We start from the raw sequence: 72,089 nt of genomic DNA, 5'->3' as shown, positions 1-72,089 counted from the left end.
ATGCTTGAGCTTGCAGGTTTGGTGAAACTCTTGTGGAGGTATTTATTTTATGCATGATCTCAGATCTAAGGAGTCTTTTTCTTTGTTGAATGGATTTTCATTTCCAGTTTTAGTATTTAATTCATTCCAAAAGCATTTCACTATTTCTTTTCTTTTTTGAGAACATTTCTTGAGTTATTATCGAAAGATTAGACAAGGTTGTAGGTTTAATGATTTAAGTTTGATAGAAATATTTATTTCCTTTTATAACACAACGTACCCTGATATACATAAGATTTCCAACTAAGTGATGATATCTCTGTGTATAATATTAGACTGTATCAATATCTTAAAATGATTGCAAACCGAATATCATTAAGTGAAAGAATCGTTGACAATATTTTTCTGAGTTTAAGGACTTTATGAAATCAATCTTTTAAGCAGAGTATATTTATCATGATGTGACAACAATCTGAAGAGGTTTAAGTTTTATATTTTGGATAACACACTATTACTTACAACATGAGAATTATCCTTTCTTCCATTGTGATAATTTCCTTAAGTCTCTACAGTTTATCTTTTCATTTGCAAGCTTGCTTTGGATTGGGAGTCTTTTTCATTAAAGTTCAAGTTGAAGTTGTCTTTCCTGTTTCATTAATTTCTAGTTTACTAGTTGTACCACATCAATATATGAGTGAAGGTTGGTTGTGTTGGCTGATAAAAGGTGCCTTTTAAAACTCCTAATTATCCCACATTAATCATCAACCTGGGCAAGTCCTCTTATTTCAAGAGTGTACATAGTATGTGGTTGCTATTAATTCAGAGAGTAATGTTTCCTAAATTGTAGTATAGATCTTGGCACAAAAATAACTGGATGCATCTAACAAATTCCAATTGCAATTATTAAAGGAAATATCAAAGCTCAATCCTCTACTGAAATCAAATCTTACAACTGTTTACATCAATGCGATTCACTGTCTAAGTTATTCACTATGTAATAAACATAATTCAAATCAAATGACAACACTATAAAGCATATAAAGAACATATACTAATGCAATACAGGAAACGATAAATGGTGAATAAGGTAAACTCACAGAAACAGGAAAATTATCAAACCAACCAAACTTTATGAGAATCATAAATATAACACAAGAAAGCAGTTAAATCCACCAGAGGTCGGGCCCTTAGTCGCCAGTGAACACTGCTAAGCTACTTCAAACAATGCGAGGGAGAAACAACTTCAATTATATATTAATCATCGAACTTAAGTAGCATTACAATATAATCACGTTCTCCAACAGCGCAAGTCTGTAATTAAATTTACACTTTGAAAAATAACAAAGATTCCTCCCCTTTCTTCCTACAATCACTTTCTTTTATAATCAGAAAGGGGTAAAGGGTAAATGGTAAATGCGATCCCTCAGGATCTCCCAATCCTGAGGGATTCGTAACCAATTTCTAACTTCAGACATCTTTCCTATTCCGCACTAATCCCTCTGATTCGCTCTCAGCCTTGTCCGCAACTGACTCGTTCCTTCCTTTTCTTGTCAGATTTTGCTGTTCTAACGTCAGGGAACAACAATCGTTCCTTTTGTCACTTTCCTGCATAAAGAAGGGTAAAAGTTAGCTAAATCGTAATTTCAAATAAGTCATCTGTTTCTTACCATAATTCCTCAATATATCAGTGCATTAAGATATGAAAACAATAAGAATCAAGGAAAAAGGTAATGAAATTAATAGTAAATACATACCCATTTTTTCATTCAACATACTCCCCTGCTTACCCTATTTCATGTCCTTATGAAAAGTAAGTAATTGTGATGGAGTGTAGTTAAGGAGTGGGCTAGAGAAGGAGCATAAAAAATTGGTCTGAAACCATGGTGTCGAGCTAGGAGGTCAAAGCTGGGCGCTTCCTTTCCTTCAGGCAATTCTTAGATAGCCTTGTAACCTTTAGGAGGATACCAAATGATGGGGCTACAAAATCGACACGCTAACCAATAAGGTCCCTCTCTCAAAATAAGGTTGCTATAGGTGACAAAACAGACTGCAGCTGCTTTAAAATTTCTATAATTAAATGGCTCCCTATCCTGCACACTACTAGTGGAGATCGTCCACTTGAGCTTGGATGCAAACAGAGAGCTTTCTCGAATGGATTGAAAATATGATACTCCATTCTGTACAATCTCCTTATGAATAGGCCCTAAAATTTTAATCACCCCTTCCCTTGTCATTAGACTCTTATGGTTGGCAAGCATTTGCAAAGGGTGCTTGGGTTCACTTCTTACCCAAAGATCCAATCCATGCTCTTGTCTTTGGAATGTGTTATGAGCCTTAAACCATTTAAGTTGATTGACTGCAAACGAGATAAAGGCTTGGAATTGAACATCTCCCACAAAAGGGTTAGTGTTCTTTTCCACCTCGTCCTCTAATACAAAATTGTGGAGGTAAAATTCACAAAGTAGCCTTTGAACCTTTATACCATGCTGTTTGCAACAATTTATAAAATCTTTAACCATTTTTAATTCGATTGGTTTTGCAGCTCTCACGGCTTTAATTTTCAACAAAAATTATCATTCTAACAAAAACAAGGCATAATTATTGGCGGGAGCCCTGCATGCCAAGACATCTGTATATAACGAGCAGATGGTGTCTGTTCGAGCTATGACCCTATCTAATTTGAGCTTGATTCTCTCAATTTTCTCTTCTTCTTTTCTATATCTGTCGAAGGTCTCGCTCTCTATTGCATTCATTTCCTGAAGCTGCCTCTGCAGCTCTTGGTATTTTTGCTGGGAAACAGTTTCTTGTTCAAGCCGTTCTAACGCGAGCTGAGCCTGTGCTAATTCTTCCTGAAGATTCAATATAATGGGGTCATTGGGTGTCATGACATCTTTAGCTTGTATGCTTGTCTGAGTGCTTATGCTATGAGAAAGGATGTTTTCTGTCTGAATCTCTTTATTATGGGAGGTCCAAGCCTCTGTCTGAGTAGCCATGCTATAAGAGGGTACATCCTCTATCTGAGTAGCTACATCTACGAAAATTGCATGTTGTTCTTCTTAAATGATGATTGGTTGAGTGGGTATGGACTCAGTTTGAGTCCCTGTAGCCCCCCCTTCATATGATTCTGTCTGTACAGCCGCGTTTGCTATCTCCGTGGTTTTGTCTGGAACCTTTCTTGCTATGATTTCTTTTAATTTCCTTTTGAGCCTTTTTATTGTTTTGTGAAGCTTCTGCTGTTCTTTCCTAAGCTTTTTCAATTTGGCTCTATACTTTTTCGGAGGAGCAAATATTCTACTGAAAGTCTCGTTAATAGTTTCTGCTTCTAAAGAGACTCGTTGCTCACCCTAGCTTTGTTCTAAAAGGACCGTGTCTCCTGATTGATTATCGGCTTCCCAAAGCATCTCTATCTCTACTTCTTCTTCTTGGCCTATGTTCTTTGTGCTTAGGCCTACCTGGCTATTTTCTACTGGGAGCGTGTCACCAGATTGGTTCTCTGCTTCCCGAATGGCCTCTACATTTGTTTCTGCTTCATGGCTTGCATCTTTTGAGGGAGATAAAATTTTGGCATCGCTAGAATTCTCTAGAGATTGGGTTGCTCCCAAATTAAGATTGAGTGGGCTTTCAGGCTACATGTAATCATTCATGTTGGCCAGGACTTGGGGCAATTCAAAATCGTGCAACAAGTCACCTTGGGAACTCATGCTTGGTGTTGAGGGAAGTCCCGATTCATTTCTTTGTTCATCTCCAGAATGCCTTGTTCCTTCCTCATGGTCTGATTCAGGGTTATCCTGGCCTTCTAACTCTAGCTGCAAGTATTGTTCACTTACTGGGCTAGATAATTCTATAGGTTGACTAATACTGCCTTGAGGATTTTCGGCCGCTCCTAATTTTGACCTCAGCCTTGTGGATTGTCTGCGCTTTTGAGGTATGTTCCTTGCAAGGGTAGTCCTCTTCCTTTTTGGAACAGGGTTAGGTGCAGGCAGGGCTAAACCTCCTTCGAGAGCTAATATTAGTTCATCCCAGCTTGATTGTTGTTTGGCGAGGTTATAGCTAACTATTAGCCTGATCAAACAGTGGTGGCTTACTACGATTTCTATGTGTTGGGATGTCTTAGCCTCTCGGTGGTGTCATGCAGTAAAGAATTCAATAATGCAGGTAAATTTACAGAGCACTTTCGTTTTAGAACTGCTAAGAGTTTTAGTTGACGTGGCCTTACCACGTCTTTGCACCCGTCGCATGTAATGTAGTTCTAGACGATTCTTGCTAGTTCTCCCCATGGTTCTCCAAGCAAAGATGGTCGAACGCCTTTCCCCTTTTCGATCAGCTCTTATCCTTCATCCCTGAAAACCTTGATAGCATCATGCAGCTTTAATCACTTACCAACCCACACTGGTCCTTCTGCTGGTGACTCAGATACTTCTGCTATCACAACATTTGATACTATGGTTTGCATGCCCCTTACCATGGATTTTCCATTATGTATATTTCGTAAGAATTTGATGGCAATTTCCTCATTGGGTGGTTGAAATATCGTAAAGTATGCTATCCACCTGGCTAGAGCTAAAATTTCCCTGGATTCATCGGAAACAACCAATATTAGAGGTTCTTTGCACACTGTTCTTCCTCCCATGATGCTTTAATTATGCAAACAACTAGTGTAGCGAAGATAACACAACAACGAACAGAGTTGAGTGATGGAATAACAAATGGTTGTAATAGTCTTATCAGGTGATGCTTTCTAAGCATAAATACCATTATTGAGGAATGTTATAATGCCACATGCTATGTGATCATGGAATGTCGTATCATTCTGAAAAATCCAATGAAAAGATGACAACGCATGCATATACACTGGAGGTCCCTACCCCACTTCGAAATAATAGGTCGCCTATGACCGAATGAATGAAAGGATAACACGCTGGCAGCGAAGTACAGGGGTATTGGATTGGCAAGGTATGCATATTAATGAAAGGATCATACAAGATATTGGAGTGGTGAAATCAAGGCATGTACCGAGAATTATGAATAAGTGATAGGCTATCGTGATGTGATATGATAAAGAAAAAGGGACAACATACGTAGGAAATAATACTTTACTACCTTTATTCCACTTAAACTGTTGTGATTGATTTTTTTTTTTAAATTACTCATGCATAAAGGTTCAAGGTACTTTAGGGACATAATCTCTCCATAGAAAAGATAAAAACATAAGAAGAGGGTATTATAATAGTTATTGATGTAAAATAAAGCTTCAATACCATCAGCAGAGCTTTTGTTGCCTGTAGGTGTCCATAGCCTTGACAAAGTTGCTTTCTAACCCTTGGGAACCATGGTCCTCTATGTATAATTAGGGAAGTGTCTTATGATGTCCATAGTAGAGACCAATGTGCTGGCTTGGTAACCAGGTGAACACATTGCCATTCACTGGGAAGTAGCGAAAGTGGTCAGGCCAGCTCGTGATGAGACCTCCTGTTTCCAAGGACTTTGTTTGTTTATGCATCCATTGGATCATATCCCTGGTGTGGTGGCCATAGTGGGAATGCCACTTCACTCCTTCCTTATGATCATGGTAGGCTGGCTCGTGATGAGACCCCCTATCCTCCATCTGTGGAAAAAAATCATAAAACTGTTAGTGAATATATCTATATATATATATATATAGATATTATATATATATATATATATATATATATATATATATATATATATATATATATATATATATATATATATTATATATTATATATTTATTATTATTATTATTATTATTAAGTCCCCATTTTATACATAGAGGGTGGCTCATCACTCCTTAAGAGTAGGGATGGCGGAAGAAGTTTGACATATCAATATAAAAAATATACCCATAATCTTATTGATAATACACAGAGTTATACAGGAAAGGGGAAGCCAGCATGGTACATATAATCAATTAGTTTGGTTTATAGTGTAATTTAGGAGAGTGAAGTGATATAGATAACTATGTCCTTTTCTTTTTTTGATCATCACAAAGCAGTGTTGTTAAAAATGATAGTATTCAATGTATTTTCCTATTCCACTAGACTCCATATTTGTTGTCCTTAAATATGTATTGTACCTTTCATGCCATTAAGAGGATCATAAAGAGTGAAACTGGGATGGTCTAGGGATGATTATGCAAGGAAGAGAAAGAGGATGTTATCAAAAATATTCACAAAGTTTTGTTTCTTGAAGGGAATAGCAAAAGAAAAACCGACAAAAAAGTGTTGTTCCTTATAGGGAACAATAGTTGTTCCCTGTAAGGAACAAAAAAGAAAAATATGCAAAAAATGTGTTGTTCCTTATAGGGAACAACAACTATTCCCTGTAAGGAACAACAAAGAAAAATAAGCAAAAAATGTGATGTTCCTTATAGGGAACATTAGCTGTTCCCTGTAGGCAATAACAAAGAAAATAGACGCAAAACGATGCTATTCCCTGTAGGGAACAACAAGGGGAATACATATGAAAATTGTTGTTCCCTATAGGTAATCGCAGATGTTCCCTCTAGGGAACAGTAAGGGAAATACACGCTAAAAATTTCTATTCCTTGTAAGGAACAACAACTGTTCCCTGTAGGGAACAACAAAGGAAACTACATGCAAAAAAATTGCTATTCCTTAGAGGGAACAACAGCTGTTCCCTGTAGGGAAAAACAAAGAAAAATACACACAAAAATTGTTGTTCCCTGTAAGGAACATCAAGAAAAAAAATGCATGCCGAAATTTCTGTTCCTTAGAGGCAACAACAGCTATTACCTGTAAGGAACAAAAAAGCAAAATTCACACAAAAATTGTTGTTCCATGTAGGGAACAACAAAGAAAAATACACACGAAAATTGATGTTCCCTGTAGGGAACAACAAAGCAAAATGCACGCAAAAATTCAGGAACAACAGCTGCTCCCTATAGGGAACAACAAGGGAAAATACCCACGAAAATTGATGTTCCCTAGAGGGAACAACAACTGTTCCCTATAGGGAACAACAAAGGGAAAATAGAGAAAAAAAACTAATATACAATCTAGTATCCAAGCAAATCCAATCAAATAGAAAGAAAACATAAAGGCAAGTTTATGTACAGGTTTCAAAAGAATAAATTCTTCACTAGACTGGTGCTGTGGAAGGGTTTCCCTCCTCAGCAAGAGTTTGTATTGTGGAATCTTCTTGTAACTGCTGGCACAAGGATTCCCTTGTACGCTGTTTGTGATAGAGGCATACGCAATGTCCATTCGCTTTAAAGGAGTAGTCAGACCCTTCAATGGTGGTTAATGTAAGGGTGCCATTATCATGCATCTCTTGTATCTCATAGGGGCCTAACCATCTGGTCTGTAGTTTGCCCGGGAAATCCTGGAACCTAGAATCATACAGAAGTGCCCAATCACCTTCATGGAAGATCTTCTTCTTGATCAGGGCATCATGCCATTTCCACTCTTTGTTGTTGGATCAATGCAGTATGCTGAAGAGCTGATAGCCAGATTTCATCCAATTCATTGATTTGATGTAGCATGTTAATCTGTGCTTCATTCAGATCCAAGCCTACTTTTTGAACTATCCTCAAAGTCTGAATTTCAATTTCTATTGGGAAGATAGGTTCTTTTTCAAACACTAGACGATATGGGGAGTATCCTGTTGTATTTCTCCATGTCGTGTGATATGCCCATAGGGTTTCTGGCAATCGGGTAGCTTAGTCACGTCTATGTGATGTGACTATCTTTGTTAGTATAGCCTCGATTACTTTATTGGTACTTTCTACCTGGCCGTTTGCTTGCGGGTGGTATGGAGATGTGATTCTGTGCATGATATGATGATTTTTTAATGTAGCAACAATCTTATGGCCTATAAATTGTGGCCCTCCATCCGTGATTATTTCTCTAGGCAAGCCATACCGCACGAAAATTTGGAAAAGAAAGTGGATTATTGAGTCCTCCGTTGCCCTTGGTAATGCTTCTACCTCCACCCATTTAGTCACATATTTTGTTGCAACCAGTATATATGTCTTTTGATTAGATGATGGGTTTATTGGGCCAATAAAATCTAACGCCCAACGTTCAAAAGGTTCAATGACTAACTGTGGATGCAGGGGCATCTTGTCAGACTGTCCAGGGCAGCCCATTCTTTGGCAGCTATCGCATGCCTGGACAAACTTCTTGGCATCCTTAAAAATGGTGGGCCAATAATAGCCCATATGTAAGACTTGACACCTAGTCTTGCGATCTACAAAATGTTCACCGCAAGGTCCATCATGGCAAGCTTTTAGGATGTCAAAGATTTGGTCTTCCCTGACACACCTTTGGATATGCATATCGGCTCCCGTGTGAAAGATGTATCCTCCGTTCCAGGAGAACCGAGTGTTGCGTTGTACTATTAGTTTTCTTTCACTGAGCGTCAGGTGCTTGGTTAATTTTCCCACTGCTAGGTAGTTCGCAACATCCGCATACCAAAGTGTTTTCACGGTTACAACAAATAAGTGCTCATTAGGGAACTAGTCTTCTACTGCTGCCGAGTCATTTGCCTTTGGCACATGTGAGAGGAATTCTGCCACTGTATTTTCCTTTCTTGGTCAATCCTTGATTGTTATGTCGAATTCCTGCAAAAGAATCAACCATCGTGTCACTCTTCTGTTCGTAACAGGTTTATTAGCTAAATATTTAATAGCAGAGTGATCAATATACAAAACCATAGGGTATCCTGTTATATAGTGTTTGAATTTGTTAATAGCATAGATTACAGCCAAAAATTCTTTCTCAGTCACAATGTAATTCAAGTCAGCAAGAGTTAAATTTTTACTGATGTAGTATAGCGCATAAGGTTTCTTATCTTCCTCCTGGCCGAGAACTGCTCCAATGGTCATATCTAATGCATTGAATGAAATCTAAAATGGAAAATCCCAGTTCGGGTCCCATAATACTGGTGCTGTTGATACTAGCCGTTTTAAATCTTTAAAAGCAATGTCACATTTGTCAGTCCATATGAAATCGATATTTCCTGTTAATGCATATAATGGTGCAACAATTTGGGAGAAATTCTTTATAAATCTTCTATAATATCCAGAAAATCCCAAAAAACTACGTACCTCAGTTTGCGTACAGGGGGTAGGTATTAAGAGGATTATCTGAATTTTGATGGATCTACTTGAATTCCAACTGCTGAGATGTAGTGACCTAGGTTTAGGCCCTCAGTCATCATCATGTGGCATTTCTCATGGCTTAAGCAGAGCCTAGTAGCAATGCATCTTTGTAGAACTTTCTCTAGCATTTGTAATGCCGGCTCGAAGTCATCTCCATAGGGTGTAAAGTCATCCATGTACACCTCGAGTCCCTCATTTATCAAGTCTGAAAAAATGTTAAGTATGGCTCTCTGGAATGTGGCAGGTGCGTTGCACAGTCCAAAAGGTAAGACCCTGTAAGAAAATGTCCCCCAGGGGCAGGTGAAGGTAGTCTTATCCTGGTCTTCAGGGGCAATTTGGATTTGGTTGTAGCCGTTGAAGCTGTCTAGGAAAGAGAAGAATTTTTTACCTGCCAATGTGTCCAAGACCTAGTCGATGAACGGGAGGGGAAAATGATATTTTTGGGTTGCTTTATTAAGCTCTCTATAATCAACACATATATGCCACTTCCCATTCTTTTTAGGCACCACAACTAATGGAGAAACCCATTTGCTATCAGATATAGGATAAATGAAATTTACATCTAACAATTTTTGTAGTTCATCTTTAACAACATCTTTAAGGTGAGGGTTTAACCTCCGTTGAGGTTGTCGAATGGGCCTCGCATCTTTCTTTGTATAGATGTAGTGCATGCATAATTGGGGATCAATCCCTTTCATATCTGGGTAATCCCAAGCCTCTTTATATTTTCTAAGGAGTTGAACAAGCGTCTGCTCCTGGTCATCAGTCAGGTTTTTGTTAATGTTTAGGACTTTCCCTGGCTCAATTTCAATGGATTTTCTGGATAAACAGTTGTTGTTGGTATTGTCTGGTCATTAATATCTTTCAAGGGATCTTCTTCAATTTCATTATCTAGAGCTGCTTCGATCATGTGACATTTTAGATTGGATACGGCTTCTGGTTGGTTAATGTAAGTGTTAATGATGTCATCTTTTGTTTGATTCTTAAATTTGAGAGCATCTTCTACGGTTAGCGATGATCGAATGTTTTCAGTTAAATATGATATAGGTTGTTTTCTAGTTTTTATTATTGTCAGGCTTGGCTGAGCTAGATGATATAAAGTTAGATTCTTCACATTACTTCCACTTGCTATAGTCATATTGCATGTTCGACAGCTTATGTAAGCATCTGCAGTTGCTAGCCATGGTCTTCTTAGAATTAGGGGATGTCCATATGTTATCGGGAAAACTAGTGTCTATGCAGAGCTGCTAGTCCCACTAAGGTTGGTAGCTACCTTAGAAACAAACAAACTAAAACTGCTTTCATTTTCCTTTATGAGAAATAGATAAGAGGGGAATAAAGGAGACCAACCTCTATCTTGCGCTTGGTTCCTTGCTTGATTCCTCTCCCTTCTGATAGATCTTTGCCACTCGCTTCCTTGTCTACCCAGCTTCAAAGAGCACCTGTAGAATCAAAGCAGCATAACACTATCCAAGAACATAGATCTATTATCATAAGCAATATATGACCAGATATATATTGACCACACAAATGCATATATCATCAATCATACAAGAATGTGGAGGAAAACTTGAATAGCTTTATTAATAATCAAGAATAGAAAAGAGGATTACAACCAATTGTTCTGACCCAGCATCATCCTCTCAGCAAGAAAGCCCTTCTTCACCTCATGAAAAGCTTAGATCACCCAACACTATGATATTGCACCAAGAAACTAGCAGCACTTCCTTACAAGATACAAAATTCCAGCCTCTGGATCTCTGGGATGAGGGATCCATATATAGATGTTTGCAAGGGGGGTGAGTCAGCTTTTGAGATTTGATTAGTGTCCTCTCTCTGATAGTTCTTGAATCCACTTGGAGATTCATGATCTCTTACTCATTCCTGGGTGAATGCAGAGAGGCAAGTGTCACAGGAGAAGTTTCTGGAAGATTCCATGATCCTCCACCTTGTAGATTGACCCTACCATTTGTCCACTCTCTCCCATCGCACCCCATAGAAGGGCTTTTCAAGATGTATTGCACCTCCCGTGTGTATTTAGGTGGGATGCAGCGCACTTTGACCATGGAGCAGGTGAGATGGTCTAGTTTTGACCAGTGCTGAGCAGTTTTTCATGGAGAACTTCTGGGAGAAGATGTAATCAGTTGACCTTGTTCTTTTAGAGGTTGTAACAACATTTTTAGGGACTTAAGAGCCCTTGGTTTATGGACATTTATGATTGGGGTTGCAGTGCCCAAAAATTTCTATAACAGTTGCCCCCTAAAGCATGAGGTCATTAATCTGTTGATGTCAGGTGAAATGCTTTATCATGAGGATCTGAAGTTTTTTCGAGCTGGAAGGCGACCTGTAATAAGATACAATACAATACATTATCTTCATAATATTTTCATGATCTAGCTGAGGCGGGCATTCCAATGCTCAGCTTTATAAATTCATTTTCATGTACATAAGACAGAAAATTGTCTGAGTGTAGACTGATGATTCTGGTAGAGCCATCATCCCTTAGGTTGGATGATTGTATGTGCAGTAATGATGTACATTTGATGTCTTTATTTTCTTTAATATATATCGCAGCCCGGATGGATGAAACTAGATCCAGGGTCTTCAATCTCGTTCGATCTTCACTCAAAGTACAAGTCGATCCATGCGAGAGATGTTCTGGAGTCGAACATGGAAAGACATCGCCTGATTACCAGCCAATGATGTAAGATGTTAACAGGCGCAAGAGGAATCACCGATAATGATGATGACCCTCAAGGTACTACAGTACAATTCAAGTGGTGTGAATAAGGGACTTGGCATCGAACACCATGCAAAATCTTTCGGTCGAAGGCCATTGATGTAAATTTGTCACCGGAAGTGAGAAACTTGCCATTGAGGCATGCAAGTTTCAAAGTACTGAAAGGGTTGTTCCTAGATCGACTTCTTGGATAATGAGCTGATGTCGACAAGAAGCGATCTGTCATAGGAGGGCCTTAGTGAATCCCACATCAATGACACATAACGGAGAAAATGATTTAATGGAGGTGAAAATGATCTGGTGATATAAGGTTCAGGGTGGCGGTCATGAAAGAATGGAGCGTAAATGTATTGCAGTGTGTGAGACACAGGTGAATTATTTGAGTGACTTCTCTTGAACATATCGGCGACACTGACATGATGGATCGGTAGCATTAACCCCAAATATGGATGGTGTGATGGAACCATGGTGATATGACCAGTGAATGGAACAACCCAACCCGACTTGGATGTGGAGTGAAAGTGTCATGTTCAAGAGCGACTTGCTACCAATAAAGTTTCTTCAAGTTTTCTTCCCAATTTTTCCCCAGTCATTGCTAACTAGTACCTCTTTATTTTTTTCAAGCTTGAGGAGGATAACATATGCTTGTTCTATAATTTTCCCTTCGGGCAAACCCATCGCTATGTTTTAACGAGCCTAGCGATAGTGAAACTCGTTCTTGTCTGTATGGACAAGTTTGTTGCTATTCGGTTTTAACGAGTTTAACGACAAGGGTAACTCGGTCCTTTTCAATTTTAGAGAGTCTGAAAAAGGGACATAAAGAAAACTCCAATTATCCTTTTTTCATCATATAATCCCTTGAGTCCGAAAAAGTATAAAACAATACAAAAGGGATGAATTTTCGGTACTTTTAACGAGCCGAACAAAACAAGCGCTTGATCTTTTTGTGTAATAACCCCTCAAGTCCAAAAAGATTAAAATCTAAAGGAGGGATAGCACTTCCGGTCACTTTAACAAGCTGGAGAGGCTAATCACTCGGCAATATTTTCATATTTTACAAGTCAGTTGAAAAGAGCTTAAAGAAGACTCGTTTTTTGAGGAACGAGTGATAAATTTGGGTAGCAGCTAATTCCAGGTAAGGTTTGGAATCTTCCAATCACAGCAGTGTCACAAGGATGGCTAACAGGATCACTCTTCGCAGCTGTTCCTCAAAAGGGTAAACAATCAAAATGGAGGTGAATGATCGGCCAAAACAAAGTGGAGGTGATGATGAGAACACGACCAAGGCTTCAAAGGCTGATGATAATACATTCACGATGGTTATCTACTGGAAAATGGTTCATTTTTTAATGAGCTTAAACTCTGGGGGAACATTTTCTCATTGCTTATGTTTATTTTTTAACGAGCTTGAATTCCGCGTTAAAACTGCTCGATCCAGTCGTATAATAAGGATGTCTCATTTAAAAATTGGCATTTTTTCAAAGCTTTGCCCCACATCCTTTCTTTATGCAAGTTAGGAAACGACCAATCCTACGAGTTTAAAGGGTTAGAGGACCTATAAATTTAAAAAAATAAATGGTTGCTCTTCGCTTGCATGCCAAAAGGTTTGCATGCCCCCAGGTATAGTGAAGCAGAGTTTCCAGGTTACCCCTCAATTTGCAGACAAAACATTTGTTTTATCGGGAAAGGCCTACCTTTTCCAGGTTACCCTTCAATTTGCAGACAAAACATTTGTTCTATCGGGAAAGGCCTACCTTTTAACAGAGGTATCTTATTCTATTCTAATCCCATTTTCCCAAATGGACGGGTGTGTCAGCCAGTCATATATCCTCCGCGGAAACCTATCCTATACCCAAGGTTTTCCTGTCGAAACAGGCCAGGGTGCATGCCCCCTGGGTTTCAGTCATATCCTCTGAATCACTCGTGCTCATCAGGAGGACGGACTGGGGATTGATGAGACATTCCTTCCGTGAAAATACCATTCAGGGTTGGTGTATGACTATTTGCTATTTGTGAGCTGGGGAATGAAAGCTGGTCTACGAGCTTGACCACTCTTCCTTCATGTGGAAAACACATTACTCTAAAGAGTGAGGAGACAATGGCTCCCATGCAATAAATATAGTCACGTCCAAGGAGTAGCTTATAATCCAGGGGTCCTTGGACTACCATTACGTTCATGTGAACGGTTTTCCTTCTCAATGTTATCGGCACATTGGGAAGGATCCCTAACAGTCGACTGGTTCCTTTGTCAAAGCCTATTAGATTTCTCATCTCAGTCAAAAGCGATGGCGAACCAAGCGCTTTCCAAGTAGTTGAGGAAAGGATACTCACAGAAGCCCCTTCATCTATGATGGTACCGACCATGACCATTCTATATATCTGAGCAATGATTCGAAATGGTACACTAGCCGGTAAACGGGGTCTGCCTAGTAGATTCCAATTGAAGGAAACAACCAGGTTGCTTGGAGGTGGGACCGAATAGATGGCCGGATATGAATCTGATGAACTTCCTTCCTGTGGTAAAGGAATGGGTAGACTGCCCCCATGTTCATCGGAGTTTGTGCTTACGAAGAGAATTTGGACGATGTCGTTTTTGTTCTCTCCGGTGACTGTATCATCTGAAGATGGATCCTCTGAAGGCAAGACCGGGTCAACTGCCACCTCGACCTTTTGACTTTCGTCTGGTGTGGATTCAAATGGTTTATCTTCAATGATAGATGCTTCAGCCGACCACAATGGTGTGTCAGCCAGATTCTCAACTAGTGACGGACTCGGCAAGAGTTTCTTATATCTAGAAGGAAGTTGTAATGACGAAATCGGATGATCGTCCAAAACTCTTTTAGCCTCATCTAAGAAGGGACAATGGTGGACGGCGTGATCGCCTTCACATAGTTTAGAAGGAAATTTACATTTTACTTTTTGTCTAGGGGCTTCACTTTCACTAGTCGACGGTGTATTTTCAACATGATCATCAGAGGTTGACGACACTGGATTTTGCAAATGAGGAGACCAGTCCCTTAAGATCCGAGGGATGCAAGGACAATCTCGATGATAGTGGTCTCCTTTGCAAATGACACATGGCGATTTAGGCCTGGACGGTGCAGTGTGTGGATTTTCGCTAGATGATGCTTGGTTGCCCCTTTTCGCCTTTGGCTCCTTCTTCTTCTTCTCTTTCTTCTTCTTCTCCTTATTCTTCTCGGTTACTTGATTTTTGGCTTTACCAGCTTCATCAAGCAAAGAGGAAGGAGGAGAGGAAGAATTGGACGAAGTAGAGGGTTGGGGGGTAACTCTGGTATCGTTTAGTTGCTGACTTGACTGTTCAGGAATCACGGTGTTCTGAACGACAGAAGTCGAGAAGAGCCATACGGGCAAGCCAATTGTCAATCTTGGAAGTGCCAATGTGGCCATATGGGGTGCACCAACATCTCCCCAAGAGAAGAAAGGACTAGGATTTCCCCTAAGGGGAACTCCTTGGTTGGTGGACTCCATTTTTCTCAACCTAAGACCAACGTAGGAAAGGTGATATTTATTCCGATTAAAATAAATTTTAGACGCTTTGACACAACTTGCTTTTTCAATTTTTAAGAGTCGAGAAAAAAAAAAAGATGACTCTAGTCGCCTTCGATTTTTAATGAGCCTGAAGTGACAAGTGCTCAGATGGACCATTTCCTTTAAGGAGTCTGAAAAGGAACGAAAGAGACTGCTCTAGAAATCTAGACAGAGGGATTACCAAACCAATCGCAAAACTATAGAATACTTTTTACGGTACAACAGTCAATCTTCCCGAATGATGTGTTCAGTGCATTGCAATCGATAGGGCGGCAGACACGGATTCCTATGGATAAAGGATAAAGCCTATTGTGGTCTCCCAATATATACTCGACGGTACGTGGGAGCACAAGTCCGTACTGGAACTTATCGTCTCAAAGTGGAGGAATCACACAACCATCAATGAAAACAACAGTTACCAGGCTTTACGACGCCGGAATACGTCTCTAGCCTAGGCTTCTAAATGTTGTGCATTAGGTTCCAAAGCGTTTTTAGATCCATTAAATTTATTTTACAGTTGATCTTGCTTAAGAAATTTTCCTTTTAGGTTCACCGCGTGATGTAGATGTACAATTCCTAAAATGAAATCTAAGATGATAAACAATCGTTTAATCTTCTTTTTGCAATGAAAATCCTAGCTACTAAGGAAAGAGAGATGATTTTATTTCAACATAGAGAAGAGAGCACACACTATATGCACTCTCCTAAATCAAACCAACAAACAGTCTAAATGCAAATGCACATGCATGTATTTGTTTTCAGCCTTCTTAATGTGTGAATGATAAAAAGAAAGCTAAGCGCAAATCTTAATAATTTTTCAAAGCGACATTACTAGCAAGTTTCTTCTCAAGACAAAATGGACAATGACAACACTTTGCGATTTGGAATTGAAAACTTGCTTTCGACACTTGAAAAACTACTAATTCAAATCAAATACAAGAGTAATAGTGTAATCGACTATCAAGAACAATCGGATTCTCTTCTATGACTGAAAACGACACTTGCGACACTTTCAAATCAAGAAACGACAGTTCAATTACGCTACTTCTTTGTAAAAGAGAACTGAAAATGGATCACAATACATAAAAACATTTACATATCTTTGCACAATGGAGGTGGAATAATGGCAAGGAAGGGGGTTTCAATAGAGGTGTACTGACTACAGGTAGCAAAACTCCTGAATAGAGCTGAAAAGAGTGAACACAGAAACCAAAATCTGAGAGAAGAAGAGGCCTTGTCTGATCAACACACCTGTAACATAGGGAAAAAGAGATGCAGCACACCTACTACACTCGGGAAGTGCGATGCATCCAGAATCCAAAGAAGAGACAGTGCGATGGTCCAGGGATGAGACTTCTGGGTTCCGGGTCACAGTTTGCAGCTCAGTTTAGGGATTTAGGCCGAGCAAGTGGTAATCAGTAAATCAATCACAGGGGTAGATCTAAAGAGGTTACTAGAGCCACCACAAGGGAAATTAGAGAGCTTGTAAATTGATTGTTCTATTCATAAACAAAACCTGGAGATAGACTGAAGCAGCATTGATCTACTTTACACTTGCATAGCAAATGCAGTTCGAAGGCTAGTTGGCTTAACTTCAGGCTTCGTCTGTAAGTTTATAAAGTAAACAAATGTAGATAAACAAACAATCTATTCACTCCCCAGCGGAGTCGCCATTTTGTTATCAGGAAAACTAGTGTCTATGCAGAGCTGCTAGTCCCACTAAGGCTGGTAGCTACCTTAGAAACAAACTAACTAAAACTACTTTCATTTTCCTTTATGAGAAATAGATAAGAGGGGAATAAAGGAGACCAACCTCTGTCTTGCGCTTGGTTCCTTGCTTGATTCCTCTCCCTTCTGATAGATCTTTGCCACTCGCTTCCTTGTCTACCCAGCTTCAAAGAGCACCTGTAGAATCAAAGTAGCATAACACTATCCAAGAACATAGATCTATTATCATAAGCAATATAGGACCAGATATATATTGACCACACAAATGCATATATCATCAATCATACAAGAATGTGGAGGAAAACTTGAATAGATTTATTAATAATCAAGAATAGCAAAGAGGATTACAACCAATTGTTCTGACCCATCATCATCCTCTCAGCAAGAAAGCCCTTCTTCACCTCATGAAAAGCTTAGATCACCCAACACTATGATATTGCACCCAGAAACCAGCAGCACTTCCTTACAAGATACAAAATTCTAGCCTCTGGATCTCTGGGATGAGGGATCCATATATAGATGTTTGCAAGGGGGGTGAGTCAGATTTTGAGATTTGATTAGTGTCCTATCTCTAATAGTTCTTGAATCCACTTGGAGATTCATGATCTCTTACTCATTCCTGGGCGAATGCAGAGAGGCAAGTGTCACAGGAGAAGTTTCTGGAAGATTCCATGATCCTCCACCTTGAAGATTGACCCTGCCATTTGTCCACTCTCACCCATCGCACCCCATAGAAGGGATTTTCAAGATGCATCACACCTCCCGTGTGTATTTAGGTGGGATGCAGCGCACTTTGACCATGGAGCAGGTGATATGGTCTAGTTTTGACCAGTTCTAAGCTGTTTTTCATGGAGAACTTCTGGGAGAAGATGTAATCAATTGACCTTGTTCTTTTATAGGTTGGAACAACACTTTTAGGGACTTAAGAGCCCTTGATTTATGGACATTTATGATTGGGGTTGCAGTGCCCAAAAATGTCTATAACACCATCTAGTCGGTTTCTAGGATTAATAATCAAGAAATTTGTTGGGTATTTCCAAGAATCTACAGACACCATTACATCTTGTAATGTCCCTTCTGGTTTGACAACCAAGCGGTCATCAAGTTCCATCAAGGTGGTAGTTGGATCCAAGGTTGTAATGCCAAGTTTTTGATAGGTTTTTGTTGTGAGAATATTAATGGTTGCTCCTAAACCAACTAATGCATTGGGGAAGGAAAATCCATTTATTTGTACTGTGACTATAGGGTTTCCTGGGTCCTCATATTTCACCGGTGTTTCTCTGCTTGATAATAAATCGGAAAAGTTTCGACTACGTGGATAGTTGGGGTTGTTTTTATTTTCCTCTTAGGATTTTTAGTACGCAATTCCTTAATAGTTTTGCATAAATTGGAATGTCCTGAATAGCCTAGAGGAGGGGTATTTTTACATAAAGATTTTTTAATTCTCCTAGAAGATCGAAATCAGGATATTCTATTGGGCAGGGTATAATCAATCTCTCTGGGAATGGTGGAGAAGAGGTAATAGTTTGATCGTGGCTTTTCTGTTTAACCATATTCTCCATTTGAGGTGTTTTTTCTATAGGTAACAGATCTTTTATTTGTATGTTTTTATCCCCCTCTGACTCAATTATCTGTCCAGACCTTAAGTTGAGTTCATTACACTCCCTCAACTCAGTTTCTGGCTCCGGTCCTTCAATAATTTGTACAGATTGGACGAGTCTATTGTTTGGATTTGTGTTGGGCTGAGCTAGGAGTTGTGGTCATAGATTGGGTTGAGGGTTCTGCTGCAAAGTGTAAGGTGCTGGTAGTGTAGGTTGAGGCAGGGGGATTGTTCCTACTGGCTGGTTTGTAGGTCTTTGACAGCTTGACTGCTAGTTTTGATTCTGTGAAGTGGAGGGTGGCAATTAGGATGGATATGTATTTTTCTGCCAGAATGGTGGGAAGTAAGAGGAATTTGGCCAACTATTGTTTTGATTTGATTGATTGGACCAAGGTGGCAAAGATAATGGTTGTTGTGACAAATTAGGAAAAGGTGGCTTGTTCTATCACGTAGCTCCTGTGTATTGTTGAGAATTATATTGCGAGGGCTGAAAGAAAGAAGATGGGTCGGTAGGCATACCTGTTTGTCGTGCTTGCCATTGGCGACACTGATTTAGCAGGTAGACTGGTTTTGTTTCTTCCTCTGCCTCCTTGAAGACTGCTTTTAACCCTGGGAGCGATGGGCAGTTTTCTGTGGCATGATCTTTAGTGCATATGGCACAGGTCTGTACCATATCCAGCGGCATTCTTTATGACTATGCTTCTTCCCACATCGAGGGAAAAATATCACCAAGTTCTATTCTACTTCAGCCTGCTTTTGCTTGGCTTGCATGATTTCTAATTGCATCGTCAACGTTCCCAAGATATCTGTTTTGAAATCCACTAGCAAGTTGCCAATTTTTGCATGAGTAATGCTTCTGCCAGATATTTTGCTGTCCCTGGTGATCATATCACGTTCTGCTGGTTTCAATCTTGTACTGCCTCTCAAGCACCTGATACACAAATTAATAATGTTAGCATAGTGTTCTTGATATATATCACCTTTACCCATAATATTTAATGTCTCTATCCATTGGTCTTTCATCCCCTTAATTGGTGTAGTTTTTAGCACATTATCAGGTAAAGGCAGAGTTGCGTAGGGAGACCTTTGGAGGTTATATTGAAAACGCTCCACATACTCTTCCAACATTTCACTAGGTCTTGCTACCATTTGGAATATTTTGTCTTTTAGTTCCCTATATCTGCAATAATCCTGATATTTTTGAAGGAAAGCGGTTTTCATTTGATCCCAATCATTTATGGTGCCCCCACCTAGTCCCATAAACCAATGCAGGGCTGCTCCTTTTAACGTAGAAGGAAACAACTTTATTTTCTAGGGGTCGGTGGTGTAATCATAACCCCGACATAATACATCGAATTCAAACAGAAATGCATTTGGATCCTCTGATGTGAGTCCATGAAAGGTGGGAATATTTTGTAGAGGGATAGCTTTCATGGGTGCATTGACAACTGTGTCAATGATGGGATACTGTAATGTAGAGGTCTGGGGTGCTTGTGGATTGTTGGCCATTTGATCAAATATATGCCAGTACCCTTCCGGGATCTCTGGAGCTAGAGAGTTATCCCTAGGATGTCTAGAAGGGGTGGGAATGATCTTAACAACACTCCCTTGGTCTGGGATACTGGGTGTCCTTTTCTTAATTACTACCTGAGGGGATCTTGGTTCCTCTGTTTCCCCTGTTTCTCCTCCTCCTTCACGAATATTACAAGAATTCCCTTCTTGTGAGGGAATTGGGCGTGAATTTTCAATTTCTTGAAAACTCTGCTCAGTTCCTTCCATTTTACTGTGGACCTCAGCGTAGGCTACAGATGGTGAGCCTGTGGCCCGAAGGGAGACAGTAGGTTGTCTAGAAGCAACGGTTCGGGGACCTACTGATGGTTGAGATTCAACTTTCTTTAAGATGTTGTCGATGAAAGTTGATTGTCCAAGGGTCACTGGTCCCTTAGATTTTTCAGGTTTGGGATGTGGAATTGGATTGTTTTTGGGTCTTTTCTTCTTAGTCATTCATGCAAAAAATTCAAATGTTTATCTCTACCTTAAGTTCCTAACAATTCTGCTGGAAAGCGGGCGGGGGAGAAGGCATTTTACTTGCTCCGTACATAGGTTCTTCCCTTCTGTTTTTAATACACAGTTCTCTCTCAATAGACAAGCATCAAACACCTACTTCACTTTTCTGTAATTGTGCTGAAAAGCGGGCGGAGGAGCAAGCACCTTACTTACTCATTACGTAGGTTCTTACCTTCTGTTTTCAATACCCAATTATTCCTCAACAACAATTATCAAATATACATCACTCTTTGTAAATGGCTACACTCTCCAGGGCAATGGTGCCAAAATGTTGGCTGATAAAAGGTGCCTTTTAAAACTCCTAATTATCCCACATTAATCATCAAGCCTGGAAAGTCCTCTTATTTCAAGAGTGTACACAGTATGTGGCTGCTATTAATTGAGAGAGTAATGTTTCCTAAATTGTACTATAGATCTTGGCACAAGAATAAATGGATGCATCTAACAAATTCCAATTGAAATTATTAAAGCAAATATCAAAGCTCAATCCTCTACTGAAATCAAATCTTATAGCAATTCAAGTAATAATATCATCAACTGAGAGTACAGTACCAATAACTCACCTCTTCTTAGTTGATTCAATCTAAACTATACTCAATCTCTATAAAGCAATCAAGATGGAAATGATATCAATTTTGAGAGTCTAATTGCAATAATCAAACTCTTACAGCTGATTAAATCAATGTGATTCACTGTCTAAGTAATTCACTCTGTAATAAACATAATTCAAATCAAATGACAGTGATGTAAAGCATATAAATAACATATACTACTGCAATACAGGAAAAGATAAACAGCGAATAAGGTAAACTCACAGAAACAGGAACATTATCAAACCAATCAAACTTTATGAGAATCAGAAATATAACACAAGAAAGTAGTTAAATCCACTAGAGGTCGGGCCCTTAGTTGCCAGTGAACATTGCTAAGCTACTTCAGATAATACGAGGGAACAACAACTTCAATTATATATTAATCAACGAACTTATGTAGCATTAAAATATAATCACATTCTCCAACAGCACAAGTCTGTAATTAAATTTACACTTTGAAAATAATAGGGATTCCTCCCCTTTCTTCCTACAATCGCTTTCTTTTATAATTAGAAAGGGGTAAAGGGTAAATGGTAAATGCGATCCCTCAGAATCTCTCAATCCTGAGGGATTCGTAACCAATTTCTAACTTCAAACATATTTCCTATTCCATGCTAATCCCTCTGATTCGCTCTCAGCCTTGTCCGCAACTGACTCATTCCTTCCTTTGCTTGTCGGATTTCGCTGTTCCAATGTCAGGGAACAACAATCGTTCCTTTCGTCGTTTTCCTACATAAAGAAGGGTAAAAGTTAGCTAAATCTTAACTGCAAATAATTCATCTATTTCTTACCATAATTCCTCAATATATCAGCGCATTAAGATATGAAAACAATAAGAATCAAGGAAAAAGGTAATGAAATTAATAGTAAATACATACCCATTTTGTCACTCAACAGGTTGAAAGTAAGTATATTCTGGTGCATGAACAGAGAGTTCTAAGTGCAGGAATAGAGCGTTCCAGTACAGGAATAGACATTCCAGTATAGGAACATACATCCTAGTACAGGAATAGAGTGTTTCAGTACTAGAACAGAGTACTATGGTGTAGGAATGAAACTCATTTTGGTATAGGAATGTAATTGTTCCAGTACATGAATGAGATATTTTTAGTAAAGGAAACAGATTCAAAGGCACAATAGAACATCATTCTTCTCTGTTTTCTGAGCATTGAAATTCAACCACAAGAACAAATTTTCGTTCTTCAAATCTTTTGAGTTTTACGATTGAGTTATTGAATGGCATGGTTTATTTCCTTCAGTAAAGTCTTTGATTGATTGTTTCTGAGTGAATCCAATTTCGAGTATGGTGTGTGGTGTCATTTAGTGAGCATTTTCTACACAAACTAGGGTTTTGTTTTGCATGTCACTGAAGTCTCTCTCTGGAATTTCTAGTGTCGCGCCTCAAAGTTCACAAACTCTCAGATTGACAATTAAATGTTGGTCCATTAGTCAAACATATACTACACCCAACAACCCCATTTATGGCACTTTATGGATATCATCCACCATCCATCACATCATATTTAAGAGAAAATTCTAAGGTTCAAGCAGTGGAAGATCACATCGAGAATTAACAAGAAGTTCTCCAAACCTTAAAGGATAACCTCACTCTGGCACAAAATTGAATGAAACAACAGGAAGAGAAACATCACAGTGAAAGAAGTTTTGAGGTAGGAAACTAGGTATTTTTACGGCTACAACCATACAAAAAAATTCCCTCAAGCAAGATAAGAAGGATAATAAATTATAACCCAAGTGCTACAGTCCTTACAAGGTGTTACAAAAGATTGGTACTATGGTATACAAATTGGAGCTACCTACATCTTCCCGAGTACACCCAGTTCTCCATGTTTCATGCTTAAAGAAGATTCCAGTTCAAACAGTGTTTCTAGAACTTAACGAAGAAGGAAAAATCATATTTGAGCTTGAACTATTCATGGAAACAAGAATCCGATAGTTACAAAATCGATCAATTTCAGAGTATCTCATTAAGTGGAAGAAATTATCCGTTGAAGATTCCACATGGGAGGATGGGAATTTTATACGAAAGCATCTAGAACTACTCAAGCATTGGGGAGAACAATTTTTTGAAGAGAGGGGCATTTTAGGTCCCTTTTATCAGTGACAAGATTCCAGTTCAAACAGTGTTTCCAGAACTTAACGAAGAAGGAAAAATCATATTTGAGCTTGAAGTATTCATGGAAACAAGAACCCGATAGTTACAGAATCGATCAATTTCAGAGTATCTAATTAAGTGGAAGAAATTAACCGTTTAAGATTACACATGGGAGGATGGGAATTTTATACAGAAGCATCCAGAACTACTGAAGCATTGGGGATAACACTTTTCTGAAGGAGAGGGGCATTTTAGGTCCCTTTTATACTAGTGTAGCCCCCTTATTTTTATTGTTGTGCCCATGTAGCCCCCATATTGTTATTATTGTGCCCCATAGAAGCCCATTATCATTATCGTTGTGCCCTGACATTATTATTGTTATGTAGGCTTTGATTATATTGTGACCCCTTAGACTCCTATATATACAAAGGAGGCATTTTCATTTGTATCATCCAAGAACTTTTCATTTATGTAATGTAAAGGAGGTTTCCCCCTCGAAGACGATACTTTTTAAGTCATTGATCTATCTTTTTGTGAGTTGGTTGCATAACATCCATGCCTTCACTTCCTCCATGCAAACGACGTTTCATAAATGTTTCATAATGGGTTCTCAATTCAATCAACATGAGAAACCCACCAAATCCATTGTTCTACTCATCAAAACTAAATCAAATTTTTTTCCCATAGGAATTATTTTTTCTCTTCTTCTTACAACAATCTCTACTCACTACTACCAATCCTCCTCCACTTTGCAACACAAATCATCTCTGAATTATGAATGCATAATTCTAAGATTAAACCGACAATATAGTGTGAGTATATTCAACAAATTTTACTCATTCACAATGCCCCCATAATAACATACTCTCACACTCTCACAAAATCCAACTAAATAGACTCAATGCCTTCCTCTATTTATCAATTTTCTATGTTAAGCAACTCAATAAATGCTACAAGTTATGGATCGCTCAACAACTCTTTTCACACACTTCATATTTGGTTGAGATAGGATTCTTGACCAAATAAACTACTAACTCTACTAGCCCTTTGATATCTTCAACATTGATCAACTTCTAGAGTACCCACTAACTTTTCCAACCATATGCTACAAAATTTCTGATCAATTACATCACCACAACATCAAAAATAGCTAAGCAACGCGAGGAATGTAGAGAAATTCCTGTGAAGAAACTCAATTTATCCCACAACACAACCTCCATGCTACTAGAACTATTCAGTGACTCCCATAGGCTTTCCAGCGACTGGAGATTTTCAGCCGCTCCCATGACTCAGCATCCATGCGACTAGGGAAGAGGATGAAGGAAAACATATTTCCTCAACTTAGAAACTACTCCACCTTCTTCCAGAAATTGACAAGCCTTTATACAACCTTTGGAAGTCACTGGAACCTCTACAACACTTCACCAAGTCACTGCCACATCACTGTCATCATCATCAGTCAAAATAGGTTGACTATGATGCCAACCAACAACCATACTAAGCATCTGGGCCATCAAAATTCTCTACAACATATCTGCCTTCAGTATGCAGCTTCAGAACATGTCAAACATCCTCCAACACCTGTACAACCATCTCAAACATCCACTGACACATGTAGATCCTCTCCAAGCCCAAAGTATAACATCATCAACATGAGACCATTGAGACCATAAATACCTAATCAACAAGACTCCTCAACTCCTGTAGCAACCACTAACATCTATATGTAGCAACATGATCAAGGAGATCATCATCATCACCAAGATAGTCCAAGCTAGTAAACATGCCAATGGCCATCTACATCTCAACCATACACAAGCCACCTGTAGCCAAGCAACTAGGTTGACATCAATGCCAACCAACAAACACTTCTGTAACATTACAACACACATCAATGCCAATAATATCCCCCTTTAGAATTGATGTAAACCCCTACTGAAGAAATTATCTGATCAAATATCCTCACATTCTCCCACTTTGACAACAATGGAAAAGGGTTAAAACATATGAAGGAAAAATTATATATACTCCTTTACATGTAAGGGGTTCCAGGAACGAAAACATAAACTCCACTCAATATCATATGCAGGTGATGAAAAATGGAGTACAATATTAATAATAACAACAACACTCCCCCTGGAAAACATGTGCGCTAAACTCCCCCTGTACACAAGCTGTGCCTAAACAAAAAAAAAATATGAAACAATATACATCTCCTACCAGCAACACCAATTAAATCTCTCACTCAGTAGCAACAAAACCTGAAACACCTTCTCTCTCCCCTAAGCAACCGCAACATAATCCATGACATAAAAATAGTAACAGATCATATCACCAACACTTAGAAACAGCAACATAATATGACCAACTAGAAACAACAACTCTGATCGACTCCATAGATTCAAACAACAACATATATCCAACCAACTTTGAAACAACAACAACAAATGCATCCTCTCCACACTTAACTATCCAACAACATAAAAATCTCATATATCATCAACAACAATGAATTTATGGAAGTAGCATCTCTCTGAAAATGTCATGGTAGCAACAAACACATGATGACAGGTCACAATAGTATGACCAACCATACTCCAATGAATACAACCATGTCTATGGTTGAATGTAAACTAATATATATAGTCATTAATGCCTCCTTTCCATATGAAAGGGGCTACTCCACATGGACTAATGACTATGAATCAATGATATACAACAAAGTACAAGACTTCATAGGCCTATTACATGGCTTCCAAAATGATAATGCATGATTGTACAATTACATAAATAAGATCATATATGGTTGAACTATGACTCACATGACTCTCTTAATTCATAGATGACTCAAGAATGTTCCTCCATGATAAGTATGAGAGCGTACAATAATAATACATGAAATACATGGCTAACCAATACTACTAACAACCAATACATAGCTGAACCAACTCTCATAACTCATTATGCAACAAATGCCAAGAATTTATCTCAAGAACTATGCATGAAATAGATAAAAATGATACTCTCTCATACATGGATATCATAACAATACTCTCATCAATATATGTCTCATACAATGTCATAGTATAAGTACATAGAGCATATAATCAACCACATGTCCTCTATATGGCAGAAATATAAAGTCAATATAAATCACATAAGAGACATGTATCAACCTCTCCAAATCATCAACCATGGATATAGACATCAACAATAATCATGAATAAAAAATATAACATCTTATCAACCCAATATATCAGCTCTCTATGGCTATACATGGCAGCAACAATAACCATCTCATGGAACATGAAACTCTACAAGATAATCAAAACTGGTGGTAGAAAATAAGCATATAATGATGTAATGACAACAACAATATCACATCAGCAATCCATGCTCAAAAACATAAACATCATCATATGTGATAGCAACATGAATATGAAAAACATCCATCACAAATATATGCATCATGTACCATCATCGTACAAATCTCCATGGCACCACCACATGCATAAAATCATCAGCCCAAAATGCATGATACAAACTAACTGCATATGTAGCAAATTATCCATGCATAACCAAAATGCAAGCTCCTACAACAATGATATGTCAAATAAACATCTGCAACAAATGAGCACATAGCATGAGATCCATAGAGAACTCCTCCAAGGAGCCAAAATGCCACGAAATATTATAAGCATATAAATTTCTCCCCCTGAACATGTTCCATATCTCCTCCTGATCACACCTTAGCAAAGACAACATCAATAGAAAAAATAAAATCGATCATCATGAAATCATGAGCATCATCAAAAACAACTTCTCGACATATTCTTCACCAGTTGTTGAGCCTGCATTTTGATGCCTAAAACCATCCAATTTTTCCTCCCTTACACCTATTTTTGCCTTGAAAATACACAATTATTCCTCTAAGTAAAACTTGAGCAATGATTTTTTGACCTTTTAGTGTACATGAGGCATAAAGACTCTTTGATCATAGTTTTATTATTTCTTAGTAGCTAGAATAATTATTTTGTTTCTCTAAGTATCTAATTGGACTATGATGAATTTTATTAGACAAGGATCTCAGTGATGACTAGCCTCCATCAAATACTCCAGTTGGCATCAGTCCTGTACCACGCAATATCAGCCTGGTACCTGCACCAAAAATCGCTTCCAGTACCCGTACTGCAAATCGCTCATCTGGTACCTATAACAGAGTATTGGAACATTCCGGTACCATGACTGTTGGAGATCCCATACCTACACTGATCAAATTAAGCATGTGGTTTTTGACAAGATATCTTATTATATATTTAAGTGATATGTTAAGATTTTAATGATATGTTGTTATTTTTATGAAACCAAGGACGTAAAGACCAAGAAAACCTTCTCAAAGATATGCATTTGATCTCTTTGCATCTCAGGTTGTTTCTCTATTTAAAGAGGGTCTGAAGATGGTGAAGGGAATCATGATCATCATATGGATAGTTAATTGAGTAATAGAGATATAGAGTTCATGTTGTGTATCTATATGTAATCTTTAGTTACGTTATTAAATATCTTCAAGAACAATTTGTAATTTCACTTTTTGAAGACTAATGCAAGTATGGATTTTATGATATTGTGTATTTTATCTCAGTAATCTGTAAGTTCTTATAAGCTTCTGGTTGGTTTTGGAAGGGGTCCACCAACATCATCCTAGTGAGATTCTTCTTTATTTGATAGTTAGCATTCCATTCAGTAATTGTGTGCTCTAAGTTAGCATTCCATTCAGTAATCATGTGCTCTAAATTATTGTTGTCTTTCATTTCTATAGAAGTTATTTACTCTGTTTGCAGAAGATTTCCTTACCCATTCTTGTAGAAAATTAATTGTTTATTATAGGCATAACTATGTGTGGTTTGATATCATAGGTTGGAGGATCAACCCAATGCTGTGAGAGTGATTAGATAAGCATAGAAGTGTGAGCTTTAAAGATTGTTAACATTTCAAGTTTTAGTTGTGTGTGTGTAGAATTTATATGCCTTAGGTCTATTCTTCATAAGAAATAGGTTTCTTAATTGATAAGATAGAGTTGTGAATGTTATTTTGTGAATTTGATTGTTTCTATAGATTAAACAGTAGCAGTAGAAAACACACTCTTATTCATATTTCATTAGATTGTTTCATTTCAGATAGTAAACAGAATTTCCAAATTAGTATTATAGTAAATAGTTTCCTGTACCTTTTTTAAATAGTTTCATGTACTTGTACTGAATGATTTCTTGTACCTGTACTAAATGATTTCTAGTACTAGTAGAAACTATAAGAGTTAATGTGTGAAAGTGTGTGCGTTATTAGTAACGATTGGATTTCTTTTGAATTTTGGAAATTAAGATTGGTATGAGTTAAGTTACTGCCTTTTCCACTATAGTTTCCACTTAGATAGATTAATTGTTTCTTATAGGTGTAGCTATGTGTGGTTTGAGATCATAGGTTGGAGGATCGATCTAATGCTGTGAGAGTGATTAGATAAGCATAGAAGTGTGAGCTTTAAATATTGTTAACATTTCAAGTTTTAGATGTGTATGTGTGGAATTCATATGACTTAGGTCTATTCTTCATAAGAAATAGGAAATTAAGATTGGTATGAGTTAAGTTACTATCTTTTCCACTAAACTTGACACTTAGAAAATTAATTGTTTCTTATAGGTGTAGCTATGTGTGGTTTGAGATCATAGGTTGGAGGAACGATCCAATGCTGCGAGAGCAATTAGATAAGCATAGAAGTGTGAGATTTAATTATTGTTAAGATTCCAAGTTATAGTTGTGTATGTGTGGAATTTATATGCCTTAGGTCTAGTATTCAAAAGAAATAGGTTTCTTAACTGATAAGATAGAGTTGTGAATGTTATTTTTGTGAATTTGAATGTTTTGTAGATTAAACAGTAGCATTAGAAAGCACACTCTTATTCATATTGCATTAGATTGTTTCATTTCATATAGCAAATAGAATTTCCGAATTAGTATTATAGTAAATAGTTTCCTGTACCTGTACTAAATAGTTTCATGTACTCGTACTAAATGATTTCCTATACATGTACTAAATGATTTATGGTACCAGTAGAAACTATAATAGTTAATGTGTGAAAGTGTGTGCATTGTTAGTAATGATTGGATTTCTTTTGAATTTTGGAAATGAAGATTGGTATGAGTTAAGTTATTGTCTTTTCCACTATAATTGACTTTGTTCTAAGGATGAACCACATTAGTTGGTTCAAAATGTCGACCAAATCCTAATGATGTGATTAATCTGAAAGGAATTCCTCTACTATATGGATCACAAAAGTCTCAGATCTAAGATTACTTGTTGCTGACACATATAGTGTATCAACTCTGCAGATTATGATTCCCTGGTTGATAATTTAATTTGTGGTGATATATCATTCATATAATTTCCCTAACATTTTTTGCGCCATTTCCAGGGAGTTGCAAATGGTAATGGGTCATGTTTTTTTTTTTAAATCACTTTTGAGTGATATTGAGGATAACCTAAGGGTGGAGAGAAGACAGTAAGACGAGAGGTAAGAACCTATCTTCCACTTTAGTGGGGTTGCTCCAAAGTTAATTTGTCATCTCTTTTGGTAAGTAGTTAAACTTTCATGTTTTAAGTTTATGAGAAGAATTAGAGATAGGAAAGGTAGGATTGTTTCATAAAATATCCCAAAAAACATATATGGTCCCAAAATTGTTAACCCAACTAATTATGCTAATCGTGATGCAAGGAAAACTCTAAAGGAGAAAACTCCCATGGCAGCAACAAAAGGGATATCAGTAAAGCAGCTTGGAGCAGAAACAAAGACAGTGGTAGAGGAAATGCAGACTACAGTGGAGATAGTACCTTGGAACATTGCAAATAACTCAGTGTCTGAACCATTATATTATGGAGGAGAGAAATCTCCTACTTCCACAAACTCCAAATTGTGGGAAAAGAGAATGAAAGGAGAAGGAGGAAGAGTAGACAATCCAGAAAACAATGAACTAGAAACATTTGGATTTCCAATTCTTAAACTTACCAAGAATGTCACCATGAAGAACATTCCTTTTTCATCGTTACCTCACTTCAATGGTATGTCATCTGAAGATCTTGATTCATTTCTATTTGAATTTGATATACTGTGTAGAAGTCATAGTTATACATATAATTATGAAAAGTTAAAACTTTTTTTGGCCACCTTAAAAAAATAAACATTAAGATGGTTCATGAGTCTAGGTGAAAACACAATTACATCTTGGGATTATATGAAAGAAACCTTTCTCTTGAAATACCAAGATTACTATAGGTCTAGGGATGCCAAGAATGACATCCTTAAAATGCAGCAGATCGAAGAAGAAAGCCTAGAAGACTACTTAGAAAGGTTCCTTTACAATTACCAAAAGACCAAGCAAGTTTCTCTCGACCTAGCCACAGTTAGAACCATTTTTCTAAAAGGTGTATGGGATGACTTCATAAAAGTACTTAACCTCATGAGATCTAGCGATTTTTATCAAAAGTCATTTGCCGAAATTACTGATTACTATAAGAAGTACTCCCATAGTCAAGATAACGCTGGGAAAAGTTCAAGAGAACTTACAAGTCAATTTGTCAAACCCACCACAAGTGGTGTAACCATAATAGAATTAGGAAATCTATTGGAAAATCTTAAAAATGATATCCTTAGTATAATTAGTACCATATAGATACCCTCAATAGTAAGAGGAAACAAGAATAGGAAAGCACTGCTTTAGCTATCTTTTGTCCTCATTGTAGGAAGAAGCATCCTGAAAAATAATTCCCTTTTAATGCCACATAGGTCTATGGAATTTGCATGGCTAATAAGCCAACTAATGAATTCCCTTAATTACCTAGGTTGAAAGCTATTTACAAAGGGGGAACAAAACCATAAGATCCACATTATTCCCCTAGGAGACCATGGAGGCAACAAAAGCCCTCCATGTTCCAGGACCCTTCCATACAGTTTACACAACAACAATGGGCCCCTCAAATGACTTACTCTCAATGGGAGCCTCAACCATCACAAGGACATTATTGGAAAAAAGGTTGGAGGGGAACTACCTATGGGAATGTTCCTCCACAACCATACCAAACAACTCCTCACCCAACCTACACAAAATATCCTCCAAATATTTCTCAGCTATTTCTAGTGTTTAACCCACCCCTACTACCTTCATTTTCTCAACAACAACTACCGATGAACCCAAGTTCACAACAACCCGATCTTCCCATGAATCCAAGTCAACAACAACTACCTATAAACCCAAGTCCACAACAACTTGGTCTACCCATGAATTCGAGTCAACAACAAATGCCACCAAATCCAAATCCTCCTCGACCTACTCAATTACCTGTACAACCTATTACAAACTGTAATAATAGGTTAGCTCAACCTGTACATAGTATGGAGCTACAAACCTTCCCTACCTACACTATCACTTCAATTCTAGTCAATGAAATTTGACTAAGGTCCAGGAAGGTCTTAAATAAAGAAATACCTAAAGTGACCATTCAAGAAGAACAACCAACAATACCACCTCTTGAATACAAGGACATACTTAGAAAAGAGGAAGATTCTCCTCCTGATGAAGAAGAAAACCCTCCCTCAACACCAATTCATTCTACCATACAAACTAAACCATCTTAGGAGGTTACTCAACCACCCTATCCAGAGAGATTACTTTCCAAAAAGCCTGAGGTCCTGCTAGGATATGATTTAGAGGCTGAACTGCAAAAAATATGTGTAAGGATACCCTTGCTGCAAGCTATAAAAGATATCCGTATCTATGCCAAGATTATACGGGATCTTTGCATTAAAAAGGTAGGAATAAAAAGGAAGGATCCCCCTATTATAAAAGTAGTTGGAAAATTGAGAGCTATCAACCTGAAGGGGGGGAGCAGCGGAGCGAATAGGGTTTCTCAGCGAATAGAGAGACGAATCAAATGGAGAATGGTAGGGGAGGGAGCTCGTCTCACTCCTACAAAGATGCAGTGGCTAGTAGAAGTAAACCTCCATCTGGAAACGGTAAAAATGATATTAACTCTAGAAGCTGGGACAGAGAAAAGGAAACAGACGGGTCCAGAACATAAGACAATAGTAGCACAAAGGAAAAAGAGGAAGAAGAAAAAATTATGGGCCTAAGAGACAAAAAACAAAAAGGACCTTGCAAACCAAAAGTAGAAATCACTCCTCGAGTAATATTAAATGATCCTGTGCTATAGGAGCACAGGGAACACATGGGAACCTACGCCATTATCTGTAAATTCATGGGACTATGGCCCACTGAAAAGGCCTTACAAACATGGATCACGTATCATTGGAAGCCCAAAGGGAGCATAGACCTACATCTTGGGTCAAAATGATTCTTTACAGTAGTGTTCTCCACCAACGAAGATAAAGACAGAATATTCGAAGGAGGACCCTATTTTTTTGCTGCAGCAGGCCTCTATATGAGACCTTGGAAAATAAACTTTGTGCGAGAAAGGGGGACTTTCTCTTCAGTTCCTATGTGGGTAAGGCTCTACTCTCTACCTCTTGATTATTGGCAAATTGAATCGTTGGCTGTGATTGGAAATAAACTAGGACGCTATATCAAAGCTTCTGAAGCCACAAGAAGGAAAAAATATACCTCCTTTGCTAGAATCTGTGTAGAAATGGATCTATCAGGGGCTCTCCCGGATGAAGTTATCTTGGAAGTTTTGGATGAGGAATGGGTGCAGGCAGTAGACTATGAGCATATACCCTTCAGATGCCGCAGATGCCATGAACATGGGCATTTGTTAAGAGACTGCCCTCTCAGCAAAGAAGATCACAAAGAAAAACTTAATACAATGAAGGACACCGATAACTTTCAGAGAGTGGCGAGTAGAGGAAGGGGGGGGAAAGGGGAACAAAACAACCACACACTGAAGGGCAAAAAGGAAGTCAAAACAAGTTTAAAGTACTTGAAGAGCCTGAAGAAAACACAAGAGAAAATCAAGAGAAAGAGGGAGTTGCTGAAGAAAAAGAAAAGAATGAGAACATAAATCACTCTTCGGACTTTGGCTCTCCAAAAGAAGCCACGAGAAGTGAAACCAACATGGAAATGGGCCAAGAAATCATTCAAAGTGAAACAGATCTAGAAGAACACGAACTACAAGAAATCCTCGACAAGGAAAATTTGGATCTAGAAGTATTTCTGATGCAAGGAACCAAAGGAGGAATAGAATCATTGCCTCAAGACGAATGCAACAAAATACAATAGTTGTTTTTTATGGAAAACTCGGGAACAAGGACGGGAGATAGGTAAAAACACCCACAAATAGGAGCACAAAGGGGTGAAAAAAATGAAATTAATTCCAGGATTAGCCACCGGAAATCTAGGAAAGAAAAGAGGCAGAAAAAAGCAAAATGAGCTGTTGATGGAGTGTGGAAAGCTAATGATAGATTCAAGTAAGATGAAATATATAACCAGTTACTCCTTTACAAATCTTTAATTATGAAGTTTGTTTCATGGAATATCAGAGGTCTGGGCAGTAAAAGAAAACAAAGAATGCTAAGCAACAGATTGAAACTAGCAATGCCGGACATAATTTTTATTCAAGAAACAAAATGTTCCATTCAGAAAATTAAACAAATCCACAAGAAGTGGCTCAGTAATTTTGAGTTTCTAGAAGTGAAAGAAGAAAACACAGTGGGGGGAATTCTCACTCTTTGGAACCCTCAAAAAATCATTATAGTATATGCGGAGGCAACGAGAAATTACTTATCAGCTATTATTCAGCCTATGGGGATGTCGGAGACCTTCCTAGTTACGAATGTCTATGTTCCATAGAGAATAGATGAAAAACTTAGTTTCCTGAGCTCCCTGGTTGATCTCAGAAGCAAACACAAAGAGATCCCTTGGGTCCTTGGAGGAGACTTTAATATGATTAAATCTCTTTTAGAAAAGAAAGGAGGCACCAGGATCCTCAGTAAAGATGCGGTAGGATTCCATTCTTTCACAGAAGACATGAATATGGTTGACTCGAAGCTGCAAAATGGTATTTTCACTTGGAACAACAAAAGAGGAGGTAATGCTCAGGTTTCCTCCAAGTTAGACAGATTTTTGATCTCCGAGGATTTGATGTTCACAAATTTGGAAATTGCTGCAAGTGTTCTCCCTTTTGGAGGCTCTGATCACTGGCCGATTCAATTAGAAATCAAAGGAATTGATGCTCCCAAGAACAGACCCTTCAGATTTGAAAGGCTCTCCCACCCAGACTTCATTAGCAACATTGAAGAATGGTGGTCAGAAGATCTTCAGGTGCAGGGATCCAAAATGTTTATCCTGCACAAAAGGCTAAAGCACATAAAAAACAAGCTCAAAGATTGGAACAAGAAGGATTTTGGTAACATTTTTGCAAATAAAAAATCTGTCAAGATCAAAACGCAGGAACTAAACCAAGCAATGATCACTGAAGTTTTTGATAAATCCAAAAATGAGCAAGCGGAAAAACTCAACCTTGATTGGGAGAATTTATGCAATCAGGAGGAAATTTTTTGGAGACAAAAGTCCAGAATCCAATGGCTCAGAGAAGGGGAATGGAACACTAGGTTTTTCCACCGGTCCACCATAGCCAATAGAAAGCACAATAGAATCTCCTCTATATTGAATGAATATGGGGAGCTTCAGACCACTCACAAGAACATCGAAGTTGTGATGGTTCAACATTTCAGAGGCATCACCAATGAAAATAACCAAGACAGAGACCATTACATCAAGGAAATAATAAAGAATATCCCCAGGATGGTGTCTAGAGAAGATAACTTTAACCTGAACAAACCTGTTACCGAAGCAGAGGTTAATACGGTGATCAAAGAGATGCAGAATGGCAAAGCTCTGGGTCCAGATGGTTTTAATGTGGACTTTTTCAAAGCTTGCTGGAATATTGTCAAACAAGATATTGTGGATGTGGTTGAGGACTCCAGAAGAAGTAGATCCATTCTGAAAGCCCTCAACACCTCCTTCATCTCCCTAATACCCAAACAGGACTCTGCCCTAACCCCGGATAAGTTCAGACCCATTGCTTTATGTAATGTTGTTTACAAAATCATTTCCAAGTTCTTGGCCAACAGACTCAAACCACTTCTGCATTCTTTAATTTCTGGGGAACAGTTGGGTTATGTGGAAGGAAGGAAAATCCTGGATAACATCATTCAGGCCAATGAAGTGGTTCACTCTCTCACCAACAAAAAGAAGGAAGGTATGATCACGCAATTAGACATAGCAAAAGCGTATGATAAGGTGAGCTGGATTTTGCATCAAAAAGGTCCTTGCTGCTTTTGGGTTTGACCATGATTGGATCAGATGGGTTATGGATTTGGTTACTTCACTGAGCTTTTCAATTCTGGTGAATGGCCCGCCCTCAGAGATCTTCACTCATTCCAGAGGCCTTAGGTAGGGAGACCCACTCTCTCCCTTTCTTTTCATCCTTAATGGAAGGATTGGGCCGTACCATAAAAAAGGCTAAGGTTTTCGGAGAGATCAAGGGCCTTAAATTAACGGAGAATGGCCAAGCCTTAACTCATCAACAATTTGTGGATGACACCATGTTGCAGGGGATCCCCATGGTCAAGGAAGCTACAGTGTACAAAAAAATCTTAAATAACTTTGCCTCGGCTTCAGGTATGGAAGTCAATCTCTCCAAATCAAATTTTCTTTTCTTTAACACTAACATTTCCATTTAAAGAAACATATCCAGAATTCTGGGCTTCCAAAGGGAGGCCCTCCCTTCAAAGTATTTGGGTATCCCCCTTACGGATAAGCCAATGAGCAAGGGTATCTGGGAGCCAGTGCTCAACAAGATGCAGGACAAGATCAAAAGATGGACTTTTAGAGCGCTGAACCTAGCTGGCAGATTGCTTTTGATGAAGACTGTTCTTCAATCCATCCCTATTTTCTTTTTATCTGCCCTGCTAGCTCCCAAAGGGGTCTTGCATCAACTCAGGAACATTCAAAGAGACTTTCTCTGGGGCAAGGAGGAAACGAGAAAGAAATGGGACCTTGTGTCTTGGGATAAAGTCTGTAAACCCCAAAATCATGGAGGCCTAGGCTTAGATGATCAGGAGATTTCGAGTAATGTTTTAGGAGCCAAACTCTCGTGGAGATGGGTTAAAGAACCAGGGGCGCAATGGGCTAAAACCTAGAAGGAAAAGTATGCAAGCTCCTGGCAAACGAATGATCTCATCAGAATGTCAGGGAACATAAAAGGCTCACACATCTGGAATAAAGCATGGGACAACAGAAGTCTGGTTCAGAACAACAGCTTCTGGGAAATCAGAGGAGGAGAACAAGCTCTTTTCTGGGAAGATAAATGGCAGCAAGAACCGATGTTGTTGAGGGAGGACTTCATGAGCATCAAGCAGGATACAGATTCCCAGGGTCTAATTAGAGTCAGGGATTTCTAGAATCTTCCTCAAGTCACTGCGAAATGGAGAAGCTGGAGGAAAATAGAAAGCAGAGGGGATGGCCCCATAAAAGAAAAAATAGAAGAACTCATGAACATTTTAGAACAATGGAAGATCTTGGTGGCAGAAGGGCAGGATCAGTTAAGATGGGGACAAAACAAAGAAGGCATCTTTAACATCCATGAAGCAAAGAAAATCATCCTTAATCTAGAACCCTATGGTTTGGCAAAGTCCTGGCAAAAAATTTGGAGCCACCAAGGGTGGATGAAGACCAAGCTGTTTATGTGGTTAGTTCATCACAAGAAAATATTAACTTGGGAAAACGTTTAGAAGAGGGGGATCATGGGGCCATTTATATGCCTATTATGTGAGGCTCAAGAGGATACAATGGAGCATATTCTCAACAATTGTACCTACAACAACTGGTTATGGAATGCTTTCAACATAAATTTTCAAAAAACAAACAGAGACAAAGGTAGCATCATTAACACCTTGAACAAGTGGAGAGGAAACTTTTCAGAGAATGAGATCCTTAATTTGGCTTGGACCTTAACTCATAGCTTCATAATTTGGAGTGTCTAGAAGGAAAGAAATAAAATAATATTTAAGGATAAAAAAACTACTCCCCTTGGCATAATGGAGTTAATTTTAAAGCATATTAAGGAAACTGTTTCCACCATTGTGCACAACCATCCCCCGAATCCTCCCACTGCGTTGGAATTGAGAACTCTCAAGCAACTGGGTTTGCAGGAAATCATCCTCCAAGGTCTTAGTAAAAAAGCAAGAGTGTTGGAGAAGGAAAAGGATTTCTGGCATCCTCCACCAAAATGGTATCTGAAATGCAACATCAATGGGGCTTCACAGAGCAACCCGGGGACTGCTGGTTATGGAGGTGTGTTAAGAGATGAAGAAGGAAAAATAATTTTCACTTTCCATTGCCACCTAGGCAAGGCCACCAATAACATGGCTGAATTAATGACTTTGGAACAAGGTCTGGAGCTGCTTAAACTCAATCATAGCTCAAATGCGCTCATAGAAGCAGACTCAGAGATCTCCATAAATGCAGTGAAGAAAATCAGCTATTGTACAATGTCGGAAAGGGTCTCAAAAAATTGGAGGCTCATTCAAGTGTACCAAAGAATCCAAAATCATCTACAGGGTCTTCGAACAGTTAGCTTCAATCATGTTTGGCGGAAGGCCAATAAACTGGAAGATCTACTAGCCAACCAAGGAGTGATTAATTCTGATTGCAGAATCGAAATGAAATGGCAGGAGATGCCTCCAAGTAGGCTAAATGTTATCTGTGATGCTCAAGCCACAGAGGACAAGGAAATTTACGATCACTGGGTTCGAGAGGCAAGAAATGATTATTAGTGATCACTTTTCCTTCCTTAAGGGAGTGTTCCTCTTCCTTCCTGGTTTCTTAATTGAACCACAAAGGCGGGTTCAATTTCTTGGCAGATGGCGGATTAGAGGTATTTACACAAGGGAGTCTTCGGGTAAAAGGTTGGATAGATCCACCGGGGATCCCCAGTTTTGCTGGTTCAATGAGAATTTTAGTGGCACTATGAAGATTGAAAGAGGTTCATGGGCCGCAGAGAGGAGGGTGGCGATGGCTTTGCGCATCGGGAAAAAAATAATCGATACTGTGCATGGTCGGGAGCAGAGGATTTCCAATGCACGCAAAACCATTTTTCCTTCCCTTCTATTCCCTTTACAACAACCCGAGTGGTTTTCAGGCAATCATGGCTCCAAAAGGCGGAATATGGTTTTGCCCGTTTGGGAGCGATCACATCCGCGGTGCGCCACATGGCAGTGGGGTCGGGAGGAAAACTGCCCCCTCCCCCCCCCCGCGTGTTATCATTTATACAGGTTGGCCAGTTTGATATTAATATCCACCATTAGATGGCTCTTGGTGACTCAACGGCTCAGATCAATCACACAAGTTGGTGGTCCCGGGTGGTGCTGGACAGCAGCGCATCAATACGGTTTGGTCAGCAGCCCAGGGTTAATAAAGTAATGTCTATGGATTGTAATTAATTTGGTTGATCAGGTGTGGCGGTTATGTCTTTCACGTAATGCCGAACCATTGTTTAAGAACTTGTGCTTTTATACCGTTCTTTCGTGCTTACCACTCTTTTTTTTTCTGTGGCCAAGCCCAAACTCTTTGATTTTTCTTTTTGGAGAAAGGTAAAGTTTGTTGGTAGGGTGCCAGGCAAGGTTTGGCTTAGTTTTTACTCTCAGTCTTCGTCCCTAAAGGCTTGTTTGTATTCTATGTACTTTACTCTTTATTAATGAATGGAAAGGTCCGACTCTTGCATTAGCAAAAAAAAAAAAAGTAGTTGGAAAATTGTCAGAAACCATGTGAGAGATGCCTTCTAAATACACTAATCCTGGGAATCCAATAGTGACCATATAGATTAATGGTATATCTTTACCAAACACTCTTGTCGACCTAGGTGCAACAATAAATTTCATGACTATAGATATTATGCAAAAGATGTAGTTAGAAGGATTGAGGCCAACCCAAACACTATTGGAGTTAGCATAGAAATCCATCCTTAAACTCGCAAGAAGCCTGGATGACATAACAATCATACTAGCTTCTTGGGAATATCTTGTATATTTCATTGTGATCCATCCAAAATCCTCCAAACATGGGAATCCAGTAGTACTGGGTCAACCTTGGCTAGTCGTTGATGATGCCTTTATTGGATTCAGGGTTGGAGAGATGACAATTTCTAGTGAATGTCAAAGTCAAAAAAATATTTTATTTCCTCTTGCCCAACCTGCTATAAAAATCCCCTTATGGATAGAAAATCCAGATGGAGAGGAGGAATGTTATCAACCATTGTTAACAATTGAATAGTCTAAAGGTCGTCAAGGATAAATAGAAGATCAAGTTGTGAACTTGTTCTTATCCACAATGGGATGTATTTATTTTCCACACTCCTTTTAAGAATATGAAGGCATTTTCAGTTCTGAATTTAAGGAAGCATGCCATCCTTCTACCTCCAATTGTTTGCCATAAAAGAAATAGATGAAGGTAAAGATTCCCCTGTCCATGCTGTTGAAATTAACCTTGGGGAGTGTCTATATATTAATTATGGTCTAGAAGTAGAGAAACATGAATAATTGATTCAAATGATTAAAAGGCAATGTGGTGCTTTTGCATGGGATTACTTTGATATGAAAGGAATCCACCCTAACACCTGCATGCATCACATCTATACAAATGATGAAATTAGACCAGTGAGGTAGCCTCAAAGAAGGATGAACCCAACCCTAAAAGATATAGTAAAATAAGAACTTCAAAAGCTCTTAAATGCTAACTTCATTTATCCTATTTTTGATAGTAAGTGGGTGTCACCACTAGTCATTGTACCTAAGAAAAATGGTAAATGGAGAATTCATGTGGATTTTAGGGAATTGAATAAGGCTACCTTTAGAGACTACTTCCCCTTGCCTTTCATTGATTAGGTACTGGATACCTTATCTAGGAAAAAATATTTTTCCTTTTTGGATGGGTTTAGTGGCTACAATCAAATCCAAATTGCACCCGAAGACCAAGAAAAGACTACCTTCACTTGTCCATGGGGTACTTATGCCTATAAGGTTCTTCCTTTTGGGTTATGCAATGCCACTACCACCTTTCAAAGGGTTGTCCTTGCTATTTTCTCCGATCTAACCCAAGAATGTGTAATGTCCCTTAATAATAAATAATAAATAATAAAAATAATAAACAAATAAAAAATAAAAAATTAATAAATTAATTACATGCTTTAAATAAATATAAACAAAAGAAAAAAACAAGAAAAATAGTAATAATAATAAATTAATAAATTAATTACATGCTTTAAAAAATATAAATAAGAGAAATAAAACAAGAAAAATAGTAAAAATCAATAAAACTATCAAAAAGTAAAAACAAAAGAATAAAACAAGAAAGCAGTAAGTTGCATGATTGACACATGGAGTGTGTGCATGTGGTTGCCCTTCTAAGGTTTGCTCTATTTAATAGATGGTGAGGAAGATGAGAGGCATTCCATCATTCCAAGATTCTATCATTCATTCTCTTGGGAGAATAGTGTTCTAAGACAGAGGAGTCACTAGCAGTAGTATGTTGATTGAGGGCTCGGGGGTGGCTAGTTGTAGCAAGTCCTTGCACAATTGAGCCTACGGTTGGGTGGAGAGTCGTCCCCAAAACATTGTTGCAGTAAGCAGACTTCAACCACAGGTAAGTGCTACCCATAGTTTTGAACTTGAAGTTAATTAGTGAGAATTGTATGTTTAATATAAATTTCTTGGTTAATTACATGTTTATTTTGGGTTGTTACATATGGTATCAGAGCAAGGCTCAAACACTTAGGGCCTATGGGAATTTTAATGTAGATAAATTTGATTATTTCTTGATATTTACTACTTTCCTGAGAAATGTATTTATTTGTTTATATATTAAGTTTTTCTATTATTAAATGCGCTTAACTGGTCATTGTTGTATCATTTACGGTCTCTCTGGTAACATGTTTCTCCCTTGTGCTTTCATGGGTGCCAAGTGTAAAACCCATGTGATTTTGATTTTAAATCGCTTTTTTAATTGGGCGTTGCCTTGTCTGTGAAAGCGGAGTGATGTAATAGATTACTCCACTCATAGCCAAATAACCAAATGATTCTCTCAGATCGATGAACTCTATCAGGGCTACTATGCATATTTTCATTCAGTTTGCAATGTCATTAAATATATCAATGCGGGGTCAGTTTGATCCATGTTAGATGGCCTTCATAATGATGTTTACTTAATCTATTAGTATAATTGCTTTTCTTCATGGAGGTTTCTTCAGGTAAGTTCGCTTAGATCTGTTCTATAGTTGGTCAAGCAACTATGTAGACTAATTTAAAAACTTACATCAATTTCATCTGTAAATTACTATTGGACATCTGAAAAGTTTTTTTTGTTCTCATGGACTTAATTTGATTTATTTTTTAATATTTTTTTAAAATTGACTCTTTCTATTCTATCAATTATGCTTAGGACTTCGAATCCCTGCCTTTATTTTGATTTTGCCGGAGTTATAAACTTTAAAGTTCTTATTTCCAAACAATTGTAAGCATTTATAACGTTAAAATTTTTAATTGTTATATTTAAATAAATAAATAAAATAATTATATTAAAAAAATGAATCTGTTTAGGAGGATTGGTATTGATCTTGGTTAAAATCTATATGATGTAATTATTGATATGTAAATTAATATCCTTTCATATGAATTTTATAACTTTCCCAAAGGTTATTTGACATTGTTTGCAATAAATTACACAGACAATGACCCTATTGATTTATTAATCTATTTCTGTAATATTAATGTGTTTTGGTTATAATCTAGTAGGAGTTTGATCTCTAGAAAAACCCAGCCGAATAAAAAATGTGTCTGCATTATCTCCCAATGGTATCCTTTTTCAAAGGTGACATATTCAACATGATTTTCTCATAGGTGGACAGTGACAAGGTGCATCTTGGGCTTATTGCTTGTTATCTAAAAACCTGTATGCATCTATGTTATAAAAAAATGATTTTCTTTTGTGCATGTTTCACTACAGAAGAATGATGAGGATACTTTAGGGACTTCAATAAGCATAGAAAAAGCGAAACTAGGCATCTTAAATTCGAAATAATACAAACATTAAAATAATTAAAGAAAAGGAGGTGGTGTGAAGAATTATATTCGCATAAAGTGCATAATTCTTCCAAAATGAATGAGAATGATCTAAGACTTGCAAGAATAAACATGTTAGATGGCCACTCTAAATGCAAAATTTACTACTGTTTCAAGTAAATTTATCTTTCATATTTTACTTTAAAGAAATCAACACTGTTGATATTTTACGTTTCCAGTTTTCACTTCTGAAGAATGTTTAGTTCATAGCTCATGATTTTTGACATTTTTCAGGTTCAAAATTATTTTCCATTGTTGACAGGCACGTGTGTTTCGTTATCTTTGATGTCATGTTGACTACTTCTCATGAAAGTGTATGTTAACCGGTGTTATCTATCCAAAAGAAATTTACATAAAAAAATATATATATTTGATATAACTTTTTGCAGATAAGTGTTTTATACATTGTTTTCAAATTTATGGGATAATTCAATTGGCAATTGCTATATTATGAAGCAGTTCTAGTAAATCAAGCAACCAAGGTATATATATATATATATATAAACCCTGGTACCATTTAACCCAACTTTGGAGTTAGATGATATAATTTTCTGCTGTAACTTATTGTAGTCTTCCAAATTGAGCAGGGTTTTGCTGTAGTAATTATGACCGGGAAATATTTAAATTATGGTGTTCAATTCGGTCGTCACTGATTAATATTTATATAAGAAACCTGGGGGAAGTTGCCTAAAAAGTGGGAGCCATAAATGGCAGTGATCCACCCTAATACCCTACCCTATGGCCTGTAAATAGCTATTAATTACTTATGAGTTAGTTTAAGAATGACGATAAAGATTTGGTGTCCCGCTACCTTTCTAAAAGGATAGTTGTCCAATATGAAATTAAACATTTAACATTGTCTCAATTTTATTAACATCAAACACCTTAAATTATGCCCTAAATATTAAGTCAGGATTTGTAACCGTAATAAGCACTTTCCAAAGATATAATTAAAAAAAAAATATGGAGTGTGTGAAACGAAGTAAGAAACAATTACAAATTTTACATGGTTATTTTCTTTTAGGATATAATAATGCATTTTTAATAATATATATATTTTTTATGTTTTAGGAAAAAGTTTTGGAATTTAGGTTTTGTGTAATCTCCTTGTGTAGCATCCAGGTTACAACCATTTGCAGATAAATATGATCCACAAGGTTACCTCAAATGAAGTGCATATCTGTTCAAAGTCCAAGCACCAAAAGAAGCTCCTTCTCTCGTCAAGAATTCAAAGCGCTAAAATCATTATAGCTAAAATGTATTGTAGCCAATAGGTTTTTTCAAAGTTTCCTGGTTTTGTTTCGATCTTTATGTTGTAAAACCCGGTAGCTATTAAAGCTTTGCTAAGGGTTTGATATCATATTTCCTTAGTGGGTGCGCTTGCAGGGGGCCATCTTATTAATAAAATGATTTTATTTTGTGTTTTGGGGAGGGATAACATTCCCAGTCATTTGATCCAATTTTGGGTCGGGTGGTAGTGTCTTTTCTTGTTCTGGTGTGTTTCTGTTGGAATATTTATTTGGTTGTTTGATTTCTTAAAGCCCTTGGAGTAATCATTTAATGGCCATAAGAATCTCAAGATACATAAATTTGTTAATGATTTATTTTGTTAAAGGCAGTCCATTTAATTTTTATAACATCTTTCTTCTAACATAAGTTATGATTCTTAAACAGATACTCAAAATATTTCACTTTACAACATAGAATTTCAATTTATCCTAGCACATAAGGTCATGAATCTATAGACTTAATATTGGTGTGACATATAATTTCAAAAGTCATGGTCAATAGATTTTCTTTCAGAATTCAAGTACCTTCTTAAAACAATAATGCCACCAACATTCTTAAGCTTTACTTATTTGAATTTTGATTTTATGTTGAGACAATTCTCTAAGTTTTATTCAGACATCATTATTACCTTCCAACTCATGTTTTTCATGATTTAATACTACAAAATTAGTGATTATTAATAATTTTCATGACCAATCAAACTGTTTCAAATTTGGCAATGGTATGATTTCATGTCGTACAATAGGGGAAAAATATACAAAACTGTAGATTGAAATGAATCAAGGATCTTCAAAACTTTGTTGAAAAATTTGGCAGGGTTAATACATATCTGGTTAAAACTTCACTGCATAATTATCACAACAATAATCTGAGTATCTTGGCTCTTATTTTATGCTTCTTCAGTGATGAATATTGATATGGAGTGACTGATAATATTATTAAAGTGTTTGGTTGCATTATTCCAGTGGTGTTTTTATTTCTCGTACAAGGTCTCTATATCAACCTTCTTTTCTTTTTTTACAGTTCATCAACTTTCTTTTTTATCACATTTTGATAACTGATCTAGATTTGGTAGACTGATATAATTGTTACACTAGCTACAACCAACTTACTTCTTTAGAATCATTGCAAAAGTCTAATATTAAATTATGGAAGTGAGACCTGAAATTTCAGGGGTATCACCATTTGTTTTGGAGGATCAACTGTAAGTTTTTGGTTGGTATAAGTTAAAGTTTGGTGCACTCATTAGTTCCTCATTGGTTTTCTCATGCATCATTATAGACAGCAGATTGATATCTGCATTAGTATTGGAATGAGCCTCCTTTCTTATTTCTTCTTTGGTTTGGATACCAGCCCTTTCCTCTGTGGTTCTCTGCTCTCATTAGAATCTCATTGCATGGTAAAACCACTGATAGAAATCTCATTTTCTTGAGTTGTTTGTGCTTGCATCCTCTTACCATTTTCTAAATGCTATTTCATAAAATGAAAAGTGCTATAATCAACTACAACAGTTAAAGGTGTGACAATGCTTCACTAATCTAAAAGTTTATTAATCCAATGTATTGTTCACATAGCTAATGAGCCCCAGAAATGTGTAACTATATGGGCTCATTCTGCCTATTATTTTCATTTAATCCACTATTCTCAATAGTTTTGTGCATGTTTTTGAATGTATTTATGTCAATAGAGTGAATGGGGATAGTCACTTTGCCATGTAGTCTAATGCGTATTTATTGCAGATTTTTTTTGGACAATTTTGGACAAGGACCAGGAATTTATGAGCAAGATGGCAGCCAAACTCAAGGAAACAGGGATGAGGACTTGTAGGAGGGGTGTATCTTTCATTAATGACCCCTTCCTTGAATTCTCCTTCAGCAGCTCAGAGTACAAAGGCCCACATTGATGATTCCAAGGGGCAGCCAAGCAAGTCAAGTAGGGATGTTGTTATCTTCAGTTCCAGACAGCCGAGTTACTTAAGTTTAGGAGGACTATTGGGAGTTCTCACTAGTATAAATATGAAGGCTTCAAGCCTCAGTAGGTTAGCCATTTCATAGTATATTTTCGCACTTTTGTGCAGCTTTGTACTCAGCTCATTTTCGAGCTCTTTTTGAAGACAGTTTTGTGATGTAAATGCTATTTTTTGATAAATGAAGATGAACCAAGCTTTGAACCAGCACTGATCTTTTCTAGAGGGCTGAAGCTCTTGGGTTAGGGCCCAATCCAAGTTGCCCAACACCTCCTTTATGTATTTATATGCTTTTTCTTTCATTCGTGAGCTAATTTCTGTTGTTTAGATTAATCTTGCTTTGTTAAATTAGGTTGCTTTTGATGATTAGAATAGTTGTTTTTGCTTCAAGTTGCTTAAGTAGTTTGCTGCAATAAAAGAAAAAGATCCAAAAAGGTCAATAACAAGTCTTGATCTCCTTTCTCCCTCCTTGGGACCATGATTTAAGATCAAGGCACTACTGCTGCCACCAAAAACATTGTTTTTGTTTTTCCAATGCAATTGCTGGTGTGGTATTTCGAGTTGGAGAAGCTGACATTAGTTTGGATTAACATGATTAGATCATTTTATGTTTATTTACTATGGTTTTCTCGCATGATTTCCTATTCATAAGATATTATTCAGCATTCCTCTGGTTTTAGGTTAGAAATTAGGTTAAAATAGACAAAACTCTATTTTTCAATTCTTGCTTTGGTCAGTTTTGAGAAGTAAGCGTGTAGCTTTCTTGTAGAAATTTTCAGCCCACTGCCCCTCCATCAAACAACCAGCACCAACTCACTTCTCCAAGATTTCCCCACTCATTTGCCACATTTTGCCAATTTTCCCTAATTTCTGTGGTTTTTCACAAAATTGCTTCCTTGCCCTTTGAACAAATCCAACCATCTCTTTCCTTCCTGATCTTCCTTGACAAGTTATAGACCCCCCAACACCTTCATCCAACCTTCCTTCTCCTTTTTCCATAATTTCTCCACCTTCAAACCTCCAAAAACAGTGTTCGCCCTCCCCCTGTAGATCCCCTGCAACCTCCTGTAGAAATTCCTGTGAGTAATTTTTTGAAGTCTGATCGCAATGGAAGTATTCATAAGGGTACTAGGGGCTTCTTAGGACCCCTCCACACCTTCCTCACCTTCTGCAAAAGCCAACTCCATCTTCCTTTGCCACCAAACCTCTGCACAACCACAACCAATCAAAACACAAGCATAATAATTCCACATAAAAATGCTCAAAAGTAAAAAAAGATGATTTCTTCTCATTTCTCTTTAGAAATAGCTTGAATAAATGCAATTTACCTTTTCAGTAGTCAATGGCACCCATTTCAGTAGTTTCAATCTCTTTTCTTGCAAAAGTAGGGTTAGTGGGTAAACTAGGGTTTGCTAGGGTTTGTGTTTCATTTCAGTTTTCATTCTTTTTCTGCAAGTAGAATAGCCTCTTTCGAGTTAGCTTTCTTTCATCACAGTTAAAAGATTATTTTGAGAATTCATAGAAGTTGGCTTGAGCTCCTAGCGAACTTGCACCAGCTAATCAAGTGACTGCCTGTAGTAAGAGCTAGTACTTGTGCATACAACACCGTCGCTTCCAAGTTTGTTACGAACTACTGGGTTGATAAAAGTAAAGAAGGAAGCCCCGGGAGTTGCAGCATTATTGCTGCAATACTAAAGCTCACCACTCTTTTTGGCATTGTTGCCGGGGAAGCGTCAGAGTATTTTGTGATTACTGCTTTTCTTCTATTTTCTACTACAACATTTTGCTAAGTAGTTTATTTCAGCAAAAGTAGAGTAGTTGTTTCATTTCAATTCTGCAAAAGTAGATTAGGCATTTCCTACTTTCATTTCAATTCTGCAATTTCATTTCAACAAGTGTAGAATAGGCATTTCCTGCTTTCATTTCAATTCTGCAATTTCATTTCAACAAGCGTAGATTAGGCATTCCCTGCTTTCATTGCAATTCTGTAATTTCATTTCAACAAGCGTAGATTAGGCATTTCCTGCTTTCATTGCAATTCTGCAATTTCCATTCCAGCAAAGTAGATTAGTCATTTCCTGCTTTCATTTCAATTCTGCAATTTCCATTTCAGTAAGATTCATTTCAGTTAGTTGCAATTTGTTGTTCAATCCATTTCAGTTTTGTAGGTACAAGAAGAAAAAAAAAACAAAAATCACAAAAAAAGAGAGATTTCCTTTCATGCCTCGTAGGAATAGAGACAATTCAGGAAAATTCCTACCCAACAGCCCCACCACATCACTAAGTCACCCTTCTCTCTTCTTTGGTGGCAGTGATCCAGAAGAACCTATAGGTGAACCTCTAGAGATATACGAAGATCCTATAACAGAAGAAGAGCAAGAAACCATTCCTCCTGAGACCATGGCTGAAAACAGAAATGTTAGAGGAAATGGGGAAAGAATAGAAGGTGCCTTTCCTATTCAAGAGACCAATGGGGACACAAAAATGAAAAACATAAGCCCTTCAGCCTTACCTCACTTCCATTGATTGACTACCAAAGATCCTGATACCTTCTTGTTTGAATTTGTTGTTCTCTGTCGAACCTATGACTATGCAAAAGACGAGCAGAAGTAGAAACTGTTTCCTTCTACCCTCAAGGATGCAGCCTTGTGCTGGTTCATGGGGTAACTTGGAAATAGTATCACAACTCGGGCTCAGATGCAGCAAGCCTTTAACAACAAATACCGGGTTTACTGTAGGTCAAAGGATACCAAGGAAGAAATCTTCCGAATGACCATGGGAAGTAATGAATCTTTAGAATATTATGAAGAGAGGTTTCAACTTAGTTATAAAAGGGCTAAGTGCACACTTGACCTTGAATCTTTGAAGTTGGTCCTGCTCAGAGGAGTCCCTGAAGACCTTCTAGATACCCTCCATTTGATGGCTAGGGGAGACATCTACCAACTGACATATGATGACATAAATACTGTGTTTAGAAACCATTCCAGGTTAGGTAGAAAGAGAGGTAGGAGAAGTCAACCTTTAGCCAGTACATCCTCATCCAGTTCATCCCTTAGAAACGAACTTGAGAATCAGCTAGAAGATTTCAAGAGTGAGTTGAGGCAGACTCTTGCCATGCAAATGGATACCTTGCATATCAAAAGGAAACAAGAGGAAGCCGAGAGGGCTTTGGCCATCTTTTGTCCCAGGTGCAATAGAAAGCATTCTAGGAACGAATTTCCATTGCACTCTATAGAAGTGTGTTTAGTTTGTGAAGAAGACCATCCTAAGAATCAGTGCCCTTCCTTGCCTGGAATTAAAGCTGCATATCAAGGGGCTGAAGGAGCCACTGAACCACTCTATTTCATGAACCAAAAGAGGCCTCATGGACCCAGACCTCACCAGCAGGGAATGCAAGGGACACCTTAGAATTATTACAACCCCAATCAAGCCACTTCCATGCCTTCTTAGGGCCCCCATGCTCATCCTTCCTGGTCCACACTCCCTCCTTAGTCATATCCTCCTCAATACCAGGCTCCTCTAGTTGCTCATCTGTTTCACTCTTATGCTCAGCCACAGCCTTAGTGTAATGCACCTCATCAGGGGTGGAGGCACTAGTACAACACTCCTCTCGCTCTTTTGCCTCCACCACCTTCTCAACCACAACCATTACCTCTTGCTCCGCCAAGACAACCCCAAATACCTACTCAACCAAACCCGAACCCCAACAACAGATAGGTCCAGTAGGTATATAGTGGAGAAACATCATGCCCGACCTATGCTGTGGAGATTCAGGAGATTAACTTACGATCTGGGAAGGTTCTCTCAGATAGAAAACCTCCTCCTAAGGAGGATGAGGAAGAAAAACAGGAAAGTGAATCGAAAGTCACTCCACCCTTTCCTGAGAGACTAACTGGAGCCACACAACTGACCCCAGAAGAAACTGAACTTCTAAGAGAATTGAAATAGTTATGTGTAAAGATACCACTTCTCCAACCCATAAAGGATGTGCCTATATACAACAAGATGATCAAGGAGAAGTGCTTCAGGCACCCAGGCAGGCGCAAGAGAGATGTCTCAACTATCAATGTCATAGGACAATTGTCTGACCTGATGTTGGGGCAGGTGATCTGTCCGAAATATCTAGACCCTGGGAGTCCTGTAGTCGATGTCCACATCAATGGAACCATAATCCCTCATACCTTGATTGATCTAGGGGTTGCCATTAATGTGATGACCAGGGACACTATGCTCAAACTCAACCTTCAGGGTTCCCTAAGAAAGACCTCAACAATACTGCAGTTAGTAGACCGCTCCACTGTGACCCCCGAGGGGATTGTAGAAGATGTAATGGTCTCTATTGATTCCTGGGAGTACCCTGCTGATTTCCTGGTTCTCCAGCCAAAGGAAAAGCTCACTGGTTATCCTCTCATACTAGGAAGACCTTGGTTGGCTATTGCAGATGCCTACATTAGTTGTCGAGTTGGGAACATGACAATCAAGAATGGGCATATGTCCAAACAGCTAGTCCTATATCCTCCTGCCCAACCTCTGCTAGAACATGATTTACCTCTCTGGTTGGAGGAGGAAGATGAGGATGAAGTCTATTTCGCACCATTGTGCACAGCGGAAGCTACCATGGGGGGTCAACAAACCGAGGATGATCCTATTGAGAACTTGATTCAGAATCCACCCCTAGTGTGTTGCCATTAGAAAAGTTGGTGGAAGAAACCCAAGCCAATGCTTTAGTTGATCTCTGTGTGGCTGATTTGACCTCTCTCCGAGTTAAGAATGTGGAATTCGGCCTAGAAAGAACCTTGAAGATCAACTCATCCCTATCCACCTCTTAGAAGAAAGAACTGTGTAGCTTATTGAAAAACCACTTGGATGCTTTTGCTTGGAGCTATAAGGAGATGAAAGGAGTCCACCCTTCAATTTGTACTCATCACATTTACATTAAAGAAGATTGTAAACTAGTTAGGCAGCCTCAAAGGAGGATGAATCCAGCCCTTAAGGACATTGTCAAAGAAGAACTACAAAAGTTGCTAGATGCAGGATTCATCTACCCCATCTCTAACAGCGAATGGGTTTCTCCTTTGGTGCTAGTGCCAAAGAAAAATGGGAAGTGGAGAATCTGTGTAAATTATCGGGAACTAAACAAGGCCACCAAGAAGGACCATTTCTCGTTGCCTTTCATAGATCAGGTGTTAGATGGCCTGGCAGGGAAGAAGTTCTTCTCCTTCCTAGATGGGTTTAACGGGTACAACCAGATCTAAATCAGCCCGGAAGACCAAGATAATATCACTTTCACTTGTCCTTGGGGTACTTTTGAATACTGAGTCCTTCCTTTTGGGTTGTGCAATGCTCCCGACACTTTCCAGAGAGCAGTATTGAGCATATTTGCTGAACTGGTTCATGACTCAGTGACAATCTATATGGATGACTTTACCCCTTATAGTTCTAACTTCCAGGAAGCTTTGACTAACCTGGGAAAAGTTTTAGCCAAGTGTATTGAAATGAACCTGTCCCTCAATCCTGAAAAATGTGAATTCCTGATAACTGAAGGGACCGTGCTAGCTCATACAATTTCTCAGCAAGGATTACATATGTATCCCAACAAGATTACTATCATCCAAAGGGTCCCACCTCCTAAAAAGGTAAGAGATGTTCAGAGTTTTCTAGGCTTAGCAGGGTATTATCAAAGATTCATTAAGTATTTTAGTAAGCTAGCCTCTCCATTGTTTGGTCTTTTGGGAAAAGATGCTAAGTTCATATGGACTGACAACTGTTAAGAGGCTCTGGATGCCTTGAAAGGTAAATTGGTAACTGCCCCAATTTTGAGAGGTCCAAACTGGGCCCTACCTTTCCACATTCACACAGATGCCTCGAACAAAGCGATAGGAGTAGCCTTAGGGCAAGTTGATGAGAAGTTGCCTTATGCTATATACTTTGTAAGTAAAAATTTGTCCAAGGCAGAACTAAACTACACTGTAACCGAAAAGGAGCTCCTAGCTGTAGTCCATTCCCTAAATAAGTTCAGACACTACATCACCGGCTATCAAACATTCGTACACACTGATCATGCTGCAATTAGGTATTTGATGAATAAACCGGATGTAAATGCTCATATTATTAGATGGTTACTTTTATTGCAACAGTTTGATTTGACCATTGTTGATAAGCCAGGTAAGGAAAATGTTGTTGTTGATTTTCTATCTAGACTACATCTGCCTGCAGGTGAAGAAGGAATGGTAGATGATCAAATGCTAGATGAACACCTATTTGCTATTTCATTACTCTCTCCATGGTTTGCTGATATAGCAAATTATTTGGTTTCAACGTAGTTTCCACCACACCTATCCTCAAAAGAGAAGAGCAAGATCATGATGAAAAGTGCCCGTTCACCTGGATTGGGGGAAATCTTTGGCCTAGATCAGATTTTGAGGCGATGTGTGAGTGTTGTGGGGAAAAATGCCTATGCAGGACGATCCTATCCACCTAAGGTGTGACAGTGCCTTAGCAACAAACAGAGATAGCTATTCTAGTATTCTTCCTTTATGAATTAAGAATGAAGAGAGATGGATGGACTAACCGGTGTCTTCCGTTTGTCCCTCGATCCGGTTTCTCTTCTCTTTGAGAGTTCCAAGCTACTTTCCTTCTCACTTGCCCAGCTTCAAGAGGTTTCTGCAAGATCACAAGGAGAGAACACTACACAAGACATGGATTCATATTCATAACTAGTTCAGGATTAGAAATAAACTAAACATACTAATGCAATCATACATCAAAGATACATCAGGATATAGGAGAAACCAAGATAGCTTTATTGATGAATAACAAGGTTCAGGAAGAGATACAACCCAGAGGGCTCCAATCCAGCATCTCCTTCCCAGCAAATGGAATTCCTATCTTCACCCCCTTCAAAGCATTAAGCACCCAATGATTCCAATCTCAAACCAACAGCAATTCTTTGCAATAACAAAATTCCAGCCTCTAGATCTCATGGAGGAGAGATCCATATATAGATGTTTGGAGAGAGGATGAGTCAGCTTGAGATTTGACTAGTGTCCTCTCCCTCTGTCAGTTCTTGATTCCACTTGGAGGTTCTTGCTTCCACTTGGAGATTTGGAACCTCTTACTCATCACTAGTCGAATTCACTGAGGCAAGTTTCATTGAGGAAGATTCTGGAAGCTTCCTGGGTCTTGACACCTCTTGGAATGAACTTGCCATTTGTCAAATCTCGCTCAACGCACCCTGGTAGTGCTTCTACTTGCGTTGCAGTGCAGGTAGCCAGTGTTGGCTTTGACATTCAGCGCAAACAGCTAGTGGAGCCACTGAATTGATCCTGAATTGACTTGTTTTTGAGCAGTTTCTGGTGGAGAACTTCTGTGAATTGCTGTGGTTTGTTAGCCTTGTTCCTCTAGGGGTAGGAACAACATGTTTAGGGACTTTGGATCCCTTAGATTATGGACATTTCATGCTCAATGCTGTAAGGCACAAAAATGTCTATAACAGTTGCCCCCTAAAGTATGAGGCCGTTTATCGGGTGAAATGCTTTATCAGGAGGATCCGAAGTTCATCCAATGCTGGGAGGAGACCTGTAGTAAGATACAATACAATACATTATTTTTCATACTGCTTTCATGATCTAGCTGAGGCAGGCATTCCCATGCTCAGCTTTATAAATTCATTTTTCTGTACATAGAACAGACAATCATCTGATGGTAGACTGATAATTTTGATGAAATTATCATCCTTTGGGTAGGATGATTATCTGCTGCAATGATGTACATGTTAATGTCTTTATCTTTCCTGAATATATATCGCAGCCCGGATGGATGAAACTAGATCCGGGGTCTTCAAACTTGTTCGATCTTCACTCTAAGTACAAGTCGATCCATGTGAGAAATGTTCTGAAGTCGAACATGGAAAGACATCGCTTGATTACCGGTCAATGAGGTAAACCGTTAACAAGCGCGAGAGGAATCACCGATAATGATAATGACCCTCAAGGTACTGCAGTACAATTCACGTGGTGTGAATAAAGGACTTGGCGTCGAAAACCACGCAAAATCTTTCGGTCGAAGGTCATTGATGTATACCTGTCGCCGGAAGTGAGAAACTTGCCATTGAGGAATGCAAGCTTCAAAGTACTGAAGGGGTTGTTCCTAGATCAACTTCTTGGATAATGAGCTGATGTCGACAAGAAGCGATCCGTCAAAGGAGGGCCTTAATGAATCCCACATCAATGAAACGGAACGGAGCTAATGACTTTGGTGGAGGTGAAAACGATCTGTGACATATGATTCAGGGTGGCGGTCATGAAAGGATGAAAGATAATGTACGGCAGTGGATGGGACACGGTTGACTTTTCTGAACGACTTCTCTTGAACATACGGTGACACTGATGCGATGGATCGGTAGCATTACCCAAAATATGGATGGTATGGCGAGACCATGGATGTGACCGGTGAATGAAACAACCCAACCTGATTGTGGTACGGAGGAAAAGTGTCATGTTCAAGAGCGACTTGATACCATCAAAGTTTTCTTGAGTTTCTCCCAAATTTTCCCCAGTCATTGCTAACCAGTACCTCTTTATTTTTGTCAAGCTTGAGGAGGATAACATATGCTTGTTCTATAACCTGCCCTTTGGGCAAGCCCATCGCTATGTTTTAACGAGCCTAGCGATAGTGAAACTCGTTCTCGTCTAAAGACAAGTTTGTCACTATTTAATGATTTTAACGAGTCTAACGACAAAGATAACTCGGTCCTTTTCATTTTTAGAGAGTCTAAAAAGGTACATAAAGTTAACTCCAAAAGTCCTTTTTCGTCATCTAATCCCTTAGGTCCGAAAAAGTATAAAACAATACAGAAGGGATGAGTTTTCGATAGTTTTAATGAGCCGAATAAAACAAGCGCTCGATCGTTTTGTGCAATAATCCCTCAGGTCCAAAAAGATTAAAATCTAGAGGAGGGATAGCACTTCCTGTCCCTTTAACGAGCTGGAAGGCCAAGGACTCGGCAATCTTTTCATATTTTACGAGTCAGATGAAAAGAGCTTAAAGAAGAATCGTCTTTTGAGGAACGAGTGATGAAACAGGTTAGCAGCTGATTCCAGGTACAGGTTGGAATTTTCCAATCACGGCAGTGTCACAAGGATGGCTAGTGAAATCACTCTTCGCAGCTGTTCCTCAAAATGGGTAAACAAACATATGGAGGTGAACGATCGGCCAATGGAAAAGTGGAGGTGACGGTGCAAACACGACCAAGGCTTTAATGGCTGATGATATTACATTCACAGTGGTTATTTACTGGGATAGTTCATTTTTTAACGAGCTTAAACGCGGGTGGAAACATTTGCTCGATCTTATGTTTATTTTTTAACGAGAATGAACTATGCGCTAAAACTGCTCGGATCTTGCGTTTATTTTTTAACGAGCATGAACTGTGTGCTAAAACTGCTCAATGATAATTTTGCATGCCCCCAGCATAATAACGCAAATCGAGGTCACTATTTAAGCATAGTAACACTTGAGGTACAACCCATTACGGGGTTACGCCAGTGGAATTCCGTCATAATCCATTAACTCGTAGGCTCCTTTTGCTAACACTCGTTTAACAATATAGGGGCCCATCCATAAAGAATTAAATTTACCTGCTCCCAATTTATCGGATTCTTGGTCATAAAGCAAGACCAAGTCACCTTCTGAGAAGACACAGGGTTTGACATTTTTGTCGAACTGCGCCTTGACTCGTTTCTTATGGGCTTCGTTAGCCAAAGCGGCATCACGACGGGTTTCATCCAATTGGATTAATTCCAAGAAACGAGCCTCTTCTTCTGAAGTTCCAGGGAGGAGATCAATTGCGAGTTTAAGAGACGAGATTTCACACTGGATTGGCAAGACTGCTTCCAGGCCATACACCAGTTGGAAAGGTGTGAACCCGGTCGCATTCCTTACCGATGTTCGGTAAGCCCACAAGGCTGAGTACAGGATTAGGTGCCACCTTCTTTTGTGAACTCTGATCATCCTTTGCAACATATGCTTCAGGACCTTTTTGATCGCCTCAACTTGTCCATTGGCTTGTGGATAATACGGGGTAGAGCTGTCGTGAGATAGCCCTAGTTTGGCAGCTAATTCAACCATCATGTGATTGCGAAAATGCGATCCATGATCTGTAACTATAGCCTGTGGTACGCCGAACCTGGCGACTACATGATTGAAAAAGAAGAGGGCAGTTGTTTCACCAGTGTTATCTAATGTAGGCATCGCCTCGACCCATTTGGTAAAATAGTCAACGGCGACTATAATATACCCATGCCCCCCGGTCAAGGTGGGGTTACATGTCATGAAATCGATGCCCCATTTGGCGAAAGGCCCAACAACAACTATTGGTTGTAAAGGTGCGGGTGGTCTTCTGGTTTTGCTATCAAAAATTTGACAAGCATGACAACTTCTGACTGCGGTTATGCAATCTTTGAACATGGTTGGCCAGAAGTATCCTGCTCGTAAGATTTTCTGTGTTGTAGCATATCCAGATTGATGTCCCCCACATGCGCCTGAATGACACTCATTCAGGGCTTTTTCGGCCTCCTCATGGGTAAGGCACCTTCTCAGAACTGTATCAATACCACGACGGTAAAGCGTATCACCGACGATCATGTAGTATTTTGCTTGGTATCGTATACGTTTTTGTTATGAGTGAAAGGTGTTAGGCCTGAATTTTTGGGTTTGGAGATAAATTATTATATATCCATACCACTCATTGCTTGTAGATATCAGAAACAAACTTTCGTCCATGATTGATTCTTCGGATGTTTCATTGTTGGACGACGATGGGAGATCGCACAATAATTCTGCGAAAACTAAAGCTTTCTTTGATTTAGATTTTACAAATTCTAGATCAAACTCTTGAAGGATGGCTATCCATTTTGAATATTTGCCCGCCAGCAACTGTCGCGACAATATATAAGTCATGGGGTTGCAATCTGATAGAATGGTAGTTTTCCGAAAGAGGACATAATGTCTTTGTATCGCTTGAACAGCAGCGAGTGCTAGCTTTTCAACGTAAGAATATTTGCTTTCTGTATTATTCAAGTTTTTACTTAAATAATATATAGGATGTTCAATTCCATCGACTTCTTGAACTAAAACCATTGCAATGGTCGTATCTGCTGCAGCCAGATACAGGTTAAAATCTCTTTGATAGTCCGGGGCATACATTAATGATGCTTTTACTAGAGAATCTTTCAGAGCGTCAAAAGAAGCTTGCGCCACCTGATCCCAGAAAAAAGGTACATCCTTTTTCAAAAGACGAGTATAACCTTTAGCAAGTTCTGCGTAATTTGGAATGAACCTCCTCAGAAAGTTTGCTTTCCCTTGGAGTTTCTGAATCTGAAGCAAATTTGAAGGTGGAGGCAGATTGATGATTGCCTGAACCTTGCAAGGGTCGAGACGAATCCCATCCTTAGAGACTACAAAGCCAAGTAAATGACCAGAACCGACGCAAAATACACATTTGTGCGGATTGAGTCTTATCTTGTAGTGTCGGCAACGTAGAAATATCGCTCTTAAATGATGCGGATGATCAGTCCGCTTTCGCGAATGAGCCGGAAGGTCGTCGAGATATGGTTGAACGATGTTCTTGATGTCATGGAAGGCATAATTCATTACCCTCTGAAACGTCGCCCCTGCATTCTTTAAACCAAAGGGTAATTTTCGATAAGTGAATGTGCCCCACGGACAAATAAATGCAGTCTTTGACTGGTCCTGTGGGCGGATATTTATTTGATTATACCCGGAAAATCCATCCATGAATGAAAAGATTTCACATCCGGCGCATTCATCAATTATCTGGTCGATGAATGGTGTAGGGTAGTTGTCTTTCGGACAAGCTTGGTTTACATCCCTATAATCGACACACACTCTAATTGTCCCTTGTTTCTTCATAACAGGGACAATATTCGATACCCAATCGGTTAGAGGAACCGGGTAGATGAAACCAGCATGGAGGAGCTTTTCAACTTCTGCTTTAATGGCAGCGGCTTTCTTGGGGTGCACCTGCCAAAGCCGTTGTCTTACTGGTTTGACATCAGGATACATCTTAATTTCATGTTCAACGATACTCGAGTCAATGCCTGGCATTTCATCATATGACCAAGCAAAGACATCTCTGAATTCACGAAAAAGAGCGTTATATATTTCCAGTTCTGAAGGAGAACATCCTTTGCCGACATAAATATTCTCTACAACATTTGTTTTAGTCGAGATATTTATGGCTATAGTCTCTTCAATATTGGATAAGTTTCGCTCGGAATCCACCGTATTTACAGTGTTTGATAGGAATTCAAAAACTGAAGGGTGATAAAGGTCATGTTGAGTATCTTCTTCATATTCTGGAAGAAGGGAATGATGGTGGCGATCATTCCATGGTGCCCCCTCAATCAACATTGATTGTAGGATTCCTTCGTCAGTCCCATGCACTTTCGACCAAGGATCTAATGGGGTACCATATTCTCTAGACCTATCTACCCAAACGCTTGATGAGCATTGATTTGGGTTCGCCTCCCATGCCTGAAACATTGATTGCTACAATATTTCTATAGGGCTTGGGGGCAAAACCATTGCATGATCCATGTCGATATTGTTTTCCGAGATCTTCGTGGAAGATATCATGTTGCAGGCTCCTACCAATGCTACTTCTCCTATATAGATTGGAGGTGGAAGTGCGAAAGTTCCCATTAATATGGGGTCTTTCAGTAGGCCTACTCTGATATCTTGAAGCGAATGGTTGCTTCCATGGATCATGGGAATGCTTCCTGTAACTTGTGAACCATTAGGGAGGAAGTTTTGTTGATCGACGATCGTAATCCCTCCTTGAAAAGGGAATGCAATCTTCCTAAAATAAGTCGACACTACAGCTGCCATGGCATATATCCATGGTCTTCCCAGTAGGATGTTGTAGTCAAGATTCCCATCGATGACTTCAACGTCTATTTCTAATGTTTTTCCCCCTAGTTCAACTTTCAAGTTATTTAGGATACCATAAGGGGTATATGTTCTTCCGTCGAATGCTTTTAATGTCGTCGAAGATTGCGACAAGGTTGGAGATCCTAAAGTTTTCCAGCAACTCATCGACATAATACATGTAGATGCCCCCTCATCAATAATTGTTCTGTGAACAGTTTTGTTGAGGGATTTCACTTGAATAAGGAAAGCTAGTTGAGCTGGTAACTGAGGATCGTATCCTTTGTGGTCGAAGGATACAAGATTGGAATCCTTAGGATCAACCCCACCAATATCCGATAACAAAGCCTGCCTTTGGGATGGACAATTTTGTAGTACTTCAAGAGTCGACATAGCGGATGGCGATTGGGCCAAATCTTCCACTATGTTATAATGTTGCGCCGCTTTGGCGCGAGGAATAAATGTCGACTTGTGTACTACTCCCTTTGGCGGTTTTATTGTTAATTCAGGAATGATGGGTGGTACAACTTCTGTCGAAGTTGTTGTTGAACTGCTTGGTTGATCTTTTTCCTTGCCGTTCGACAGCTGTGGATTCTCGTAATCTTTGTTCCTTGTCGAAATCAAAGCATCATTTTGTTGCTTGGAGACCGACAACATAAGCACTTGCGACGGCGAAGCATTTCCACTATCAACCAGATTTTGACCTGGATTTGGGAACGGATCAGTTAACACAGCTGAGGTTTGCGAACTTTTGAAGAACCTTTTAAGCTCAGCTTTGTATGGACAATTGGTTGTCCAATGATCCTCGTCACATATAAGACATGGAATTTTTGGTTTCCCTTTTCTAGGAGGGTTTGAAGAAGTTTTTTCAGGAGATGATTCACCCTGTTTCTTCTTCTTCCCTTTGTTTTGCTTCTTCTTGCTTCCTGGTTGATTGGTTTCTTTGCCTTTATCTGCTGATACGGCATTGACTTCCGAAGCAAGAATTTCGTCTTTTGCATTTTGATCTGAAGTCTTACGGGCCTTCTTGGAGTTGGCCTTTGTCGACTTCGCGTTTGTCGTGCCAATCACACCATCGCCGACATGAGAGTCACTATTTGATTTAGGAGGAGGAGGAATTGAGAATTCCGGTCTAGGGTCGTCAGGTATTTTGTCATAGAGCGTGCCAGACTGAGTGTAGACTAAGTCTAGATATTGCACATGAGCAATAACTTGCTCCTCCGTTACGACTCCCCCCTTGGCTACATCTTCCGTTATGGCAGGAAGTAACGACTTGATAAACCATTCAGCTAATAGCTGATCGGGAACGTACGTTTTCACCATCCTACGACGACGTCGCCACTCATGTATATGATCAGATATGTGAGTGGCCGTTGTCTGTTTGAAGTTGGTTAAAATCTCTGTTCCCGTTTCATACCTTATCGGTAATTGAAAATGGGTTAAGAAAGTTGTGGCTAGGGAGCTGAAATTGTCGAACGAGGCTCTAGGTAATTCAATATACCATTTTGTCGTTGGACCCGTTAACATCCTCTGGAAAAGGTGAAGCCTTATCGAATCATCGTTTAGGGTGTTTGATGAACACCACAGATGAAAAGTCATCACGTGATTCGATGGGTCTTCACCTGGATTTCCATTAAATTTAGGAATGTCCGAAGGAAGTTTGTGAGGAATCGCTGGCCACCAAGGGGCGTAAGCAATTAGATTGTTTGTTAACCGGTGTAAATCAGGTAACTCTAAAGTTGCCACGAATGGTAACTGTTGATTCAGGTTTGGTGAAGCATACCCAGGGTACGATGGAATTGCCTGAGCAGTTGGCCTTTGCATACCAGCATAATGTAATTGATGTTGGTATGATTGATATGGTTGGTGGACTTGACCACTGTAAAGCGGTTGGTTTTGACCGTTTTGAATGTACGGTTGTCCACTGTTCGCAAAGATCTATTGCTTAGAACCTTGGTACACTTGCTGGAATTGTGGTTGTTGGTATTGCAACAGCCATGGTTGCGAAGCCATGTTCTGTTGCGCTATACTAACCGTTGGACCAAGGTGTGGGGTAATTGTACCCGTTTGGACCTATGTCGCCCCACCAGTTGGCGATTGTGGTTGAGTCACAAGGTCAAGGGGCTGTTGCATCACAACCTGAGAAATCTGAGGTTGACATACAACAGGCAACGTTTGAACCTGTGACACTGTCACAATAGCCGGTGTGGTTGCGATGTTCGACATAGGTACACATTGTTGCATGGAATATACAACCCTTGGTTGTTGAGGTAGCATAGGTACCCAACCACTTGATGTAACTCCAGTATAACCTGAATACTGTTGTGAACTCCCGTATGGATACCCTCCTAGAGGGGGTAATGAAAGAGCATACTGCCCCCCATACGGTAGCAATCCGGAACTCAAGGGGATTGTTTGTCCTTGGGGACTGGATTGCCCAAATTGACCTCCAAATGGATCAATCTGGCGAGTTTCAACATAAGAGTTGCCGGATATTATTCCGGAGGAACAAACTGGAACAGACCACGCTGTCGAAATAGTCCCTGGGTGGACTCCTTCTAGCGGTTGTGAGCTAGTTGGGACAGATGGTACGCCGGCAAACATTGTCGGAGTGACGGCAGGGAGTTCTGCTGTCGCTGTGTCATTCGACATAGTTCTAGATGTTGACGGTTGTTCAGACATTTTGAGTCTATCCAATAGATTGCCTAGCGATTCTACAGGAACTTCCACTGGTGATAGACTAACTTCTGATGTAGAAGGAAATAGAGTGACCCCTACTCCAAAATGTGTTGGAGTACTTGCTTGCGGATCCTCTACAATTTCCTCTATCGTAATCAAACCAGGTGGAAGAGGAAGACCGTCAGGTCCGTAAAATATTTCTGGTGCTGAAGAAGGGGTTGAATCGATAGCGACAGTTGTTTGAGGAGCAAGACTCTCTGAACCGGTTACAGATGGAACTGGTTCAGTAACGCAAGTATTTGCTCCCAGACTAGGATCAGTGTTACTGTCCCTCTGTGGCTGTTGAACTTCTTCTATAGAGGCAGGGTTTCCAGAAATTTTTGGAGTGACTGGAACCTCCGATGTCGTCGGAACACTTGTTCTAACTTTAATAGGAGATTTGGAACCGGTTAAACGAGTTCGATTTGTCCGTACTGTTTTCGATTCCGGAGACAAAGACGGTTGACTCGTAAGCCTCCGCGAATGACGGGGTTTCAATTGACTTTCTTCCACGATTGCAGATTACTCGATCAACCAAAATACGAAAAGGGGAAAGTGTGTTTCTGAATTAAATGAATTTTTTAGACGCTTTTAGACACAACTTGCTTTTTCAATTTTAAAGAGTCGAGAAAAAGCTAAAGATGACTCTAGTCTCCTTCGATGTTTTAACGAGCCCGAAGTGACAAATGCTCAGATGGACTTTTTTTGTTATAGAGTCTAAAAAAGGCCAAAAGGAACTGCTCTGGAGTTCTAGGCAGAGGGTGTGCCAAAATTTTCGCAAAACCACAGAATATTTTTTAAGGTACGGGCGGTCGATCTTCCTGAATGGTGTGTTCAGTGCATTGCGATCAGTAGGGCGGCCGACACGGCTTCCTATGGATAAAGGTTAAATTCCTATAGGGGTCTCCCAATATATACGTGACAATACGTGGGAGCACAATCCGTACTGGCGCTATCGTCCCTCAGGAGGAATCACCCACCATCAACGAGATCGACAGTCACCAGGCTTTACGACGCCGGAACACGTCTCTAGCCTAGACCTCTATGTTGTGCATTATGTTGCAAAGCGTTGTTAAGTTCATTCAATTTATTTTAGGTTGATCTTTTTAGAAGTTTGCCTTTTGAGGTTCACCACGAGATGTATGATACAATTCCTAAATGCATTCTAAAGATGATAAGCAAGCTTTATATCTTTTCAACTTTGAAAATCCTAGCTACTAAGGGAAAAGAAAGACACCATCTTTTCTCAAAGAGCAATCAGCACACTCTAATGCACTTTTCCTAAATCAAACATGAAAACTATCAAAATGCAAATGCACAATGCAGGTGTTTGTTTTCCGCTTTCTTAGTATTGATGCCTACAAAGAAAGCTTTTTGTACAACTTTGGATTTGCTTTTAAAGGACCAGTACAAACAAGTTTACTTTTTCGAAATCAGAGAGGGTAGAAGAGATTACAACACTTAACGATTTTCGAAATGAATACTTGTTTTGACACTTCAAAGAGACAAACTCAAACCAAAAGCAAAAGTAAATGTATAATCAACTGTAATCAGCCAATGAACTCTCTCCTAAGATCACAATCAGCAAATCTGAATCAAGGGCTACAGGATGACTATTTCACTCTTGCAAAGGAAAACTGTAAATGACGCCACAAACACATAAAAACACTCACAGTCTTTTTGTACAAAAGGAGGCGGAATTTAAGCAGAGAAAAGGAGTTATCAGACTGGTACCTATGCTGGTTACAGGCTGCAAAAATCAGAGATCAAAACAAGGCAAAATAGAGCAGAGAACCCCAGCTGCACAAGGCCTAACTGGTTCAGCGCAACCTCAACACAAGGGTTTTGACATTCAGCGCAGGTAGCCTTCACGGGACCTGCGTTGAAATGCAGAACCTCTTCATAGGGGTCGCGCTGAAGGAGAAACAAGAGTTTCTCACTGGGTTCTGGGTCACAGATTGCTATTTAATCTACTGTTTCAGGCCAAATAAAAGCAACAAGCAAGGTGCAATCAAAGGGATGATTTGAGGGAGTACTAAGATCTATCACAAAGGATCATCAAATCATTTGTGAGTCCATTGTTCAGATCATAGACAAATCCAGTGATTGGATCAAAGCAGCAACTGTCTACTTTGCATCTGAGAATAGCAGATGCAGTTCGAATGTTGTTGTTGAGTCTATAAAACAAACAATGATAGAAACACAAATAAAATGACTAAACAGATGTCCCCAGTGGAGTCGCCAATTTGTTGTGGGGAAAAATGCCTATGCAGGATGATCCTATCCACCTAAGGTGTGACAGTGCCTTAGCAACAAACAGAGACAGCTATTCTAGTATTCTTCCTTTATGAATTAAGAATGAAGAGAGATGGATGGACTAACCGGTGTCTTCCGTTTGTCCCTCGATCTGGTTTCTCTTCTCTTTGAGAGTTCCTAGCTACTTGCCTTCTCGCTTGCCCAGCTTCAAGAGGTTTCTGCAAGATCACAAGGAGAGAAGACTACACAAGACATGGATTCATATTCATAACTAGTTCAGGATTAGAAATAAACTAAACATACTAATGCAATCATACATCAAAGATACATCAGGATATAGGAGAAACCAAGATAGCTTTATTGATGAATAACAAGGTTCAGGAAGAGATACAACCCAGAGGGCTCCAATCCAGCATCTCCTTCCCAGCAAATGGAATTCCTATCTTCACCCCCTTCAAAGCATTAAGCACCCAATGATTCCAATCTCAAACCAACAGCAATTCTTTGCAATAACAAAATTCCAGCCTCTAGATCTCATGGAGGAGAGATCCATATATAGATGTTTGGAGAGAGGATGAGTCAGCTTGAGATTTGACTAGTGTCCTCTCCCTCTGTCAGTTCTTGATTCCACTTGGAGGTTCTTGCTTCCACTTGGAGATTTGGAACCTCTTACTCATCACTAGTCGAATTCACTGAGGCAAGTGTCATTGAGGAAGATTCTGAAAGCTTCCTGGGTCTTGACACCTCTTGGAATGAACTTTCCATTTGTCAAATCTCGCTCAACGCACCCTGGTAGTGCTTCTACTTACGTTGCAGTGCAGGTAGCCAGTGTTGGCTTTCACATTCAGCGCAAACAGCTAGTGGAGCCACTGAATTGATCCTGAATTGACTTGTTTTTGAGCAGTTTCTGGTGGAGAACTTCTGTGAATTGCTGTGGTTTGTTAGCCTTGTTCCTCTAGGGGTAGGAACAACATGTTTAGGGACTTTGGATCCCTTAGATTATGGACATTTCATGCTCAATGTTGTAAGGCACAAAAATGTCTATAACAGTGAGGGAGGAGGAAGTTTTTGATATCCTCCTAAACTATCATGATGGGCCATGTGGGGGCCATTTTGCAACAAAGAGGACTGCCTTCAAAATTCTGCAAGCAGGTTACTATTGGCCCACTCTTCATCAAGATGTCAGGAGATATATCAGCCAATGTGAACGATGTCAAAGGATGGAGAAACCTACTCCAAGGGATGAGATGCCCCTGCAGCCTCAAGTGAATTTCGAGCCATTTGAGAAGTCAGGCATGGAATTTGTGGGTCCTATCAACCCTCCTTCAAAACAGAAATCTTACATCATTGTGTGTACTAATTATCTGACAAAATGGGCAGAAACAAAGGTGATCAAGGCAACAACAGAAGAAAAAGTAGCTGCGTTTTTGAGGGAAAACATCTTCTTCAAGTTTGGCTATCCAAGAGAGTTAGTCACAGATCAAGGGAGTCAGTTTACCTCCAATCTGGTTGAAGACCTGTCACACAGAATGAGTCAATCTTGCGGACAAGATAGACCTTCCTAGAATCTAAAGAATACCTAGTGACAAGCAAGCCAATCACACACTATCTTTCTCTAAATATGCATTTATAAAAAAGGAAAACAAGTGTTTTAGGCCTACCTTGGGTCCAATGCAAGTTTGTGGAAGCCTCGCTTCTTTGATCCAAGTGAGCTCCCTTGTTGCGAATATGCAAACAAAAACAAGCAAACAAATTAAATAGCACCTGAAAAGCCAATATCACAAAACATATTTAACATGAAAGTCAAGGAATTCATGAAACAAATGACATAAGACAATTTGTTGAGAAAAATGGATCTGATTGTATTAATTCAAATCAAAAGAAGAACTTTACAACCTATGCCTTGACATTGTACAAGCTCCTTCCAGGGTCCAGCAAGAAGTCTCCTCTACTTTGACAAGTTTCACTCTCTTCCCAATGAAGCCAAAAAGGTATGTGATCTCTCCTCTCAAGCTTAACTAGGAAGTCTTAATTCCACCAGCATTTACCCTAAAAAATGTTCAGCTTCTAACCTCCCTAGCAACCAGCCCAATGCCTTAATTTATAGTGCAATGGAGGGAAGTTACTAGGTCCTCCTTCAAAGGGATAAAGCCCTCCTTCAAAGGGATAGCTCCTCTCATCAAGGGATTAGCTCCTTCTCTTTTGGGATGCATGAACCACTTAAGAGCGACCAATCCACGTCAAAGTTACTTCTAGAATCATCTTGAATTAACCCAAAGTGAGTTTTTTAGAATAAACTTGCGCCTTTTTGACTTTCACAGGGGTCCTCATCCACACCTTTAGGGACAGAGCGGGCAGGTCCGCAGTTTTTGTAAACAGAAGGTGCGGGACCACAGGCAATAGTGAGAGAAAGTGCGGAACGAGAGCTTTGTTGATTTTCAATGTCTTTCTCTCATTTTCAAAGCTTGACTTGAAGAGTTGAGGTCTGAGACTTGCTTAGGAGGACAGTACAAGTGATGATAGACCCATACTGACTGCAAATAATCATGGTGACGATATTTTTGTGTAACAGATTGCCCCCTAAAGTGCAAATTTTGTAGTAGATGAGGATTTCAGTTATCATTTAGGAAGAGTGAAGTAATTTATCATTTCGAGGATCATCTTGTGGAGAGCCCGGTTGGAACCTGTAAAAACATTCAATGCAAGATATATATATAAGATCATATCATCGCTGAGGTAGGCATTCCCATACTCAGATCAAAACTGACTTAGAAAACTAACTACTGCTCTGATACAGGAATGATCTTGTAAGACATCACAAGTATAGACTCATGTGGACACAGTATGGATGCAGCCATCTGTTTATGAATAGTCCATTATATAATGAATACAAAATTCCTCGCAGCCTGGATTGTGGAAACTAGATCCAGGGTCTTCATTTCTACTTCCCAAAACAGTACGATTCTATGCATGCAAATGAATGTGTTGAAGTCGAACATGGTAGAAACCACTTGATTACCAGTCAATGATGTAAACTGTTAACAAGTGTGAGAGAAACCACAAATGATGTCAATGGCTCTCAAAGTACCCAGTACAATCCATGAGATGTGAATAAATGTGTTGATGTCGAACATGTCACGGAATCCTTTGATTGAAGGTCAATGATGCAACCTGTCGTCAAAGGCAAGAAACCTGCCATTGAGGCATGCAGATCTCAAGGTACTGACGATTTCTAGATCATCTTTCTAGATAATGAGCTGAAGTCGATAGAAAGCGATCTGTCGCAGGCAAGCCCACAACACCAAATCATAGATCAAGTTGAAGAAATTTAGTTGCAAGGATTGACTCAGGGATGGTCAAGATGGATGACAGATATTTTGCAGATGAATGGCTTATTGGCAGTGACCTCTTGAACTTATAACGATACAATGGATGGCTTGGTGACAATTGACCCAAAGTTAATACCCAGAAACCGGCTGAAGACTTTCAATGTGCTTTGATCAACTGTTAGGCAAAGGATTTCCCAACCCAAGTGAATAAAAGTGTCGTGTTCAAGAGTGGTTACAAAGTATGACAAACAGGCTCATTTTTCTCTCTTTTCCCCCACCATTTCTGGAAAGTACCTCTTTATTTTTGACAAGCTTGAGGAGGATAACATTTGCTTGATTATAAGCTCATCCTTCGGATGAGTCCAACTTAGTTTAAATTCGAACCCTAAGAAGGAGTGGTTCGTTCCTGTTTGTAATTAAATAGGTCCTTTACTGTGAAATTTTAATGAGTCCAGTATAGGAGAAACTCGGCATTTTTCAATTTTAGAGAGTCTGAAAAAACTTAAGAAGACTCCAGGGTTGACCTTTTTCATAAATTTGTGTCTCCCAAGCCCGAAAAAGTATAAAATAATACTTGAGAGAACCACTTGATCTTTACGACCAAGGAATACTTTTCGTAATTAGTGCCCCTGATCCGAAAAAGTAAAAAAGCGATCAACGACACGTCATTTATAACCAATATCGAATTTGAAACGACAAAAATCGGGCAATCTTTTCATGTTTTTACGGTCAGAAAAGAGCTGTAAGTGGACCGTCTTTTTAGTTCCGTTTTAACGAGTTTAAAAAGAAAAACTCGGCGATCTTTTCATGTTTTAGGAGTCAGAAAAGAGCTTAAAGGTGACTCTAAATGTTTTTTCGTCGAAAATGATAGATTTCGCCTGAATAATCCGTTATCCTGAACAAAAATGCAAACATTACTCATACCTGTTTGAAATGGATAAAAATGTTGCAAAAATTACCTTTCCAAAGTGAAACATAAACAAATTTGCAATTTATTTACTCAAAAAACTTATAAAAAGGGCTTTCGTCAATTCATTTTTACTGTTTGAGTTTTGGGTGAGAAAATAGTTCTTTTGTTCAGAAAACTTCCTGTGAAGATTGCGGAAAATCCAACCGTCGGAATCGAACGCCGTCTTCTCCAGGTAATCCACATCATCCTACTCTTCATTTTTAACGGTTCATTTTTTGTTTTAGGCTTTTATTTCATTTTTTGGAGGGTTTTTAGGTTAAAAACCCGTGCGCGGGGGCCCACAGGCGAAACACTGGTAGCCCGTGGACCCCGACTTTTTCTCAATGGGGAAAAAGTCATGGGTCCGCACCTTCCATGTAGGCAAGGTGCGGACCCACGCACTGTCTCTAACCCAGAGGATGCGGTCCCCGCAACAAGGGTTTTTAACCCAAAAATTCTCAAATTTGGCCCAAACAAATTAATTTCTAGCATTCTAATTCATTTTTTTATTGGATGCAGAGGGTACATCATGCTAGATTGGCGTGAACGAGAGCATGAGGACGTGTATCTAGCTGCGTTGAATCACCAAACTTCGATCGATGCATTGAAGGTATGCGGCTTGTACAAATTCTAGGCCATACCTGGCATGAGGGCCCAGGTGGATTTCTTACAGTGGCTGGTTGACAAATGGAGCATACAGGACCAGTGCTTCTTCATTGGTGGCCACCAGCTCGAAATCAAGTCGGCAGACATATATTTCTTGACCGGTTTGCCTAAGAGAGGCGAAGACTTGACTCTATTCGGGACTAGGCCAGGTGGCCAGTCTGTCGATAGCCTCCGGCTAGAGTTTTGCAACAGCCAGGCTAGAGACAAAGGGATAGACATTAAAACCATATCCCTTCCTGAACTCATGGTGATTGCGTTTACTGTCACCAGACTTTGCGGGAGTGCCGCATTACATATTGCCACCGAATCCCAGATGCGGATGGCAGTTGACTGCTTTCGAGGCACCATCTTCAACTGGTGCGATGTTGTGTTGGCCAATGTAAAAGGCCAACTGACCAGAGCCAAAAACGGACAACTGAAGACCTTTGGTTATGGGGCTTTGGTTGTGAGCTTTGGTCTGGAGAGGGTTCCCATGTTGATTTCGCAGCACTTTACTATTGGAGCTGGGCTTCCTCGAGAGCCCAAACTGATGCGATGGGTCGCAGTTATGGCCCGTCATCTGAACGAGGGGACAAAGGCTGTTTGATTCAAACCTGAGTATTTCCAATGGTTGGAAAACCAGGTTTTTTCTATTTAGGACTTCCCTTACACTGGGGTAGATTTTCGTGGTGACATAGACATGGCTCTTCCACCAGGAGAGCAATGGGATGACTCGGGTAAAATCATTTTCAACATTTTTCCTATTTAAATTTTTTTATTATTTTTCTACCGTCCCAAAACTAATAGTGAAAGTTTCAAATGCAGATGTGGGTCCACAGTGACCAGCCGCTCTTCGGCCTTACGAGAGGAAACAACTAGTTGCAGCAGTGCTAGCCCCACAGGACGAATCACTAGAGGTTTTGGCCGCGTTGGAGAGTCATCTAGAGCGCTTGACGGGGAGATATTCCAGAGACCACCATAGATGAAATTCCTCGTCGACTTCAATGCTATATGATTGGAGTCCCAGGACCTTTTAGGAGGTTCCTTTGCAAGGTGGCCCATGCAGTGGTTTCTTATTGAGATCATCACCAGTGATAGGATGATCGCCTATTGTGGGCACATATGACATTTTTGCTTTTTGTACTTATCATTTTTGCCGATCATAAGATGTTTTTCAACCTATGATCGAGGACGATGTATTTTTTGACACACTCCTATATATATATCACTATTACCGGCTTATCTTGTAAATCATGTTATGGAATGGTTTTAAATTTACATGTATGATAATTGCAAATGTCTACTTAACATTCGAGAAGCAATTGCATCTGCTAATGTATTTAAAGATCTTGGAATATGCTGATACTCAATATAATCAAATTCATGTTCCAAGAGATGCACTCTCAAAAATAATCTCAATAACACTGGATTTCTAATGGCATACACTCTATTAAGCTGTAATACAACGAGTTCAGAATCTAACCTCACTATTAAACTCTGAATCCCAAATGAAATAGATTCAGATAATAACTCAATCACTGCACTATACTCGGCAATGTTGTTCATTGTTTGACCAAGGCTTACCCCATGCATAGATACCAACTCGTCATAGGGCGAATATATAACCCAAGCTGCGGAAGAAATGTTCCGTGTATTACGACAAGCACCATCAACAAAACCAATGTATGTTTGGAGAGGCATCGACATCTGCAATATCAAGAGTAAAACCAAGATAAGCAGGAATAATGACGAAAAAACACTCTCTAAGCTAAGCACACTTTTTAAACTAAAACACACCAGCTAGAAAGAAAAACTATCCTAACTAAAAATCTCCATTCCTTTTCTTTAAGCATAATACCTCTTTAAGAAAAGACCATTTCTGGGTTTACCTAAAGAGTCCCTGTCAAAGTCTACCAATTCATAGGCCCCTTTTGCTAGCTTTCGCTTGACAACATAGGGACCATGCCACATAGGAATGAATTTTCCAACACCTAATTTATCATTAGCTTGATCGTAAACTAAGACTAGATCTCCTTCCGAAAAATTTCGAGGGGTCACATTTCGATCATACTGAGCTTTCATACGTTTTGCGCGAGTCTCGATCACCAATGCGGCATCACGTCGATTCTAATCTAATTGAGCTAAGTATAACAAACGTTTTTCCTATTCGGAAGTAGCTGGAAGTAACTCGATGGCCATTTGTAATGACGGGATTTCGCATTCAATGGGTAACACATCTTCCAGACCATAAACTAGTTGGAAAGGAGTGAACCCTGTTGATGTTTTTACTGAAGTTCGATACGCCCAAAGCACTGAAAATAGCATGTTATGCCAATTCGACCGATGAATCCCAATGATTCATCGGATCATGATGACTAAAACTTTGTTGATGGATTCAACCAGACCATTAGCTTGTGGATAATAAGGAGTTGAACTATCGTGACGCAAACCAAGCTGGCCTCTAAGTTCAGTCATCATAACGTTTCGAAAATGACGCCCATGATCAGTGATAATCGCTTGTGGGACACCAAACCTAGCAATTATATGATTGAACACGAAAATTGCAGCTGTCTTGTCGTCTGCCTCAAATGTAGGCATCGCCTCGGCCCACTTGGTAAAATAATCTACCGCAAGGATGATATACGCATGCCCTCCGGCCGAGTGAGGGTTACATGTAATAAAATCGATACCCCATTTGGCAAAAGCGCCAATGACAATTATAGGGTGGAGAGGAGTAGGTGGAGCGCGCATCTTTCGATCAAAAATTTGGCAGTTGTGGCATTTTTGGACCGCGTTAATACAATCTTTAAACAAAGACGGCCAGAAGTAGCCAACGCACAATATCTTTTGGGTTGTGGCATACCCAGACATATGACCGCCACACGCTCCAGAGTGACAGTCATTTAGAAGCCTTTCAGCTTCCTCGTGAGTTAAAAAACGTCGAAAAAAAGAGTCCGCCCCATGGCGATAAAGAGTATCTCCAATAATCCTGAATTGTTGGGACTGGAATCGTATTTTCCGACGTTCTGACCTTGAAATTTCTGGCCGAAAGGATTGGGTCTGGAGATAAACGATGATATCCCCATACCACGGGTCTAAAGTGCTGATTAGAAACAAGGATTCATCCGCAATGGGCTCCTCCGCCACAGTTTCCGTGTCAGCACGCGTGAAGTCATACATTAATTCCGCAAAAACTGAAGATTTCTTAGACTTAGATTTCTCAAATTCCAAGTCGAACTCCTGCAGGATAACAATCCATTTAGAGTACTTTCCCCCTAGCAATTTCTTGGTCAAAA

Source organism: Pinus tabuliformis, chromosome X (assembly GCF_031772625.1).
Source record: "Pinus tabuliformis cultivar Carrire ecotype Pingquan chromosome X, CPIR1, whole genome shotgun sequence".
In the NCBI taxonomy this organism is placed as follows: Eukaryota; Viridiplantae; Streptophyta; class Pinopsida; order Pinales; family Pinaceae; genus Pinus; species Pinus tabuliformis.
This window is presented reverse-complemented; position numbering follows the sequence as displayed.